At 40.3% G+C, this 59,705-nt stretch overlaps 1 protein-coding gene across 2 annotated transcripts; it reads right to left on the bottom strand.

Moving 5' to 3' along the window:
• Nucleotides 1-7,617: 7,617 nt before the first annotated feature.
• IL6ST (interleukin 6 cytokine family signal transducer) lies at nt 7,618-54,326 on the bottom strand. Of its 2 annotated transcripts, XM_056112072.1 has the most exons (18): nt 54,109-54,326; nt 45,223-45,312; nt 38,509-38,568; nt 34,763-34,840; nt 31,941-32,267; nt 30,462-30,582; nt 27,356-27,525; nt 26,753-26,907; nt 25,035-25,194; nt 22,310-22,392; nt 20,822-21,032; nt 19,606-19,788; nt 17,156-17,257; nt 16,921-17,067; nt 16,632-16,772; nt 15,186-15,282; nt 14,050-14,131; nt 7,618-12,815 (listed from the first exon to the last, which is right to left on the bottom strand). In XM_056112072.1, the coding sequence occupies exons 4-18, from the start codon at nt 34,824-34,826 to the stop codon at nt 12,075-12,077; spliced, it is 2,784 nt and encodes a 927-aa protein (XP_055968047.1). In that variant the 5' UTR covers nt 34,827-34,840; nt 38,509-38,568; nt 45,223-45,312; nt 54,109-54,326; the 3' UTR covers nt 7,618-12,074. The 2 variants fall into 2 exon arrangements, with proteins under 2 accessions (XP_055968047.1, XP_055968048.1); XM_056112073.1 differs by lacking the exon at nt 38,509-38,568.
• Nucleotides 54,327-59,705: the final 5,379 nt, after the last annotated feature.

Below are 59,705 nucleotides of genomic sequence, written 5' to 3'. Positions count from 1 at the left end.
CCAATAGTCTCAAATTTCCAAAGTTTAATGATATCTGTAGACTTAACATTCATTTTTGTAATACTGAAATAGTTAACACCCCAAGCCTCCAGGAACCTAACGTGAGAGAATCTGAGATGGGGTGGGCCCTAGGCCCCGAGTGATGGTATGTAGGTCAGGCCCCGGGTCTGCCCACCTCTCCAGGCCACTGCCCAGTCCTGAGTTCCCACTGGCCCTCCCTGACCTGCTATCTGGCACCCTAGCACGGAAATAGAAATGCACCAATCACTGCGGTCAGTTTTGTTCAGGACTGGGCCCATTCCCTGGCATGGAGCCCGGAACTGCTTCCTGGACACCCTCTTCCAGCTCTTCCAGCATGCAAGGGGGAGGGCTGGGACAGGCACCGATGTTATGTCTTGTTCCACACCAGGATCGCCCTCTGTTGCCCACCCATTGCACAGTGCTCATGACAGTCAGTGTTACTTTGAGTTCACATGTCTGTGGCACCTTTAGCTTATGTGTTCAGAGCAGCGCCCGTGGCTGGCCCTGGGCCTGCATCCTGACCACATTAAGTCTGTGACTTCAGGCCAGGAGGCATGGGGGTGGGGAGAGGCTTCGGGGAGGATGGGGGCCAGGGAGGAATTAGGCAAGGAGAGAGCCCTGGGATGCAAAAGGGAGGATGGTTTGGAGTATCGGTGCTCATGCAAACAAATTTCACAGACCAGCAGCCCAGGGTTGCAGAGCAGGCACCTCCTTTCAGATAACCAAAACAAAGTTCGAGTCCAGGCCCCTGACATTGGAAAGACTGGCAGCCCCGCTCGGTGATATTGAGTCCCTGGGTTCGAAACTCGGCCATATCTGGGATCGGCTCTCCTGTGCCCTTGGGTCTGACCTGGTGGGAGCTGCATAGTTCTCTCTTGGGCATCAGTTCAGGCTGGTTCTCGCTGGTGCCAGCTCCACACTGCTGTAGGGACAGGCCTGAATCCTCACCTGCTCCCCAGGGACCCTGGCACTTTCCTCAGCCAGTTGCTGCCTCCTTCCTGTGGGCAGGGGCAGGTGAGGTGCCAAGTCCTCACTGATCTCAGTGCAGCTCGATTGCTCCCCCATGCCCACCTCTTCACTGGGCAGAAGAGTGTCAGCTGCACAGCAGGAGTTGGAGAGACCTGGGGGAGCATGGGGGAGTCAAAAGGAAACACAGAGAGGACGCACCAGATTTCTGGGGCTGAGATCCAGTCTCCCTCTCTGTACCCTCCAGCCTCCCTTTTGTGACTTGAACTCTTCCGTGAGCCTTCCTGTCCCGCAGGGCTCCTGACGAGGCCTGTTCCACCCTGTTCTGGGATCTGTGATGGGAAAGTGGGTGGGGAGGGGACTAGGAACCTTGTTCCCCACCACTATTCTCTCTCCCTGTGACTCTCTGCTTCCCACTTGAAGAATTCTCAGATTGTGGGGGAGGCAGAAGGGGGTGGGGAGCACCTGGGTGAGTCCTCCCTTGTCTGGCCCATCCCTGGAGGAGCTAGAAACGCCCTTTGAACCTAGAAAATCCCACAGATGCGATGGCCCTGGAGATAGCAGGTCCTAAACTGGTCCTACAAGGGACGGGGGCCACAGTACAGCTGGGAGAGCACTTGCCTCGCATGTGGGTGGGTTCAGGTTTGATCCCCAACTCCACATGCGGTCGGGTCCCTTGAGTCTGCCAGGAGCGATCCCTGAGCACAAAGCCACAAATAAGCCCTGAGCACTCCCCAGGGCATCCCCCGCCCCGTCAAAACAGTGAAGCAAAGACGAGAAGGTTTCACACTTCCCTAGTTCTTCATGTGCTCCTGCAGCCTTTGCTGGGGTTCGCACAAAGTCCAGAGACCCCCACCCTGGCCCAGCTGCCTCACTCTCCTCCCTGCTTCTTGCCTCCTTCCTGTCCCAGCAAGCACAGCAGCCCCTCGTTCTCTAACTTTTGTTTGTTGTCCTCTCCCTGCCCCATCCCCTTCCCATCAGCGTCCTTTGATCACTTTCCAGAACCATGTTGGTTCCCTTTGAGGACCAGGAAAGGGGGTGAAGGGGGTGCTCTGTTTTGTTCTAGAGGTCCAAAGGGCGTTTCATAGGAATCAGCCCTTCCTGCTGGGAAGATGAGCTTTTCTCAGGAAGCCTGACCCGAGCAGCACTTCCCACACAGGCCACACAGGACACTGGGCCTGGGCTTCCCGCAGACCCCAGTCACTTCCTTTCCCGACAATGACCGTTCCCACTGCAGGGTCTGGAGATGACTCTGTTACCCCATCTGCATTTTCTCTGTGTCCTTTTAGCATAGAGATGCAGAGGGCCTAAACAGGAAAAACCTGGTTTTCAGCAGGACATTGGAAACAGCTCAAAGTCCGGCAAATGTGCCTTCCCCATGCAGGAAGTTCCGTCTTAGGCACCGCATGGCCCTCTGAGCACCACCCATGAGTACTGCCAGGTGTGGCCCCCAGACAAAACCAAGTGGCTAAAATTTCCATTTTTAGAGCCTTCTGAGGCTCTGGAAACCATGAAAGCAACTAGGTCAGTGCTCTATTAAACGGTCTTTAGTATCAGGAAAAGAACAGACTTTAAAAAAAAAAAGCAAAGAAATTGCTTAAAAGGCAAAGATCACACGTTCATCTTGCTATGAAAAGAGAGCAGAGGGGCTGGAGCGATAGCACAGCGGGTACGGCGTTTGCCTTGCACGCAGCCAACATGGCCGACACAGGTTCGATTCCCAGCACCCCATGTGGTCCCCTGAGCACCGCCAGGAGCAGTTCCTGAGTGCATGAGCCAGGAGTAACCCCTGAGCATCACCGGGTGTGACCCAAAAAGAAAAAAAAAGAGAGCAGAGAATCAAAACCGTATTGATGGTTGTGTGAGGAATATTTGGGCAATCTTGCCAGGCACCTTGGCCATTCTGCCTGCACTCTCCTGCACCCTTACTCGCTGCAGTTGCTGCTCCCAGCACTCTGGTGCATGCATCCCGGGTTTTCGAAGCATCTGCGAACACTTGGAAACAAAATCGAAGAATAATTTTTGTTGCTGTTTATGGATCAGACCTAGCGGTGGGTGCTCAGGGGATTAAGCAGAGCTGGGGATAAACCCTAGGCATCCTGCATGCTCAAAATAAGCAAAGTATTGTGCTGTTGCTCCAGCCCTAATAATGAGTACTACCAAGAGTAAATCCTGAGGGCAGAGCCAAGACCCCTGAGCATTCCCCGGATGTGATCCAAAAACTAAAAAATAAAAGGGAAAAAAAGAAGAAGAAATAAATAAGGATGAATGTGCCAGCCAGATTGGGTTCGCACTAATGTGAGAGAGAGCATGAGGACAGTGGAAGCTATATACAGTGCATGTTGTTACTTTCATATATTGTCATATACCGATGCACCAAGTAATGTGTGACCAAGAAAGCCCTATGCTATCAGAGTATGAAAATCTGTTTATTATAAAGGAGGAGCCTTTAAGATGCTTTATTTCAAATGCATGCATGCTGTATCTCCTGAATAATAAAGCCGTAATACTCTTTGGCCATGAAGTAATGCTGTGCCTCTGTTGCCATGTTTCACCTATGCAGGTATTTAAAATGAGACTTTAAAAGATAAATATTGCATTCTGTGAGAACTGGAGGTGTTTCATTGACCAGGGGAAAAAATAAATGCTCCAGAGGACCAGAAATAGAATCCTAACCCTAACCCTAACCGTAACCCGAACACTAACTTTAAACCTAACCCTAACTCTAACCACAACTCTAACCCTAACCTTAACTCTAACCCTAGCCCTAACCTTAACCCTAAGCCTAACCCTCATGCCTTTGGGGGCATTACTCCAGCCATACAGTTCACCTGGAAATTTGGCCTCACACCCAGCTCACCCAGCTCACTGTCACAGGTGGTTGCATACTAAAAATCAGTTCCTTCGTCCAGTTTACTGCAACCAGAACCTGGAGCCCTGGAACCTCTCCTGACCCCTCGAAGTCTTGCTTTCTTGCTCTCCACTTTTTTTTTTTCTGGAGGAGCTCAGCCAGATAGAGGCACCACACCCTCTGACTGTTTATCTAGATCTGTGACTCAAGGGACACCCCAGCATTAAACACTATAGGTCAAGCCCAAGAAACTTCTACAGGCTTATTTTGTGTAAACAGGCTTTCCAGGGTGGCAGAGAGTCAGTTTAGGTTCCAAGAAGGAACAAGAAAACAGGCCAAGTTCGACCCCTGGTAATGCATATGGTCCCCTGGTCCTGAGCACCGACCGCCAGGGGTAAACCCTGAGTATAACTGGGTGTTATAACTGGGTGTGGCCCCAATCCTCCCTCCAAAAAAGCAAAACAGTGACCAGAGCAATTCTATAGCTGCTAGGGCACTTGAACCAGGTTTGAACAGAGGTCTTCTGAGCCCTGCCAAGAGTGATCCATAGTGAGAGCTCAGGAATAAGCCTGAGCAGAACCAGCTGTGGCCCACAACAAAACCAAAAATAACCTCCCCCCCCAACAAAACCAAAACAAATAGAAAAAGATGAAAGAATAAAAATTGGTTCTGTTAATATACTTATCTCTTTCCATAGCAAGGTTTACCCAGCCCCTGTTATATATAATGCACTGTTCTAAGTACCAGGGACATGGAAGATTAAGAACGGATCCTGATACCAAATAATTTGGTAGAGTATGGAAGCTTTTATCCTGGGGGATCTGTTTGAGTCAACCATAGATGGAGTTGGAGCCGGGAGAACATTTCCTGAGAGGAAACCACATACCTAGACTGGGCGGTAAGAAAAAAACATGATGAGTTTCTGAAACTGTAGTTTCCCAGGAAGTAGGAGAGGCAGCACAGGGAAGAAGGGAGCCAGCAGAGCGCTCATGCAAGAGGTGTGGCCAGAGCTCGCAGGACACAGAAGCTGCCGGTGCTGCCCTCTTGTGGATCAGCAGGAGATGGACAGGAGCCACAGAAGGTCACACAGCCTGGATGCCTGATGGGGAGGGTATAGACACTGGGCAGCCCAGCACAGGAGTGTGCTGAACCACGGAACAGAAGTAGGATCTGAAAACTCTAGAGGAGGCATTGTATCTGCCTCCAGAAACTTTTTTTGCTGACGCAGTGGGCCAGATTCTGCCATTAGAGGATTTTTTGACCAAATTGATGAGATAGTTGGAGATGTGTTCCAATAAATGCGCTTTCCTTGGGAAAATGGACACAGTTCCCACCTCAGTTGTTGTTGCTGTGTGTGGATAGAGTAGTTGTAGGTATGTGTTGAGGGGAGAACAGGCTTCCGGGCTACAAAAAGACGATAGTCTGAGACAGAAATGCATGATTGGTATATGAGTTGGCCTCAGTCACCCAGTGAGTACACAGCCCAGAATATGGGCTTCAGAGTCAGTAGGATTAGAGTTGGAGCATTCACATTCTACTTGTGAACTATTAGACCCTGGGGAAGTTACTCAACTTCTCTGGGCTGTGAGCTTAGAAATGCTTATTAAGTTACCAAGGAGTCCATGACCCAAAGCCAACACTCTAGATGGCACACGTTTACATCCCTGTTAACGGCATGTGGGCCCCAGAGGATCATCAGAAATGTCTCAAGTCTGCAGGTGCCTCACCCAGCACGGCCCCCGTCAGTCGCAGGTGTGGAACACAGATGTTCCTGAAGGTTGTTTTCTCATTTCTGAATCTGCCTCAGTAACCAGGTGACTATCAGTCGAGATATGACAATGAATAAAATTTACACTGATTTTAGAGTTACTTTCCATTTTAGAATGTGCACAGAATAATGTTTTCTATGGCCGGTATCTCGGGGCCTTTGAGGGCCTGTTTTACTTACATGTTCTTTTCCAGGACCATCCATTTCAAAAGCATGATCTTGGAACCAAGTGATCTTACAAAGCCACAGATTTAGAAGGTGGATATCATTCTCTGCTTAAATGAGTTGGTCGGGGAATTTGTATTGCTGGAGGCCACCAGAAGTAGCTGAGTTGGGGTGAGGAATCAGTGACCACACTATTCCCAGAGGCTGGGAGGCAGCCACTGGAGCAGCTGCTGCTTAGGCTAATCAGATTCTGAAACTTTCATTGCTCTGGGTGCAGGGCTGAGTTGGGGTGATTGATGTGAGCAACTAGGGAGCGGAAAGACTGAGAGAGAGATGATAGTGGGAAGCCAGGGAGGAGATCAACTCGGTTAGAAATGTTGCTGTGAAGGACAAGCTGGGAGGGAGACTGCCGCAGCGACACTTTCACAAAATCATTAAAGAATGGAGACTCGAATGGTGTGAGCACCCAGCCAGCAGGTCAGAGTGAAGGAAAACTTACACATGCAATCAAGCTGTCTTGCCCTTCCTGCGCTGTGTACCAGTTACTACGTTTTGTTTTGTTTGGGAGTCACATCCAGTGACGGTTCGAGGCTACTCCTGGTTCTGTGTGTAGGTCTCTCTCCTGGTGGTTCACAGCCTGTCAAACCATCTCTCTGGCCCTAGGCAACTATTTAAAAAGCCACCAAGGAAATGCCCTCTGGTTCAGTCACTGTGGAAAAGTGGAGACTTCCCAAAAAATAGAGCTTTCATATGACTAAGCAATTCCATTTCTTGGCATCTAGCCCTCGGACACAAAAACAATTTAAAAAGATATAAGCATGTCTATGTCCACTGCAGTGCTAAGAACAATAGGCAGGATACGGAAATGACCTGAATGTTTAGGAACAGATGAATAGACAAGGAAGTTGTGGCAATATATACAGAAAAGAATATGTTGCTATAAAAAGATGACTTATTGTTTTGGGGTCACATCAGTGGTGCTCAGGTCTGACTCCTGTCTGTGTTTGAGGCACCAAATGAGATGCTGGAGAGCAAATTCAGGTGAGCAGGCAAATGTCTTCTCAGCTGTACTGTCTGAGTCTGAAAATATGAAATATTGCAGTTTGAAACAATTTGGATAAATCCAGAAGGGCATCACATTAAGTGAAATAAACCAGAGAGAGAAGAAGAGTTCCAGGTGATTTCACTCATCTGTGGTAGAAAGAACAAAAGAATAGACAGAACTGAATGATGAGCAACCCTTGGCCTTGCATTACAAAACATTAAGATTACCAAGCAGTAGGGTTAGGGTTGGCAGGAAGTATGGGGTGAACTAGTGGTGGAGTTGTCTTGGGCACTTTGGTGATGGTTAAGGTGCAGTAATTTTGTACTGTAGCACTGTAGCACTGTCCTCCCGTTGTTCATCAATTTGCTCGAGTGGGCCCAGTGATGTCTCCATTGTGAGACTTGTTGTACCGAGAGTATCTCGCCCACACAGCAAAGCCTGGCAAGCTTTCCGTGACGTACTCGATATGCCAAACACAGTAACAATTCTCACAATGTTACTGGGCAGCTCAAGCAAATCGATGAACAACAGGAGGGCAGTGACAATGACAGTTGTTACTGTGTTTGGCATATCGAATATGTAACAGGTGGCTTGCCAGGCTTTGCCATGAGGGCAAGATACTCTTGGTAGCTTGCCTGGGCTCTCTGAGAAGGGCAGAGGAATCGAACCCAGGTTGGCTGAGCCACCCGTGTGCAAGGCAAATGCCCTACCGCTGTGCTATCGCTCAAAACTATAAATGTTAACACTATTATAACCATGTTATCTAGCCTTCAATTTTTAAAATGACATCAAATGTTATCACACACACAAATGTGAACAAAAGTTTATTCAGTAAAATTAAAGAATTAAAACTGATATATGAGAAAATTTATCGAGTTCTGTCAACATAAAAATGTAAAAACAGTATCTGTGGTTACAATGAGTACATGCAATTCACTGTAAATGTAAAAATACAACAGTACTCTAGACAAGCCTTCTTATAAAGTTAGACTAGGTGAGCAGTAAGTATAGCAAGGGAACTTGAAAGAATTGCACATAGAAGTAAATGGGACATAGCTACGATATGAATGGGAAACATACATAGTGCTAATTACTACACTATAATACAAGCAAATTGCACACTTACTTTTAGAGTATATTATTCAAAACTGATACACATTAAGACTAAAGAATTTTCAAATATCTACCATTAAAATATCCCTTTATTCCAACACTCACATTATGGAATTCACGTAATAGCATTAGAAAAATGTAGTTATCATTCAGACACAGATTGTGTTAAAGGATAAAAGATCTAGAACATCTATCACCATTGACCTTCCTCAACTGCATTGTCATTTTGATCTAGCAACTTTAAAGAATCGACAGGGTAATGAAGTTAATCAGTGTGAAGGAACTGACTACAAAAAGCCCTTTAAAATTTTGCAGCAAATAGGTAATAGAAGAGCTCACCCTGAGCTGCCTTTAAAAAAATTTTAACGTACAATGTATACTAGAATATCATGCTAAATGCACATACTCTTAGCAATATCCTCAAAAAATAGATTAATCTCAGAATATTACACTGGCTTTGGAAACTTGTTCTGACTTACATCTGAATTCTATTTACAAATAGTCTGAAAAGAAACTGCTGTCAGAAACAGTCTAAAAAAGGATTAGACTGTAAGTTTGCTACAGTTGAAATCTCCTCGGCATCTATGTCAAACTCAGTTTTACACTAATTCTACATATTTTGCCATTTTATGGCACCAGAGTTTCTTAAATTATACATAAGTGCAAAAAAAAAAAAACCACAAATCTTTATCTTACCTGGGAAACAGAACCTAATACAACCTATACAACCCAGAGTTATTCCATAAATCTTTAAAAGTTTAACCTAATGTAGCAGTTTTATATCTTACCCATTCCTAATAAAAATGATCTGAAATGGAGTATAGGATTTAGAAATTTGTTCTTAAAATTAGAGGAGTGAGATGTGGACTCTAATATATCTCCCACTTGACCAACTTGTCAATGTATGTCAATTAGCAAAAATTTTAGGGAATTCTATAGTCTACTTCTCTATTTATGTCAGGATTGTAATGGTATTGGGAGAAAAGATATCTTTAAATTTTGATTTTGCTTTAAATATGAGCTTTAATGTTTTAAAAGTATATGCCACTTTTAACTTCACAGTATGTTAGATTATGGAATGGCTGCTTTAAAATCTCAGGAACAAGATTTATATTCAATGAACAAATTAGAGAAGAATAAGAACTCAGAATATTTTTGCTTTCTCACCTCCCGTCACTATACTAAAATGGTGAGGGGGAGATTGACAGCCCTCTGATCCATGCTAAAAAGGATTCAATTTCTCTTTCTGTGAGTTTGATGGTTGATAAGATTTTCCAATAGTTATCCAGCATTATGAGGGTAGGAAACCAAAACCACCAGCAACTAATAGTCAATTATAATAGCAATAAATGTAACATGCTTGTTAAATTCAAAGGCAGCTATATAAGGAATCAAATTAGTTTTGTATATAAAAAGGCTGTTTTTTGATGTTTCAGAATTTAAAATTTTGGGATACTAGTAACTCAATGGGTAATAAATCCATTAATTTGTAAAATTTCACATAAACAAAAACCAAGTTTGTTTCTCTGCCTGCCTAAAGGAAAACTAGCATGCATCATAACATCAATATGCTTTAAGAAAGTAATTCTGTACTTAAAACAAGTTTCATAATTCCTTCTCTCTCGGGCATGTGTATTTCCTGAATGGAGGTTTGTACAGTAACTAGTGACTATATCCATTTAGTATATTTAAAGTGCTGGTGGACACTGAACATTGAGGACAATCAAAGTCCAATGGTGGACACTGAAACACCTATACAAGTTACAAGATAGAAATTTGCTTGCATGATGTCCTTTTAGAAAATGAAACTCCTGGGGTCAGAGATGGCTTAATAAGGCTGAGCTTGTATGCTGGAGCTGTAGTTAGATTCCCAGCACCACATGATCCCCTGAGCTCTGCCAGGAGTGACCCCTGAGCACAGAGCTGGGAGTAGCCCCTGAGCACTGCCAGATGTAGACCCCCCCAAAAAAATTAAAAAAAGAATAAAAATGAATCTCTTTCCTTAGATCATAAATTCACATTTTATAATTCCTTCCCCACAGTTTACAAACTTCACACTAGAATGCTCTTCACAACATTGTTACAAAGAAGGCTAAATAGGACCACTTAGTAAGAAACAGAAAATTAATAAATATAAATTTATTGATAAAGATTTAACAAGAAAATCTCATCCTGATCTGGATTAGCACATGTTGAACAATTAAAGCTTTATCCTGTAGTGTGAGGTTGGGGGTCTGCCCCTATTTGACTTCTGTTGCCTAATTTTTCTCATCTAATTCTGTCATTTTACCAATCTCATGTTTATTCTGCCTAAAGTGAACTGGTTACATCAGAATAAGGCATCTGCTAGTTTCACAAAAAAAGACCATCTAGGTGAAAGAACTGTGAGTAGTAGACATTATGTAAATAGAAGAAAGCAAAGGACAAAAGTACAACAGTCAAATGTGAACATTCTACTTCAACTGCAAATGTACACCAACTTAAAAAAAAAACCCTTCAAGAACCTCTACAAATTACTTTGAGCTTAGTTTTCCAAATACGGAAAGCACATATGACATATATAGCTTAGTAATCCAAATAGGCAAAAAAACAAAATCAATTTTTTTCCTAGTTCACTGGGCAGTAGTCGTCAACCACTAATGTTTTACAACTATTTTTTCCTTCCTTAGCTTTTATCTTTAGCCCCTGCTTCCACATCAAACGTGGTAGTTAAGGGGATAACATAAATGTAAAGTGTCTTCAGCAGTAAACTGGAGGCCCAGCTCATTTCTTCAGTCAAGAACAGAACACGTGGAATGAGGTTCCTAAGTCACCAGGTAAAACTAAGGTCCACCTAATGCAGAACTGGTAGCTATTCAAATACTTTTTCCAATAAGTGTCTCTACAATGAGGGTATTTGCTGTCACACTTATTAAGATCAATATTTACATTTTTGAGGATGTGTTTGTTTTGTTGAATATAGCCCAAATCTTCTAACTTAGCTTCTTGCAAACATGCATTAGAAAAAAGTGGAAATTTCAATGTTGGCTTATTGAAAAACAAAAACAAAGCATATTTAAAAAACTGGGGATGGCGGTCAGGGATGTATTTCAAGAGCAGAGCACTTGCCTGCATGTATAAGGTCCTTTGATCCCTGGCACCACAGTAACAAAAAACAATGAACAAACAAATAATGGGTAGAGCACTTGCCTTGTTTGTTGAGGCCCTGGGTTTAATCCCTAGCACTAGGGAGTGAGAACCGGGAAACTTTATGCTAAAGGAATATTGTATAAAGTGCTTCATCTATTGAATACTGTGAAGTAGTAACAAGGAAAGTCAATAATGTTCACATATGATATATTGAAAATGTTATTTTATAATGGCCTTCATAACGGCAAACAACTTCTGAAATACCGGTGACTATTTGTGGCGTTCATACCTGACTCCTGCCGAGTGTGAAACAGAACTTAAAAAAAGGTTGTCAATAAAGAGAGAAAGCAAATTTTCAAAATCCAGTGAGATTGGTAATTATGTGATATACAAAAGATGCATATTTTTAATCTGGTCAATTAAGTTCCAGAATTCCTTTTCTCTAGTATCTGGTAGCATTATTACCAATGGAAAATAGCAAGTATTCTATGTTGATAGGACTACATAAGAGTTAAGACAACAAAGGCTGGGCTCACAGTGATGTCTTCTGGACCCCTGTTGTCAGCTGAGGCAGAGGGTGTAGACCTTGTTCTTCTACTTTTTTTTTTTTTAATATGAACTCTCCCTAAACTGCTTTACTTGATGACTATTCTCATGAAAGTCAGCTGTGCCCACCACGTTTAATCACTGCTGATTACTTAAATACCCTCTATTTTTCAGGTAAGTTTTACTTTATACATTTTACACAAGCTTTCTGTTTTACTTCAGTGCAAACATCCTGAACAGCACAAAGTCATTCAGCTCTTCAGAGGATGAAGTCAGTTTGTGTAGTGCTTAAAGTAGACTCTGGATCACCTGGAATGGAAATAGCCCACGGGAAGGTTCAGTACATTTTTGTCCTTAAGGGCAAAATGATCATCTTCAATTAGTGAAGATTCTTTTATCTGAAATTCCAGATAAAATGTTTTTAGCTTCAGTTAACAGGTAATCCAGAAGTTGTAACAGGAGATAGTCTTTCACTGAGGCATGTAGCCACCTCTTCTGACAGTCTGTGGTAAGTAACTTTTCGGCATTCCATCATCAACTGCAGCCTCCATCCCAACTGTTTCAAAATTCACTACTTGCCCCTCAGTAGCTGGACCAAAGGCGTCTGCTGCAGAAACTTCCAGAAACATTTTCATCTGCCCAGATCCATAAGACTGTGAAATATGATCTGAAATCTGCTGTTGTTTGAGTCTAACAAAATCTTCCTCGTTGACTAAAGGAGCTTGTTTTGACCTTTCAAAATGTGAACTATCTGGGCTGGTTTCATGTTGAGTGCAGTTCTGTTTGAAATACTGCTGTCGAGGCAAAATGCCATCACCACTGTCAGCATTATCTACTAACTGCAAATCTTCTGGGCGTTCCTCAGAATCCAGCAAGGGCTGGGTGGACTCAGATCTTGAGAAGACTTGAACAGATGGGACCTGGTGTCTGTAACCACTATGCACCACAGTGGAATACTGGACGGTGCTAGAAGTATTTTGTGCAGATTCATTTTCATCACTGCTGGAAATGCTTGGCCTAGAAGATGACATGCATGAAGACCCTCCGATTCCACTGCTATGTCCCTCGGTACTATTTTTTTCCTTTTTGAACAGGTCCAATGATTTCAGATCTTCTGGGAAAGGCTTTTTGTCATTTGGTTCTATTTCCACAACACTAACATCCGTGAAATTGCCATCTGAATACATTTGATCTTTTGGATTAAAATTATGCTAGAAAGAGAGAAAACGGATCATTACACTACAGTTTATATTCACTTAGGAACAAATGTATTTCTAAAGCAGTATTAAAACCACAGAATGGATGCATATCTGAAACTTCTTAGTAACTTTTGATGTTCAGAGATACTTTCTCTAACTTTATCTATATTACTGACAATTACCTGTATCATAGATATAAAGAAATGTTTCCAAAGAAATAAGAATGACATTTATTTCAGAATTTTAAATCAAATTTACTATTATCAACTTACGGCCAGAGTTAGCTTGACGGGATGCTTTTAATGCAGGTCTGAGTTCAATTCCCAGCCCTGCATGGTCCTCTGAGCACTACTGGGAGTAACCCCTGAGCACCCGTATCACTTTATGTCTAGACTATGATAGGATTATTTAGTAGTAAAACCAAAATATTAAAGGTTGCCAGAGAGACAGTACAGTGGTTAAGGCACATGTCTCACATGCTTCCAACCCAGGTTTGATCCTGGTACCACACATTTCCTTGAGTGTCACTCAGTACAGTCCTGGAGGCCCATGAATTATCATCAGCTGTGGCCCTGGAGGCCCCTAAGCAGCAAAAAAGTGAATCTATTAATTCCCAGCACTCTGGGCTGGACGTGTCACATCCTTGGGCCCTCACTGAATGGCCAGTCCAGATGGCTGAGAAAAACCAGTAGAGGATCTGAGTACCCTCTGAGAGGCCCCCCACAAATAGAATTAAAACTCAAAAGGGTTAAGGTTGCACACAGCCTATTCTGCCAATATGAAGCAAAAAGGATTTTTAGATGGCAATAAATATAATTTTCTCTAATTTAAGGAATCCAAAGAACAGTATGGGTTTCTAGTAATCAATTCATCAGTGTTAAAATGATTCCTACATTTGAATATTTAATCCAAAATGCTTGCCTCACAACAATCATCACATTTTAAAAGGTAAAAAGGTAAAGGCCCTCCCGTTGTTCATCGATTTGCTTGAGCGGGCCCAGTAACAAGTTCAATAATATATTTTAGCTATTTACTGAATAGAATGGAAACTATCAGAACAATTATGTTATAATCAAATCCTAAATGTGTATTTTAAACTTTGATTAGAAATCTTGTACTCTTCTTATCTTCATTTGCTTTTTATAATTCAGCTTATGTCTCTTGGTTGACCTCTACAATCATACCCAAATATTCCTGTGTATTAAATTTACTAATATAAATTCTTATATAGTGCATTTTATCTTACCCTTGGAGGTGTGTGAGGTGACCACTGGGCAATATGGCTCTTTGAAGGATCTGGAACGTTAGGCCAGATGTGTTTTTTAATTCTGGAGAGAGAAGAAATATGGCACATGTAGAACCACATGTAATAAACACTAGTCCTTACTTCTAGTCAATACACATTATTTTTCTTGCAGCCAATAGAAAACTGTCTAAAAGTTCCTCTGAAATCAAATCACACCTGCAATAAGTCACATCTTAGCCAAGTCATGAAACACCTATCCAAATTGAAGTACTGATTTTTTGATATCCAAAAATATCTAGATAATCAGTTAAAATTTCACTATAGTTACCAAATGAAAACACATAAGTTATTCAGAATATCTTTGTTATAAAAGACCTAGTTAAGTATACTTACCTCAATAAAGTCCCGAGCCCAAAATTAGAGTTTGAACGTAAAAATAAAAGTGAGAATGAAGTTTCTGCTTATGGCAAAGTAAGATCCTATCAACCTAACTTCCTCTGTAGGAATATCCATAAGAATATGGGTGGAGTAGATTCTTTGCACAAGTTTGAGGCCCTGGGATCAGACACTGCATGTTACTCTAGCACTGCTAGGTGTGACACCAGGCTCTAGGTGGGTATGACCCTCTCAACAATATTATACACAAATGAATAAAATGAATGTCACAAACATTTTTCTTTGCTAACGTCACAATTAAAAATTCCAAAAAGCCATCAACTAAAATGATAAAACATGTATCTGATGAAAGTTTTGTAACCCAAATAATTCATACAAAGAACTTATAAGTGCAATATTAGTAAGATTAACAAGGTAACTCAATTTCAAAATGGGCAAAGGATTTGGATACATTATAAAGAAAATATCTCTAAGTGGCAGATGAAAAGATACAATACTAGTTTTCTGGGAGACAAAAATTGAATCCACAAAGATCACTAGCCAGCCATAACAAAGAATGGCTAAAGTTTAAAATTCTGACATTATCAAGTATTGGTAATGTGGAATATTTGGAATTCTCACATTGCGGGCTGGGAAAACAACTGGCACAGCCACTTTGAAAAACAGCAGTTTCTCTGAGAGTTAAAAAAATAACTCAAACAAAAAATGGGGAAAATGTAAAAGCATGAATGAATACTTACAGATCTCGCTTATTAAAACAGAATAATACTCCCAAAAGGGTTACTAATAAGAATGCTAAGCAAACAGGTACAACGATGGCTTCAATTTCTCCTTGAGCTAAAATAAAACAGAAGGGATAAGTTGGAAAATAATTGCTCATACACACACTAAAATGTTATAATGTAATTTTCCAGTCAGATTACTACTGAAATGCTGAAAGATTTTTTGCAGTCATTTCAAACTGAAAGATTCCCCTCTTTCCTGCCTCATCAGTAAACCACTTAGTGCCTTACAATATATCTGGCTACACAGTAAGCATTACATAAGTACATGTTGGACTGAGGAAAAAACTGGTTAGTTTAATTTATTAGATATACAATCTATTTACTAACACAGCTTTCAAGTATAAACATTTATTATATTTATTATTGTATTATATTATCCTCACTCAGCTGAATAATAGCAAAAGCTTATCTTTGAATTCTTATTATCATGCCATAGAGAAATATCAGAACAATAGAATGGGTAGAACTGGAAAAGCTATAAAGCAGTATTAATAATTAAACTACAAATTTAACTTTCTAGAAAGAATAAAAATGAAAACCTCAGACAATATTTTTAATAGTTTTATTATTTTCAAAGAGACTATATAAAATCAATTTTAGAAGAATCAATAGACACAAAGAGAGAAACAGGAATATTATCTAGTAAGCTTAAGATATTATAATAATATCTGCCTTTAAAAGAGGGTTTATCAATTATATGGATCAATAATTGGGACAATTTATAATGAACTAAAAATTTTTTATTGTAGAGTTATACCCAGTGGTGCTCAGGGGCTATTACGGGTTCTGTGCTCAGTAGCTGTTCCAAGAGAAACTCATGGGACCATGATGTGCGAGAGACAACCCAGACCTCTGGCACACAAAATGTACTCCAGTCCACCCTGATGAGTGCTGTCTCAGGCCCTATAATGGACTTTCTGGCTTGTCTGGGAGCCAAACCCGACGATGCTCAGGGCATACTCCTCATTCTGTGCTCAGGGATCACTGGTAGTGCTTGGGGGACCAGACTGGGTGCCGGGTTTTAAACCTGGGTCTGCTGTACTATTGCTCCAGCCCCAAGATACAAATATGTTGAGATTATACTTCCAGCTTAACAAAGGAGGAGCAAGAGAGGGAAAGAAAAGATTCAAGTTTTACTAGTGAAAAAAGAGCCCATTTAAAAAGATACAAATTCTTTTTACAATGTAGGTAAAATAACTCAGAAACAGCTCAGCGACAATATTTTCTACAGTTTAAAGAAAGAACAAAAATTAAACACAAGAATAATAATTTATGAAGTTTATTCCTATGAATCTAAAGGTACACTTTTAACAAAGTTTTAGCATATTCATTAATTTCACTTTCAGTCTGATTAAATTTTAAAGAAAAAAAAAAAAAGGATGAAGCATCAATTTTTCTTACCGAACTTGGGTGTAGTAAAAGTGAATTCTGGACCATCCTTTCCACCTTCGTCAGTATACGCTGCCATTCGTACCATGTACAAAGTGTCACTAGTCAAAGATGACAGTGTGTATTCTGTGTGGGATGAATCTACATTCACAGCTAGTTGGGGTGGGGGGGCGAAAAAAAAAATCAATGAGAGTGTTTTATTCATCTCCCAATGTTTTTGCTTTATTAGGCCTAACTTGACAGTGTAAAAGTATTACAAGCTTCAGAAAACGGCTAATTTTTAATAGCAAAGTTTTAATACCAGTTTCATTTCCAATGACGGTTCTATAAAAGATAGTATAATTTCGGATAAATCCATTCTGAACATCAACAGGAAGTTGGTCCCATTCTAAGACAGCTTCATTTTTCCCCACTTTTTTGGTCCGAACAGTAGGTCCTTTAGAAGGTGCTGAAATGGAATAAAGGTATTTGTTAATTAGTAATAATTCCAGATGATCTGGACATAATGAGTCATCTTTATATGTCTTTAGACTTACGAGCTTGTTTAAGGTATGCCTTTATAGACTCGGGGCTTCCTGGTCCAGCAGCATATACTGGAGTAACTGTTATCAAGTAGCATTTGCTCTCCTCTAGCTTCCCTAAATAAAATACAGATAAATAATTTTCCACTATAAGCAAAAAATTCAAATTAATTTCATCATTTATCTTTATAATTTTATGACTATTCAAGTTTTTTCTTCAAACTCCATTATAATGAACTTGTAAGTAAACATTACCATTTATACACTACATTGATGATTAACAGTATTTATGAAAGTATTGCTAATACAGTGGATTAAAAAAGAATTTGAGTTATTTCCCCCAGAAAGTGACCCAATTTTAAAAGAAAAAATAATCTTGAGTATTTATTATCTCTCCAAATTAACCTATTTCATTAGCATGCCGTGGTCACATTCTTTACATGGCACTGTATCTGTCTGCATTAGGAAATAAGGGGTTTATTACACTGAAGTTTTGTCTTTAATAAGAACTTACACTACCTTCACCATGATTAAAAAGTTACATATCCCTAGCCTTCTTAAATAATTTTATATTTTCTTGGTGACTCAATATTCTAAGAGAATTTCTATATTATGCTATATTATGTACTGACAGGCTACTGGGCTAATGATGGTACCTGCCCAAAATGAAGGCCTCTAGGCCCTCTGGGCTGGGGCAATAGCACAGTGGTAGGGCATTTGCCTTGCATGCGGCCGGCTTGGCTGACCCGGGTTCTATTCCTTCGCCCCTCTCAGAGAGCCCAGCAAGCTACCAAGAGTATCTTGCCCTCGCGGCAAAGCCTGGCAAGCTACCGGTGACGTATTCGATATGACAGATACAGTAACAAGAAGTCTCACAATACAGACGTTACTGGGCCTGCTCTAGCAAATCGATGAACAAGGGGAGGACAGTGCTACCAGTGCTACCAGACCCTATATTACTTAGAGTTTCTATCGTCCAGTTATTACTAATGACAGTTATTACCAATGTCCAGTTATTATCAATGGGCTGGAGCAATAGCACAGCGGTGGGGCGTTCACCTTACAAGCGGCCAACATGGCCGACCCGAGTTCGATTCCTCCGCCCCTCTCGGAGAGCCCGGCAAGCTACCGAGAGTATTCGATATGCCAGACACAGTAACAACAAAGTCTCCAATGGAGACGTTACTGGGCCCGCTCAGGCAAATCGATGATCAACGGGAGGGACTTTACCTTTCCCTTAGTTATTACCAATTTGTCTCCTCTGTAGCTCTACAATGCTTTTAATTTGATAAGACCAATACATTAGATAACCAAGTTTATTAAGATTATACTTTCTAGGGGCTGGAGTGATAGCACAGAGGCGGGTAGGGTGTTTGTCTTGCACGTGGCCAACCCGGATTCGATTCCCAGCATCCCAAATGGGCCCCTGAGCACCACTAGGAGTGATTCCTGAGTGCAGAGCCAGGAGTAATCCCTGAGCATCGCCAGGTGTGACCCAAAAAACAAAACAAAACAAAAAAAAACAACAAAAAAAGATTATACTTTCTATAGTCTGCTACTGAAGACCAAACACCCTGTTTTTTGAACAAAGCTCAAACTATATATCCTATTGCTTACATTTTTCTGATTATGCAAAGATGAATTCTACTGGCTATCTTTAATGCAAAATATATACAAGCCAAATATTTTGTTTCCTCTTAAAAACTGTCATATGATCTTTAAAATCATGTAATAAACTTTAAAATGCACACCAAGATTGCTTAGAGCTTTATGGTGTCACATACTTTTTATTGATATTTCCAGTTAAGAGGCATAAGAATTTCCGAGTTTTCATTCTGCTTCACCTATTCAACAGCTAACAAGCTCACAAATTAGCCAGATGCTTGTATTTTCTCAATGAAGTCACTGTCACTGTCCTCCCGTTCTTCCGTTGTTCATCGATTTGCTCGAGCGGGCTCAGTAACATCTCCAATGTGAGACTTTATTGTTATTGTGTTTGGCATATTGAATATGTCACGGGTAGCTTGTCAGGTTTTGCTGTGAGGGCGAGATACTCTCGGTAGCTTGTCAGGCTCTCCAAGAGGGGCGGAGGAATCAAACTCAGGTTAGTCATGTTGACCACTTGCAAGGCAAACACCCTACCTGCTGTGCTATCGCTCCAGCCCACTCAATGACTACAAATCACTACAGAGATAAGACAACCAAAGTTATCCATATTAGTTGAATCCATATATTTCTTTCAATTAACAGCTTGGTAAACATTCCTTTGACAACCAAAACAAAACTGAAAGAGGTAAGTTTTAACTCCTCTTTTGTCAGTAAGTACACTCTATAGTTTGGTGAAGTTAAGTGTGATAACTTGGAAGCTTTTTAATAGACCACAAAACCTATAAAGCAGAACAGAAAATGGAAAAGGAAAGAGACTAAATAATTAGAAAAAAATACTTATTTCTAATTAGCCATACCTCTTAAATAGGTGTGATGGATAGCACCATCTTCTTGCTGCCAGTCGGTGATACAGGGTGATTTATCCGATAACACACACCACTCAATTATATATTTGTTTACAGATTCATCTGGAGCAGTCCATTCTACCCAAAGCATGTTATCTTTGGGAAATGCTTTAAGATCCATTACAGGTTTTGTAGCTTAAAAACAAAATTAAAACACTGATACAATAAATGAACATTTAAAAGCCTGCCATATTGTTTTATGTTTATCTCTATAACCATCTGATACAACTATCAATTTCTATAGTACATTAATATATTCTTATGTATAAAGTACTTCATTATAATTTACATGTTAGGATAGTTAATTCTTTTTTTCCTTTTGTGTAGTTAATTTACTTTGAGGCTTAAAATCTTCCTTTCCCCAAATTCTTCAAATATTTTTTAAATTACATTTTTTCTTTTTTTGAAAGTTACATGTAAAGCTACATTAAGTTACATTAAGTTAAATGTAATGTAAAGTTACATTAAGCCATAAGTATATAAAGTCACCCAAACATCAAAATAGTCTAAGAAAGCAGGTATAAAGATAATCAGAAACTACTTAAATGAATTAAATTGCTTACTACAAAGTTTGGGCTGGAGTGATAGCAGAACGGTAGGGCGTTTACCTTACAAGCGGCCAACATGGCCAACCCGAGTTCGATTCCTCCGCCCCTCTCTGAGAGCCCGGCAAGCTACCAAGAGTATCTCGGCAGAGCCTGGCAAGCTACCCATGACATATTCGATATGCCAAACACAGTAACAAGTCTCATGATGGAGACGTTACTGGGCCCGCTTGAGCAAATCGATGAACAATGGGAGGACCGTGACCGGACCGTGACTACAAAGTTTAAGTGAGCCACTTAATGGTAGAACACATTATTTGTCGACTGACTTAAAAATCTATGCTCTCCTGGTGATTAAATAAGTTTAAAAAAAATAATATTAAAACAAAACAACAAAAACTCAGCTACTAAAAACTTCTCTTGCTCTCTCTCTGTCTCTATCTCTCCCCCTTCTCTCCTCAATCTCCCCCATCTCTATTTTCTAAATAAAACTATTTTTAAGAAACTTTTAAATCTATGGCCATCCTTTCTGAAACTAAGGAAACAACCCGAGACTACTTCCTAGATTTTTTATGGGAGTCCTATTCTACCCATATGACAGGCTCCATTTCACAGGTACAAACCTTGAAAGTCACAAGCAGGAATACTTAAAACAGATGCATCCGATCTGCCAACCAGATTTCTTGCTGTCAGAGTGGCTATATAGCGATCATCCGTGAGGTTTACTTTCAGTTTGGTGTCATTAACTGTGTAATTTTGTGAACGCGACTTCCATCTTGTGAGAGTCACTTCATAATCTAAGATGTTTCCATTTGCTTCAAAAGGAGGCAAAGTCTGTAATACAATAGTTATATACAATGCTAATCAGTTAATGAAGTTCACAAATTCTGTTAGTATACTTAATATCTAAATATTTCATTAAAAGGAACTGACGGCCTCATTTTCAACTAATTATTAAAGCAACTACTACTACATATAGAGTGAAAAGCATGAATTCACTATTAGCGTGCACTTCATATACAGTTCTGCACTGTGACTATGTGCACCTAATTTATTTCAAAGCTGAGTATTTTTCTCTCCAATTTCCTCTCCACTTACTCAACATCCATGCATAATTATGGAATGTTCCACTTTTTGCTTTTCCAAATTCAGAAAATGATTTTAAGACAAAAGAATGGGGAAAAGGAAAGCAAGTCTCTAATGGTATGGAAGAAGGATGTCTTCTAAGCAGGATTACTTAGTGCAGCATACAACTTTTGATCATTAATATTTTATTTTGTATATATATATATATGTATTGCTTTTTGGGTCACACCTGGCAATGCACAGAGGTTACTCCTGGCTCTGCACTCAGGAATTACTCCTAGCGGTGCTCAGGGGACCATATGGGATGTTGGGAATCGAACTTGGGTTGGCTGCATGCAAGGCAAACATCCTACCCACTGTGCTATTGCTCCAGCCCCTATTTTGTATATTTAAATATATTTTATAGCAATACATTTTTAAGGAAAAGTTTATCATTCCTACTGAACAATTTCCTTAGCTCAACCTTTCATTTACTATGAAGCACTCACAAAAAATTCAATAAAATGAAAAACAAGGTCCCTCTTCTTATAGAACTTTATAAAATAATGTTGAGATACTGCAAGATTCGGCTGGAGCAATAGGACAGCGGGTAGGGCGTTTGCCTTGCATGCAGCCAACATGGCCGACCCGAATTCGATTCCTCCACCCCTCTCAGAGAGCCTGGCAAGCTACCAAAAGTATCTCGCCCACATGGCAAAGCCTGGCAAGCTACCCATGACGTATTCAATATGCCAAACACAGTAACAACAAAGTCTCACAATGGAGATGTTACTGGGCCCGCTCGAGAAAATCGATGAACAACAGGAGGACAGTGACAGCGACAGTGACTGCAAGATTCATTTACAGTTCATTAACTATTAAAACCTTTCTGCTCCTCTTTATGAAAAAGTTAGATAAATGCTTTTCTGACATTCACTGTCAGTGTCCTCCCGTTTCTGACATTAGAGTGAATAAAAATTTAAGTAAAAAATACTCCATTTATAACACCACTTAAAATGTACCAGAATATAAAAGCATGTTTTTACCTTCCATATGAGTTGTACAGGTCTATAGCCATGAGTATGGGATGGCTCAATCTTATACCAGAAACTTGGTGCCTTTGATGGTCCTGAAGAAAAGACAAACATTTTAAAGTCAGTTTCCTAGCAGGAGTGGGGACTAGTTCAAAGGACTAGTTGCCTATGTTCTGCATACAGAAGGTGTGGCTTCACTCCCCCGCACCATATATATATGGTTCCACTACCACTGTTGGGAGGAACACCTGAACTCTGAGCCAGGAACAGCCCCTAAGCACCACTGGGTGTGGGCCAATAACAAATAAAAAGTTTTATAACAGTAAGTGAAGTTCTTGAAATTGTCTTTTTCCCCCCTTAATATGAATTTCAACCACATGATATCATTCTTTAACCACTATTTTTCCAAAACCTGGCACTTTTTTTTTAACACATTGAAACTATTTTTCTAATCTTAAAATTATAAAAGTACAAGTATATCCTAAGCAATAATGAAAAATGCACCATTATTTCTTAATTTTAAAAATTAAAAATCATAAATGTTTAAAACACCTAAAAGTGTAAAATTAACAAACGAAGCAAATGTAGCATACTACCCTTATGCTATATTTAGAGTAATGATACAGAAAAATACACAAGACTACTATGGTGATTGCCAAAGATGTTCAGATGCACTTTATAAAAGTTTAGAATTAACTTTTAGAATTAGAATTCCCGTAGGTGATTTTTCAAAAATTTTATAACAACTGTAAAATAAAAAAAGGATCAGAATAAAATCTAAGCGGTCCTGTGTGAATCATGAAGAGGTGAATATATATCGTAAAACAAGGGAAGAGATAAGGCACATCAGCAAGCAATAATCACCCCTTCCAGCCCCAAAATAAAGATTATGGGAACCCAGGTCAGTTGCTTGCAAGATAAGCACCTTGCCTGCTGTACTGCCTTTTCAGCCCCAGGTTTATAATATTCCTATTCCTTAACATAGAACTTAGAGGCTTTGTTAACTAAATTAAAGCTTAATTCAATAATTTATAAAATTTGGAGTGCAACAGATTTGACTGAGATTATGTACCATTTCATAACAAAATGCAGAGGCACTAACAACATTTTGCCTAGGTGTGAACCAAAAAATAAAACAAAATAAAGTATTTCAGGGACTTTTCCAAACGGACTCAAATTGTCTATAAAGGCCCAAGAATCTCATTTAAGAATTCAGGACAAGGGGCCTGAGTGACAGTACAGTGGGTAGGGCGTTTGCCTTGCATGATCCCTGGCATCCCATATGGTCCCCCAAGCATCGCCAGGAATAATTTCTGAATGCAGAGCCAGGAGTAACCCCTAAGCATGGCTGGGTGTGACCCCAAAAAGCAAAAAATAAATAAATAAAATAAAAAAGAATTCTTGTCCAAGACAAAGGAATCTGGTTGAGAACCCCCCAAACATTGATAGGATTGCTTTTTTTTTCTTCTAGTATTAAGGAGAGTAAAACGAATTTTCCCCCTTTTTTCTTACATTTCTTTTTATTGAATCACCAGGAAATACAGTGATAAAGTTGTTTATGATTGTTTTTTTCCCTATTTTTCTGAGCTACTCCTGGTAGAAGTCAGGGAACCATGTATAACAAGGAGTGAACCATACCTCTTTTATACTATCTCCCCATTTTCCCAGCCAAAGAGAATAAGATTCTTACGAGATTTTTTTCCTGTCATTGGTATTTTTCAAATCATATGACTTTCTAATCTCTAGAAAAATTGGAAGTGAAATTATATAGTTTGATACTCAGGGGATGGGCTACGAGGTGTTAAAGTCACAGTGCTAGGCACTGGGATCTAAGAGAAAAATGATAGGGAAATGTTCAGAAAGGAAAACCTATGTGCCACAGTTATTTCTTGGTGGAAATAGAAGAAATTAGTAATGACAGCTGCTTTGGAGAACGAATCTTACTTCAGACCATATATCTTTTTATTATTATTAAATTTTATTTTTTATTTATATCATCATCATCATCATCATCATCATCACGGAGAAAATAAAAATAAACCAGCCATAAACTCCAGGATACTTAACAGGGGTTTATTAAGTGCTAACAAAAATAATGGATAAAAAATGTACAAATATCTTTTTGATAGCATGATTTTATTGATTCAGGATAATGGTCCTTTAAGACACCATTTCATGATAATTTTCTCAATTAGGTAATAAATATATTTGCATTACAAATAATTCATGTTGATATTTACATCCTGATATCATTAAAAAGTGCAAAATAGTAAAGTGCAGACAAAAATAATAGATAAAAATGTCACAAATATCTTTTTGATAGCATAATTTTATTGATTCAGAATAATGGTCCTTTAAGACACCATTTCATGATAATTTTCCCAATTATGTAATAAATATATTTGCATTACCAATAATCCATGTTGATATTTACATTCTGATTACTAATTTGAATAAAATGATCACAAATAAAAAGCAAAAAGGTCTGCGTTATTAAAACCAGACAAAGCAGAATTCCAATAGCTTTATTTATTTGTTGTGCTTTGGGGTTTTATTTAATTTATTTTTGTTTTGGGCCACAAATGTGCTCAGGGCTACTGCCAGATTTGTGCTTCGTTGGTTCACTCCTAGAAGTGCAGTGGCTCAAACCCGGGTCTCCCGTAGGAACGCGTAAGCTCAGCCTGCTGAGCTATCTCTCCAGCCCCAGCTTTATTTCTTCATGTACTTATTTACTTACTATCTTCATATGTGACCCCACTTGCTTCTTCACTCCAGTCACTCCAGAATCCTTTGCCATCAGCCTTCATACAACGAATTCTAAACACATATTCTGTAAAAGGTTTAAGGTCCTGAACAGTGAACGACGTTCGGGTGGATGGTGTATCTTCAAGAGGAACCTGAAAGCAAAGCAAATTGACTAATGAGAGGCATTAATGTATTTTTTTTTTTACAGATTAAGATTAGTAAATTAAACTCAAGAAATTACTGCCAAGTCAAAAAGTTGAAAACAGTAAGGTTTAATAGATCAGTATGGAAACATCTTTAAGTAAATAATCTTCCTTTATTAAATATCTTATGAGGTTATATTATATCTGTCAAGTATAGACAGCTCTTCAGATGGATGCATAAGAATTTAGGAGGAAAATTCTGAGAGACTATTTCACATTACTTGGTCCAAATTCAGTAACATCTGACAAAGTTCTCTCATCCTGAGCATGCCCAATGCTTAGATAATCCCCTCCCTATGAAGTTAGAAAAGAAAATGCTGCATTCTGAAGTTCTAATTCACTCCCAAATTGACAGATTTCTTCTTCTGAATGCACGGGTCATAACTAATTCCATCGATTTTCCACTTCCAATTATAACCGGGTAAAAAAATTAGGTACTTTTCAACACAGGTGCTTTCCTACTAACCTTAATGATTTGTAAATACGCTTTAGCACTTGAGCACTGCCAGCTGTATCTCCCAAACAAACAGAAACAACAATCCTGTCACCACCCCGCCCCCCAGCCAAGTCTAAAATATTTCTTTAGCTGACAGCATCAACTTTGGATTCACAGTCATTCTCCTTTTCAGACTTACAAGTGCCCCACCAATCCCTTTCTATATCTTAAGGTAGGCAAATTTTCTACAAAGGGCTAGCTAGTAAGTATTTTAGGCTACAGATGAGTCTGTTGCAAAGTAAATAACTCTTTAGATAAAGCACAAAATAGCTGTTGACAATATGTAAACAAATGAGTGTGGATAGGTTCCAGTGAAACAAGAAAGAGTTGGTAAGGAAGAATCTGACATACAGGTGAGTTATCGAGCTCTGTTCTACCTTATCCACAAAATCTCTTTAGCTCTGCTCTACTCACTATTTGTGCTCCTTTTACTTTCCATCAAACGTTAGTCCTACTAATCTGTATCACTTCCATATTTTACAGTATGCAGAGATAACTGCATACAGAAAATTTTTATTTTCTATTTGGAAGTCTTTCTGTTGGATCTTGCTTGAAATACAGATCTAAAAAGAAATGTCACACCTGGCTTGAAAAATTAAGATATACAAAAAAAGACTGTGGTCTGGAGAGGTCCTGGGTAGGGTGCTTGCCTTTCATGTAGCCAGCATGGGTCTGATAGCTGGCACCACATACGGTACCTGAACACTGCCTGGAGTGATCCCTGAGCACAGAGTCAGGAGTAAGCCCTGAGTTACCAAAACCTAGGAGGAAAATTAGAGCTTCACAGCAATTTCTCCAAGTAGTAACACTAATGTGCCTCAGGGAATAATGGAAGTCTCAAGCATAATCAGGGGATGCTTTCTGTTTGTTTCTTTAAAGGTAGGTTGACTTTCAGGGGTTGTTGAGTTATTTCGTTTTCAGATAGGGATGCAATACATTAAATAAGATCGGAAACCTCTAGCTCAGTGTTGCAAGAAAGACTGTTTGGATCAGTAGTAATTTTTGGTTTACCTGGATCCAAGTTGAAGAATCTTTGGTTCTGAATTGAATGCTGTATTTCAGTCTTAGAAAATCCTGAATACTTGAGTTGATCCATGTCAATTTTAAGATACTAGAAAGCTCCTCTGAGCTGGTGACTGATAAATTATGTGGTGGATTGGGCTTCACTAAAGAATAAAAGAAAAAAAAGTTTGCCATTTATTTTTATAAGTCATTACAGAAACTCAAATTACACTTTATGATTTCACAATATTCATTCTCCTTAAGTGAATGAATTTCTCTTAAAATGGTGCTATACATAACATTTACAATGAAGAAGCAAATTTATATAGAAACTAGGTTTTCTTGTCAGTTTATTATATTACTATTCATTTGGGCTCAGATATCAAAAAAAATTAAATATACATTAAAAATTTTTAATAGCACATGTTTACTATGGCAACAATGAGACATATTTTTAAGTAGTAAAATATAATATTACAAGTGAAAATAGCTCTAACTACAGTTGGGCTCTATTTTTATAATGTTTCCATACTAAAAATAAAAATAAATGTATAATTTAATAAATTATCTTGTGTATTTCTAATAAATTCTAAATTTCAGGGTAAAACTTGCCTTTATCCACAGGATCGAAATCAATATGATCTGAAATAACCTTCCCAAGGTCATTCTCCGCTTCTACCCAAACTTTAATGTTGACAAAATATACAGGAGAATAATCAACAGTGCATGAGGTGGGATTGCCGCCACGTTTTGTTTTACAATCATCAAATTTCTCCGTTGCCCTATATACAAAAATGGGAGAATCAATTATTAAAAACAGATCTGAAAAGATTTGGATGAAAAAGATTACCTGACAAGGGTTTGATGAAACAGACTATTACAATTCAGAATAGATAAGTTAATTCCAATACATTTGGAATAAATTGCTGATTGTGGAAAGCAAAATTTCTGTAAAAATTGCCTATTTTTGAAAACTGAGGGGTTTTTTTCTTCTTTTTTCTCTTTTTGGGTCACACCCAGCGATGCTCAAGGATTACTCCTGGCTCTGCACCCAGGAATTATTCCTGGTGGTGCTTGGGGGATCATATGGGATACAGAGGATCGAAACCAGGTCGGCTGTGTGCAAGGCAAATGCCCTACCCACTGTACTATCGCTCTGGCCCCTAGTAAGCAGTTTTATGGGTATCTGAACTCAATGTCTTAATACTCCAAATTCATACATATTCTGAATTATCTGTTGAATGATGGTATGACTCTTGCTGCTCAGATAAAAATCTTGGTGTTGATCTGTACTTTAAAACACCAAATTATTTAAAAATTTTATTCCATTAATATTTAGAAGTCTTTTAAGGTGTGGATGGAGGGGAGTTTGTTTGGGGGCTACATTCTGATTGGTAATCACTCCTGGCAGTAATCAGGGAACCACATGGTGGTGCTGAGTACAGAACCTAGGCCTCTGGCAAGCCAAGCACGTGCTCCATACCTCTAAGTTATCTTTCTGGCCCAAGACTGATAGCTTTATGCTCTATCAACGTCTCTCCAAAATTATATGATATTCTGGAACAGACTAATTTATGGTGAAGATAGTAAGGTTAGTTGCTTTGTGAGATGAAGTGGGATAGGGCTGTGGCTGGGGTTAACTAGAAAAGTCATGAAGAAACTTTCTAGGGGGTTGCTGGTAATGTTCTGTATCTGGTCAGGAGTTACAGAGGTGTAAACAATAATCAAAGCTCACTGCATGGGACTAACAGATAGTAGAGGGGTAAAGTACTTGCCTTATATGCAACTAATCCTGGTTCGATCCCTGATATCACAAATGGTCCCCTGAGCACTGCCACGAATGATCCTCGATCGGACATAGATCCTGAGCACCAATGGATAAGAACCCTTTCCCCCACAAACAAAACAAACAAAAAACCCTCACTGAATGATATGTTTAAGATATATAAGGATACCTAAGATATATAAATTTAATTAAAAGAATACATTTATAGTATCCAATTAATTATATTCAATGATGTAAATGGAGAAATACTGAAGGGTTAACTAATGTCTGAAACTCTCGTTGAAGTAAGGAAATATGAATTGACAGAAGAGAATTACTATAAAGACACATATGAGAGCAAATGTATTAAAATGTTTATTGGAGAACTGACGCAATGAGAATGGGTAAGAGTTTACTAAAGGGCCAGAAAAATAGCTCAAAGGGCACAGACTCTGTGCAGGAGGTCCAGACCTGATCCCTGGCACTACATGGCCCCCGAGCACCAGCAGGACTGACTCCCGCAGTAGTCACTGAGCAACTCTCAGGTCTTGTCCCGCAACTCTTCCCCCAATAAAAGCTCACTGATTAAAACATTCTTCCACTAGGACTATTCTTTGTTTGCAAAACCATGGAGAATTTTACAATATACGGAATAAGTCAACAACTGAAAAATTTTTTCTTTGGGGGAGGAATAAAATAAACCAAACCTGACCAAGTCTCTATGTCTAATAGCAACATTTAGAAAATAAATGAACAGAGTAATATTTAACAATATGTTCAATACTAGTATTAACAACTGATTTTCAAAGGAAAAGAAGAGAACGCAGAACCTGTGCTTAAAAGACACAGACTCTGATTATATGCTTAAAAACATACTGATTCGCAATATAAGCAAGTGTACTCAGACACTGATTTGAACAAGCATAAAAACATGCACATAGATTTATAAGGGAACTGGGAAAATTTTAATACTAACTGAAAATGTAACAATAACAAAGTAATTTCAGTTGTACTTGGGGGTAATAATGGTGGTTCATAAACTTTTCTATACAACATCTTTATCTTTTAGAAATATGTACAACAAAAATATGAGATTAATACCCAAGAATAGCTGAGATCAACACCAGGAGGATTACTCCATAGCTTAGAGGCCAGCCGGGTAGTCTAGGGGAAAGGGCAGTTCAGACAGAGAAGGGAGCACCAAATAAAGGGTGTTTAGAGGATCCTCCCAGGAGGGGAAATGCATGTTGAAAGTAGACTATGAACTGAACATGTTTGCCACTCAATGCCTCTTTTGCAGACCACAACACCCAAAAGGAGAGAGAGAACAAAAGGGAATGCCCTGCCACAGAGGGAGGGTGGGAGGGGGGGTTGGGGGGAGATATTATCCATGATGGTGGAAAATGGGCACTGGTGGAGGGATGGGTATTTGATCATTGTATGACCGAAACCCAAGCACAAAGATTTGTAAATCTACAACTGTACCTCATGGTGCTTCACTAATAAAATAAAATTAAAAAAAAAAAAGAAATATGTACAACAACATTTATAAATAGTGTAATATCTCAGATTTTATTCAAGATAGTATGGGTGAGCTGTACAAAACAGTACAGGAGTTAGGCATTTTCCTTGCATGTGGCAAACATAGATTTGAGGCCCAGGACCACAGACTCTGAAGTGATCCCTAAGTACAACCAGGGTAACAAAAAATAAAGTACAGGTAGGACACATATCAATTAAGATTGGAAATTAGCTGATCATTGCTAGAAATTGATGATGAGTACGTGGACATTTACTAAACTATCTAATTTTCTATGTATTTTTTAGGTATTCTAAAACGAAATGTTAATAAGGCTAAATAAATTTGCCTTCACTAATACTACTGGGCAAATAAAAATCCTGCACAATGATTAACTTAATAAATTCAACATACAGCCAGCGTAACTAACTTACCATTCAGATTTTAAGGTGAAGTTTGTTTCTAGATAAGTTTCTCTTCCAGGATCCCATTGACACTTCATGTTTTCTCCTTCATTCACAATGCAACGCAAATTTTTAGGTTTTTCTGGGGGTACTAAAAGGGAAAAAAATCAGCAATTCACAAAATTTTACATCCACAAATAACATGCACAAATAACAGGCAACACATACATATCTGTAACCTAAATTAGGCGGAAAAGATAAAGAAAAATGTATAGACGGGCCAGCCATGTGGCTCAAGGGGTACAAGCAAACGTGCAGGTCTCAGGCTTATTCCCCCAAACTCGCACAGGTCTTTCAGCCACCACCAGGTGCGCCCTCACAACAATTCAAGAAGTTTTTAAAAAGATATGAACCAAAAATCAAACTGGCGACTAAAAACTCAATTTCTATAAACTCAAACTTCCTTTTAGGTAGTAAAATACATACTCCTATCATAATAGATCTATCATAACATTAAAGAATATTTGTGAAGTTACATAAACTTTCTGGAGCGATAGCACAGCGGGTAGGGCATTCGCCTTACAAGCGGCCAACATGGCCGACCCGAGTTCGATTCCTCCGCCCCTCTCGGAGAGCCCGGCAAGCTACCGAGAGAATTGGATATGCCAGACACAGTAACAACAAAGTCTCCAATGGAGACGTTACTGGGCCCGCTCGAGCAAATCGATGATCAACGGGAGGGCCTTTACTTTACTTACATAAACTTTCATTAATAACTGGCTCATAACAACTGATTTCTCTATTAAACATATAGTAAAGTAATATCTGAATGTCAATTAAAAGCAATTAAAAACGAAAAGGATTCACATAGTTTTCTTTGTAATGCTTTTCCAAACAATGAAGGAAAAAGCAAATGCCCAAATCACAGCCTTGCAATGCACTTGTTTGCTATATGCTATAAAAGAAATCTAGTATTTATTTCAATATATTTAGTTCTTTGGTATTTATTTACCATTTAGGGCAGCTTTGCTTTCTTTGCTTTCTCACCCATTAAGGGATACTGAAAACTATTAAAATACATTCACAGATTTCAATTTAATAATCTTGGATCATCTCAAGTAAAATATTTTTTTAGAAAACTGACTTTTCTACTAGAAAAGACATAAAACCTGTATTACTCTATAGGCTTATCATATAATCACAATGAAAATTAAAAATAAATATTCCCAATAAGATATAAGAACTGAGAACCAGAGAGACAACACAGTGAGTAAGGCATTTGCCTTCATGTACCCATCCCAGTCTTAATCCTCAGTATCACACTAGGAGATAGTCCTGAGCACAGAGCCAGCAGGAAGCCTTGAGTATAGCTAGGTGGGGCCCAAAACACAAAACAAAGCAAAAAAATTGCAAATTAAAAAATAAGAGCTGACATGTTACTATATAATCACTGACAATGTAATTCAAGGATTCTGACAAAATCTGAAATAAAACAAAAACAAAACTTACATCCTGAAGTTACTCTGATTCCATAAATGTTCTGATCAATCTGTCCAAATATGCGAATGTTGCAGGTGAGTTGAACATTTGATGACATATTAATGAACTTGACACTAGATGCCGTTCTATTTATGACGGTATATTGTTCTTGAGGAACAACAACACGGTTTATCTTCCAGAAAATATGACTAGCATTTACACTGTAACTATCCATACATTTTTCCTTTAGTACACAAACTGCAGAGAAATTAGAACCACGTTGAATAACTGGAGATTCAGGACTGCGTGTAACTGGAGATTCAGGAGTGATATGGCCACATGTTTCGATAAATTGACCTAAAAAGGAACAACAATACATGTAAAAAGAAACTGAAATATCTCAGTACAAGGTAATAGTTTCCATCAATACATCCACTCAATCTTCACTAAAACATCTCTAAAGACAAAGATGAATGATTTAGCTCTTAATGTAACAGGTTAACTTTGTTTTTAGAAACAAGAGACTGCCTGCAGCATGGTCATATTTGCTCCACCACCAGTTCTCTTCTGTGATTCTGACTATGGGGAATAAAATTAAACCTTTAGTGGCAGTCTACGGTCCTGTGCAGTTCTGATGCTGTTGAGTTATGGATAGGGAGAAAGGAAAGAGTATTCATCACTCTTATCAAAATTCAGGCAGCAGACTCATGGAGAGACTCACAGCTCAAAGGACGAGAGAAGACATGCATGCCATGTAAAAGGCCCAGGATTGATCCCTGGCACCATGTGGTGAAATTTAATTTTAATTACCAAGGACCGCTCCTGAGTATTATGTCAGAAGTAGTCCCTGAACACTATGAGATGTGGCCCAAAAACAAAACAAAAAAATTTTAAATGAAGGTTTCAGCAACAAAGGAAATAACATGAGAAAAAAATAAAAACCAGAAAAGCAAAATGGACAAATATATAATTTTTTTAAAGTGTATGGGATAAATTTCCTTATTAGAAAACAAAGAGGGGACAAAACAATTGCACAGTGAGTAGGGTACTTGCCATGCATGTGGTCATGCCAGGTTCGATCCCCGGCATCTCATATGGTCCCCCAAGTCCTGCCAGGAATGATCCTGAGCACAGAGCCAGGAAAAAACCCTGAGCATAACCAGGTGTGCCCCTGCCAAAAAACAAAACCCCAAAATATACCCCTAAAGAGTAAGACATATTTTAAAGAATATGAAATTAGATACTTTAATTATCATCTACTCAGTACTGATGATATCTGAATTTCTATCCCTAGCCCTAATTTCCAATAAGCTCAATAGTTCATAAGTCATAACCTCCTGGAACCAGAGACAGTACAGGTATTAAAGCATTTGTCTTGTATGCAACTAACTTCAATTCTCTGCTGGTACTGGTACTGCACAGTTCCTAGAGCACCATTAGGAGAAGTCCCCTCGGGCCTGACACTAGTTAAGAGCATGGAGTGGCTTAGAGCTTTGGTAAGTGTGCTACACACCCCTTTCACCTCAAAAATAAAGGCCAATTCTCCTGAGATATTATAGGTATTTTAAAATTAGTAATTCTAAAATATTATGTACAAACAAAATTACTATTTCTCTATCTCTGCTTACCAGTATCACCCCCAGCAACTAAACCAGATAACTACATCTTAATCTAATTAACCTCTTCCCACCATCAACTAGCAGTATGACAGTAAGACTGGTGGGTTTTACATTTATTGCTGGGGTTGGGGTGGGAGGTAGGCCTCTTTTGGCTCAGTGCTCAGGATCTGTTTCCTGCAGCAGCAGTGCTTATGGGACCATGTGGTGTTGGGGATACAACCCAGGGCTACTGCATGCAAATCATGTGCTCCACAGCCTGTTGAGCTATTTCACCAGCCTCTGGATTTCTTAGTTTGTCTATCAATCTCTTCTCACCAATTCTGACCGCTAAAGTCTGGGGCATCTTATCACACCATTATTTGACCTCCCAGTTACTCTATTCATTACTGCCAGAGTTAATGTTCAAAAATGATTATTCCATGTTCCCATTCTTAATTATTTATTACTTCAAGATAAAAGGATCAACTATTTGAAATAATTTTATTATATTTCTGTAATCTTTCTGCCTAGAATTTTTTTTCCTCAAGCCATACCCAGCAATAGTCAGGGTTACTCCTGGATCAGTGGTGCTAGGGGGATCAAATGGGGTGCCAGGAAATCAAACCTAGCTCAGCTGCATGCAAGGCAAGAACCCTAACCAGTTCCCTCAGAGGTGACCTACTCAAGCAGTTAAAAATAAAACAATAATAGAATTATGAAATTGACAATAATAAAATTGTAAAATTGAGAAGAATCATTACTTGAATTCTTTATTCTGAAAGCTAAGATACCTTTACATAGTTAATCCCTATTATTCAATGTGTTCAATTTCAATTCCCACTTGGAGAACACAAACTAAACTGCACAAAGGGTAGAACTATACCAAAAAATTTGGATTAAAAAATTCATTATTTTATAAAATTAGAAAGGATAAAAAGTTTAAAAATTATACTTCTTTGGGGAACCTGGGCATAGCTCAGCGGTAAAGCTCAAACTTTGTATGAATCAGATCCAAGTTCTATTCTGGGTTCTATCTACACACACACACACACACACACACACACACACACACACACACACTATATAATTATATAAAATCTCTCTTCCTCTGTCCCTTCATGTCTGCCTCTTGGAACACACTATTTCTGGGGTTCCTCACATCAATCTGAGTTGCCCAATTCCTTTCTCTTACTTTACAGAGTTCTCTCTTCATGTTTCCCAAGTGGAAGTATTGAGGGTATTTATGAGCCTTACCTAGAGTTTCAGAGGTGAGGAAAAGAGCCAAAGCAGGAACTATCCAAATCTGAAACGCCAACATCTTGCAAAGTATTTCTGTAAAAGATACATGTAATATTATTTAATATTCCTTCTCTTACTGCATACATAAGTAATTACATAATACCTAAAGATGTTTGTTCCCATTGTACAAATATTTTCCATAAGATAATAAAAATATTTATGAGACTGTGTAGAATATTTTTCTTTATTCCCACAGAAATTATTACTGTTACCTAAAACACTGCTGAAAAACATAACATACTTTAAGGTTAATTAAGAGAGCAATCATATTCATTAAATGAAGTCCTGCACTAGTAGTAAATATTTATGTGAGGTTATGAACTTCAGAGACAAATATTTGTGGCAAAACGTACCATAAGAACAATATATAACTGATAAAATGGCTTGTGGGGGAAGAGCCCTCACAGCACGACTAAAAATATCTTGGGAGATTGGCCAAGATGGCAGAGAAGGGTGCACTGTGAATCACACAGGTCAAAAATGCAACTGAACAGAAAGGATCAAAGGATTCCTCGAGGGTCTTTCAGTAGAGTGTGGCAGTAATCTGCTAAGATCACTGGCGGAGTTTCCACTGAAGAATGTTTTTCAAGTAAGCCAACATAAAGTGTGATGACAGGGGTAGGAGAGGCAGAGAAGCCAAAAGAGCAAAGGGTGATGGAGGTGACACAATAGTGAATCTGTGGACTACAAATGCACTCACAGCCTCTCAGACATCGAGCTGCACAAAGCCACAGGCTTAGAAGTTGAGGCAGCACTTTAGGCCGAGGCTTCTATTCTAAGGTGGTGCCAGACAAAGACAAAAGAGTGTACCAAAAGATTGTACCTTCCCCAACAAACTCCATTTGAAACAACAGGGCCAAGGGTAAGTCACTGGGATCTTGTATAAAAGCAGTAGATACAGAGGCACAGACTTTGCTGGAGAGGCTCAGCTCCACGTGTACACAACACACAGTGGCATAGGGCTTGGGTGGAACTGGTGGGTAGCAGCCTGAGACTGCGAGACTGCCACCCATGTCTGCACAGAAACATCCCTCACTGCACAGCAGGAGCTCACCAAATTAGAGACCTATACAAACAATATAGGTCATATTTTATTAATACAATGCTATTAAACTAAATTATTAGTTACTGTGACATATACTGTGTCTCTGATTGGGGGAGGGAAATTTTTTGGCAGATAACTATTATTGCCACAGACTGGTGTGGGTCTATGGGCCAAAGGTTAAAGAACAGGGATAGAGAAGTTGAAGAACTCTAAAACAATTTAGAGTTCTTTACCAAGTTAAAAGTGTTGTAATAAAAAAATAAATGAAAGTGTCATAAGACTAGGTTTATTCACTCCTCAACTTGTACTCAAGAAAAATTTATATCCTGTAAGGACTTACAAAATTCAACACAGTTTTATTTATAATAGTTCCCAATTGGAAACAACCCAAATGTCCATCAACTGGCAAATTGATAAACACATACCCAAGTAATGCTACACTCATGCAATATATCACACAACAGTAAAAGAAAATGAATCAGTGACAGGTGTAAAAGCCTGAAAGTGAGATATGTCAGAGATAGTACAGTAGGTAAAGCACTTGCCTACCCATGGCCAATCCAGGGTCCAATCCCCAGGATACATGGTCCTTAACCACGCAAGGTGTGATCTCTAAACACAGAGCACTGCCAAATGTGGCAAAGAAGTTAAGGAGGGAAAGAGGGAGGGAGGAAGAAAGATGCAAAAGGTTGCATCTCTAGGTTGTAACTATAGAAACGTCTACAAGTGACAAAACTGTGACAGAAAGTAGATCAAGGATTAGCTGGGGTTGAGGTGTGGAAATGGAATCAAAGTAAAGGTACAAAGGAAATTTGGGGGGACAAATATTTTATGACGTGTTAGTAATGGTGACAAGCAAGACTCTATATGTGGTCAAAATTCACTTAACTATACAAACTGTGAAGGTGCACTACTGATTTTACACTACTTACAAACTAACCAGTTAGCCTGCTAGTTTCACGGATATTAGAAGTCATGGGGTTCCTGAGTCAGAGCCAAAGGACTTCATTAATCATTCTAATACCAAGAGTGTTAGCCTGTGCCAGTTGCCTGACCCCAATTTACACAGAGCATTTTAAGAAGAGTAAAGTAACATATAACATGTAGACAAAGCTTAAAAAAACAAAATCTTTTTAAATGGCAGTAAACATGCCCGCCCTTTATTCTGAAGAAAGACCATTATCTCTATTTCCCAAAGATGTAAGCAAATTTGTCCTTTGCTCAATGAAGAGACAACCATTCTATCTTCCAGTATCTTTTGAAAAGACAGTCATCTCTTTTTCAAAGGCACTTTTATGCATAAAGCACTGCAGAAATAATGAAGATATGTGTGGAATTATTCCCTCATAAAATGTGTCTAAAAATAGGTGAACTTTAATGTTTATAAACTAGACCTCAATCAAAACCACACCAGCCATGCTCAAAGTATTTAGCCAAAAGAAATGAAGTGTCTATTTTTCCAAAAGACATTTATAAGTGTGTATATAGAAATTTTATTCATAAAAGCTGAAAAAGCATAAGCTACCAAAAATCCACAGGAAATAAATAAAATACATGTGATAGAGTTGAACAACTGAATCATAAAGAAGAAAGAATAAATTTCAAGTACCTTCAACAAATACTGAATTTCACATATAATAATGAAGAAACCAGACAAAAATAAATCTACTGTACATGAGTCTCCTTATATGAAATTCAAAAATAGGCAAATAGTTTCTGGTGATAGATTTCCAAGTAGTGGTAATTTTTAGAGTAGGAGAAAAAACAGAAAGGAACCCTGTGAGATACTGGACAAGTTCTATATATTGTTCTGAGTGGTGCAAAACCATTCATGGCAGTATTTGGGAAAGCACGTGCAGTGCGGGGGATCAAATTGGGTTGACCACGTGCAATGGCAAGTGACTTCACCCTTGTCCTTTCTCTCTGGTCCTGATACCTCTGTTCTTATGACTTTGTCGGCCCTCAGGAATGCTTTGTTCTCAGGGTCTGTATAAGAGTTCCACTCATGGTTTTCAACTGTTGGCCCCCACCCTGCCTTTTACAGGAAACTCCAGATCACAGATTGTCAGGATATATATATATATATATATATATATATATATATATATATATATATATCCTTTTTGGGTCACACCTGGTGATGCACAGGAGTTACTCCTGGTTCATGCACTCAGGAATTACTCCTGGCACTGGCAGTGCTCGGGGGACCATATGGGATGCTGGGAATCGAACCCAGGTCGGCTGCTTGCAAGGCAAACGCCCTACCCACTGCGCTATTGCTCCAGCCCCTGTTAGGATATATTTAATATATATGACATAAGCTCATGTGGTATAAGGGAATTAATTAAGCTCAGGGATTCTCACTTGCTTTCATGTTGAGCCACCTGCCTGGTCCGTTCTTGCAAAGGTCACAAACTGGGATGCTTTTATTGTTGCCTATGACCCCAGTGTTTTAGTTCATGACCCTAACACTTGCTACGTAAGCACCACAAACCACTGAGTCTATCTTTTGGGTCCCAGTTTTACAGTTTATGTATCTGTGGCCCAGTGAAAATAGAAATTTTTTGCAGAGCTCTAAGGCAGAAATAAAAAAAAACAGATAATGATATTTGTATGTTAATGTTTCTAATAGTACCACTACATGATCTAGGCTTACCATGTGTTAAGCAGCAATAACTTCTTCAGACTAGATGAAAATTTCTCCTCTGTCAATGGTCTGTGGAAAGGTGGTTGAAAATCACTGCTTTTGTTAATATAACCATTTTAGCTATGCTAATTCTTTTAATCAATGAGCATGAAAACTTCTCCAGTTTTTCTATTTTTTCAACATGATTGTTTTCTGTATACAGGTATTTCATTTTTTTGGTAAAATTTATCCGCAGATATTTCGTTCTTTTTCTTGTAATTATAAACTGGAAAACCCTGAGCAAAAATGAGATACTATGCTCCCTTACTTCAAACTACAATGCAAAGCAATAGTAATTAAAGTAGCATGGTAATGGGATTTTTAAAAGACATATAAGGACTGGAGAGACAGAACAGGATGTGGGGCCCTTGTCTTCCATGCAGCCAACCTGGGTCCTATCCCCAGCACCATTCATGCTCCCTAAGCACAAAGCCTGTAGTGATCCTTAACTGCAGAGCCAAGAGTCAGTTGTGAGCACAGCTGGGTGTGGCCCCAAAACAAAAACAAACTAGATATACAGATTAATGGAATGAATGGAGAGATCAAAAACAAAAGCATGCATATAGGGACAACAGACTAACAAAGGAATCAAGGCTTACAGTGGACTATGGAAAGCCCCTTTAGAAAGTAGTGCTAAGATAACTGGTTATCAACATACAAAAGAATGAAACTGGATCATTATCTCATACTATAAAAAATTAACTCAGGACCAGAGCAATAGTACAGTGGGTAGGGCCTTTGCCTTCCATCAGCGTTTGATCCCAATCAGGGTTCTCACATCCCATATGGTCATGCCCTACCTCTCCCCACCCCCCAGGCCACTGTCAGGAGTAATTCCTGAGTGCAGAGATAGGAGTATCCCCTGAGCATTGCTGAGTGTGACCCAGTAAGTCAAAAAGAAAAAAAAAATTAACTCAAAATGGATTGGAGACTTGGCTATAAGACTAAAATTATTAAAAATTAAAAAAGAAAACATAAATAAGCTTCTTGCAATCAGCTTAGAGGCAGGGGCCTGATGCCAATGGCAAAAGCAGAAATAATTGGGACTACAGCAAACAAAAGAGCTAAATAGTAGAAGAAACTTGCATCAAATAAAAAGACGTTCTGATGAATCAAAGATTTGCACATCATGTCACAGAACAAGTCAATATCCAAAATGCACAAAGAACTCATAAAAACAACAAATTTTATAATGGACAGAGAATCTGAATAGAATCTTCACAAAGATACATAGGTGGCTTATTGGCATATGAAAAGATCATTATTTCTTTTTTACTACGAAAAACACATCTAAACAATGATGAGCTATCACCCCAATGATAATAAACTTATCTATGTGCTCTCTATGTGCAGATAAGTCACTGACAAAAAGCATACATTTCATTTTCTTATATATGCACAAAATATCTCTCCATTGATAAAAATTTAAACACTAGCTTCCACTAAACATGACACAGGCTAGATGGGACACTTTCCAATATACATTCCATACTTTTCCAATGTTATACTGTGAGACTTTAACATTTTTATTTTTAATGCAGGAGTACTGCTTTTATTCAGCCACTGGTTAGCTGATTGAATTGTGCATGAACTCCACCTTACTTATTTTTTTTATTTTTTATAATTTTATTTATTGAATCACCGTGAGAGCAGTTACAAAGCTTTCGGGTCCAAATCTCGGTCATACAATGAAACACCCATACCTTCACCAGTGCCCATTCTCCACCACCAAAAATCCCAGTATACCCCCATCCCACACCCTCCCCCTGCCTGTGGGGCAGATGATTTCTACATTACCCTCTTTTTACTTTGATCACATTCAATATTTTGACACCAGACCCACCATTATTATTTGAGATTTTACCCCAACACTCAGATCTGCTGAAAAGACAATTTGTTTTCTATTGCTGGTTATGAATAACATATGATGTCGCATGGCTACAGTAGTGGCCGCGCGATTTTGAAAATCCAAAATTTTAACACTTAAATCTGGAGGGATTTCTGCCAAAACCTGCTGGGTTCCAAGGTTTGCTCCTGAGTCTCTGGGATCGTGGCCAGCTTGATCAGGAGCCAGAAAGGCTGTTCGTGGGCGATGACTTGGGGTCTCGTTGGGACGGGGAGGACAGGACCAGATCCACCCCCATCCTGTGAGGCCCAAAATGTCTCATCACTGCGGGCCCAAACCTGACTGTCCAATGGCCTCTGAAGGATGACGGCCACTGAGCCGCAAGGCGGGAAGCAGGCGGAGGGACAACACCCTTTCCCCCCCCCTCCCCCCCCCCCCGGGGGTGGCCCAGCGACAGTAACCTACTGTGGGGTTCGACGCATTTCTGCCAAAAGCTGCTGGGTTTCAAGATTTGTTTCTGAGTCTCTGGGATCACGGCCGTTAAGCAGCTTGATTAGGAGCCAGAGAGGCCACTCGTGGATGATGACTTGGGGTCTCATTGGGACGGGGAGGACAGAACCGGCTCCACCCCCATCCCGTGAGGCCCAACAAGTTTCATCACTGCGGGCCCAAGCCTGACTGTCCAATGGCCTCTGGAAGATGGCACCCACCAAGCCACCAAGGGGAAGCAGGCGGAGGCACAGCATCCTTTCCCCCCTGGGGTGGCCCGGCGACAGTAACCTACTGCAGGGTCCAGACACATTTCTGCCAAGAGCCACTGGATTTTGAGATTTGTTTTTGAGTCTCTGGGCTCATGGCCGTTAAGCGGCTTGATCAGGAGCCTGAGAGGCCAATCGTGGGCAATGTCTTGGGGTCTCGTTGGGGTGGGGAGGGCAGGATCAGCTCCACCCCCATCCCATGATGCCCTGCGTGTCGTCACTGCGGGCCCAAATCTGACTATCCTCTGAAGGATGACGGCCACCAGACGCATTTCTGCCAAAAGCCACTGGGTTTTGAGATTTGTTTCTGAGTCTCTGGGATCATGGCCATTAAGCAGTTCAATCAATAACCAGAGCGGCCATGCCTCCAATTATATAGCTGAGCCAGAGGTGGTTTGTGGGTGTGTCTCCCACATACCTAACTTTTGGCTGTTTACTTTCTTCGTAAACTTTGCCCCAAATTTTTCGGGTCTGGCCAAAGGCACAGCAGCAATTTTGGGGTATCTGGAAGTCTGAAGGCGCCATCAGGCTGCTGATAAACTCACCTCACAGGTACAGATTGACCTGCTGGCGGCACCAGCCCCCCAAGACTTTAACATTTAATCAAAAAATAAATATAGTTTAGGCAGGGATATAGTTTAGTGGTAGAGCAGTTGCCTTGTGTGTGTGAGGCCCTGGGTTCAATGCCCTATATTACAAAAACAGAATTTAAAACAAATAATATAACTTAAAGGTTTTTTGTTTTGCCTTGGTTTTTCTGTAGGCCTCATGCATACCAGGCATGAACTTTATCACTAAGTCACTTCCCCCAAATAAGTATAATCTTAATTTTAAAAATAATTACAAATCAATTAATAAGCCATTAAGTCCAAAATAAAGCTATTAACTTATTGATGGGGCTTCATAATACATCATTTGGAATACTGTAGCACTGTCTTCCCGTTGTTCATCGATTTGCTCAAGTGAGCACCAGTAACGTCTCGCAACAATATGTCATGGGGAGCTTGCCAGGCTTTGCTGTGCAGGCGAGATATTCTCAGTAGCTTGCCGGGCTCTCCGAGAGGGGTGTTTGGATATACACAGTTTTCAAATTAAATGTTAAATATCAGCTCCACATACTCCCTAACCAGGTAATAATCACTCTGTAACAAAATTAAGAGCTAATTTTCATCTTGCTTTCGTAGAGAAGGATCCAGTGCAATGACTTGTCTTTATTGGAAAGAAAAAACTTTATAACACATAATAGTGCAGCAGCTCAGAGGGCCAATTGGCAGGACACCAGCCTGTAATAGGCTCCAGAGTTAGTGCACTGCTAAATTTCATTTTTGTAAAACCAGAAACAGATGATGGCACTGTTGTCTTTTTCCTTTGCAGCCTAAAGCAACGGTGCCTAAGGCTGGCTTGGGGCTAGCATACGGGCAGAGTCCTTTACACACAGCCATCATCTAGTAACTTGCTTGTCAAGATTAAGAATGTCAACTGCAGAGAACACTGGCTGTTCTGGGACCTCAGTCTGTGGTCACTTAAGAGTTTGTATGGGCAGCACATCAGCTTCACAAAATAACTCTGCCTTGATATTGATATTGATAGATATTTGCTACCATAAGACATGAAGCTATAGAAACCAATTTTGTCCACCTGTTTCATCCCTTACATTACCAACTATCAGTCCTCTGGTACTAGAAAAATCTCATAATGAACTGTGTATCAAACAACAAAACAGGTAACCTGATGCTGATTAAACAGAATGTATCATACAGTCCTGGGCACCCACCCTACAAGTATGCTCACACTACTTGAGAACTTTATGACAAAACTCTGAAATGAGAGGATTCATCAATATATTTATGACTTTAAGAAGTAATCAGAGCAGGGACTGGAGGTGATAGTACAGCGGGTAGGGCATTTACATTGCACGCGGCCAACCGGGTTCTATTTCCAGCATCCCATAAGGTCCCCTAAGCACCGCCAGGAGTAACCCCTGAGCACTGCCGGATGAGATCCCTTCCCAAAAAAAGTAATCAGAGCAGTATCAGGAAGTACATGTAAGAGGAAAATAGGCAAACACAGCTTCTATGTTTTAGTACAAAATAATGCTTCCTAATTTTAAATGATCTTAAGATATGAGAAACATCTATCCATAGTAAATGCATTTAGGCAATTTTGTTTTGTTGCTGGTTTTAAAACTGGCTTATCTTTACCCACCTTTCAATCTGCTGATAATAAATATTCAGCTTGAAATTCTAGTACTATACTATTCTCTCATCTTTTGCAGAAGCATGGATGTTAGTCGTGATATGTCATAATCTGTTACAATATTATACTGACCTATATTATACTATTTAACCATTACCCAAAATTGTTTATTGCATGTACTTTATAACCACATACTGCATATAGCAATTTCTCCTGAAATCTGAGTGTTCCTTGGAAAAGATGACTACAGAAAAGCTTTGTTAAAAGAATTGAGCAGCAATTCCTCAACTCTGATGGTTCAAGAGCAATATGCTGAAAGGACCAGTAAGATGCATCTCAAATTAATTTACTACTCTTAATGCTGTAACAAAGCTTATGAATGATTTATGTTTAAAAATCAGCACAGGGCTGGAGAGGTAGAGTGATGAACTGGGGAGCAGAATTTGCTTGCAGGAAGCCTACGTTTAATCCCTGGCATTCAATGATCACCTCCAGAAATGACACCCATCCACTCAAATCCCCAACTACAGAAGTTGGAATAGGCCTTACGCACCATGAGGTGTGGCCAAAATAAAGGGGGAAAAAAAAAAGAAATTTAAGATTATTGCTATGGTTTTAAAATTTTCATTTACTTTCATTACTATGGATTTTCTCTCATGGCAGAAAAAGTTGAGTTACAAATGATAGAATACTTATAATTTTTCCCTTTATAAATTATTTTTATTGTTTATGGCTTGTAATTTTTAATATTTTTCCATTTCCTTTTGAGTCTGACCTAAATATAAAATTAAAATGCATGAATAATGCACTCAGACTTGCAATTTCATTATTATTGCAATGTTTCTATGACTGTTACTATAACTGTAGAACAGATACACAATTGCCCAATAGAAGGGGCTGGAGAGATGGTCCAGTGGGTAAGGTGCTTCCCTTGCACATGGCTGACCTGGGTTTAATCCCTGGCATTCCCAAACTAGGAGTAAGCCAAGAGCACTGGCAGGTATGCTCGCCCCCCATCCCAGTAAAGAACCCCCCCCCCAAAAAAACAAAACCAAAAAACCTCAAAGTATTGTTAGTTAAATGAACAGAGTTCAGGATTAGGAAAATTTTCAATATGGTACATCATATCACAATCAGCAACATTACCCTGAATCAGTCTGTTGCAATATCATACTGACCTATATTATACTATTAAAATTTTTTAAAATTATCCAACACTGATTGCATTAGTATTAATTCTGAATAACATTATTTTTGTTGCATATTATTTTATATTACACAAATTAGTATATTAGTAGTATATTAGTATTGGCTGGAGCGATAGCACAGCGGGTAGGGCGTTCGCCTTATAAGCGGCCAACATGGCCGACCCGAGTTCAATTCCTCCAACCCTCTCGGAGAGCCCGGCAAGCTACCGAGAGTATTGGATATGCCAGACACAGTAACAACAAAGTCTCCAATGGAGACGTTACTGGGCCCGCTCGAGCAAATCGACGATCAACGGGAGGGCCTTTACCTTTTACCTTTACACAAATTAGTTTCACATAAATTATTTCACTTGATTCTCTTAACATCTAAGTGGGAAGGGAAGAGGTAAAATTTATATCATTTTAGTTTTACAAATTACTTTTAGATTATTTTTAAGTTGTAACAAAATGAGAAGTACTAAAATTTCTCATTTACCTTTTGTCCCTATATATGCATAGTATCCCCCATTATCAATCATCAACTTACCAGAACAGAGGAAACCAACATTATTCATAAACCAGAACCACATGGCCAATAGTCCTCAATATTACATTCATTCTTGGAGTTAGAGATTTTATGATGATGGAGTTTAATTGTTGAGACATGACCAAAAATAATTAGACAGAAGCTACTTACCAAATCACAAAACTAAAGTGAGGGAACAGGAATGTGAAATTAAGTCTTTCTTCTACTCCAAAGGCCAAGTTATTTTCATTGAATATTTCACTGTAAGAGAGAAGAGCCTTATTCAGAAAGACAGTTTTAAAAGTGAGGAATGTGGCTCAGTGATAGCGCCTACATTTTCTGTGTGACATTTAAGGCTCTGAGTTCAAATCCTAGCACAGCAAAATGAAAAAAAAAAATCCCGAAAATCACAAAGTTGGTTTTGGTGATATTTATGTGTACAGAAGCTATGACTTTGTGTTTTTATTTTTGTGGACACAAGTCAGCAGTGCTCAGGAGCAAGTTCCTATGTGTGGCTTAGGGTTCACTCCTAGCAGAATTCAGGGAACCACGGGGTCCTAGGGATTGAACCTGGGCCTCCTGCAGTAAAAGCATGTACTCCACCCCTTTGAGCTATCTCTCCAGACGAGGTTTTTTCCCAAGGTTTAAGAAAATAATTATATTCTGGATACCTTTTGAGCTTCAGTATAAAATAATCCCCTTTAATAATCCCATTTAAACAATAACCATTTAGCTATATCAAAGTATTCAAATATCCTAGAACTGTTTTTATACATACTTAAAAACATTATCATTTGACCCAGTCTAAGTCAAACTTCCTCCACCCCTGTGGCCCACATGTGATAAGTGTGAGCCTGGCAGCTCACTGTCTGAGACCCCAGGTACAACAAGTGATTTTCAGCTGCACCACAACCAATTTAGTGCGTGTAAGTAAAACCAGAGTGTGAAACTGACAAGCAGCACAACCAAAGATGTTATAGGCACTGAGGTCAGAAATGTGATCCCTAATCAGTACATGTGTGACTATGACAGTGACCCCTGGCATTGCACTACAACCAGGATACAGGAGATTCCACCTTAAAACACTGCAACAAAAGGATCATGACCCCAAATGAGCAGCCCAGTCAACCTGCTGAGTATCACAACCTGGTGGGGAAGCCCTAGTGAACACAATGACAAAGCACTGTCATTACAGGAGCACCTTGGGAGCAAGGAGACCAAGCCTGTATGCGACAACCCCTACCCCCCCCCCCCCCCCACACACACACACACCAATGATTACAACATCAACAGAGAGAAGGGAAGAGGCAAAAAATTGTTTTGCCTCTGGCCAGAGAGATACCTCAATGAGCTATAGCACACACTAAGCTTTCTGAAGGCCCAGGTTCAATTCCATCATGCACCATCCCCTGAGTATCACCAAGAGTGCAGAAGGAGCAGCCCTAAGCACAGTCAGCACAAAGGAACAAAAATTTTTTTCAGCAGGGTTGGAGAAACGTTAAAGTGGTTAAGAAGTCTGCCTTGTACGTAGCTGACCTGGTTCAATCATCAGCACACAGCACAGTCCCCTAAAAACTGCAAGTAGGGTTTGCTGTGAGAGGCCCCCAGGTCACCTGAGCACTGCTTGCGTGAACAGTCCCCCCTGTCCAAAGAAATTAAGAGACAAAATTTTCTCAATACTAGGTTAAATTCTAATACAAGTAGTGGGGTTCCTCTTTGATATGCTGCAAGATGGGCTGGTGATGTGGTTAGTGGTCAAGGGCATGCCTTGAACACGTGAGTTCCAGGTTCCACGCCAAGAATTAGAGGGAAACAGAGGAAGAGCTGGGAGGGAAAAGGAAGAGAAATATAATGAAATAACTTTAAATTTAGGCAGGAAGTCAAATCCATTATTGCTTCACATACACTAGATTTCTGACATAAGAATTAAATTCATAAAAATACTCTTTTAAAATGCAAAGAAGTCTATTGTAACTAATCAATTGTTATTGAAGTGCAAAAGCATCAATTATGGGCACTTGCTGAGTTCCAATAAAACTTTACAAAAATAAAGGTATCCTGGATCTAGTCTGTGTACCAGGTTTCTCTACCTTTATTCTAAAATACTGTTTAATCCATTTCATTTGCTTATTGTATAACGGGTTGAGTTATGCTCACCACCGAAAGAGATCTGTTGAATTTTTATCTCCCAGAACCTCCAAATGCAACTCTGTTCTTAGTTTAGATGTCAAACAGGGAGGGGCGTGGCAGATATTTAATATACAATGACCAATACTGGGTTATTTAAAAAAAAAAGATACATAGGAAGAATGCCAGTGACAACAGAGGCCAAGATTAGAGCAATACTGTTGTAGGCTAAGGAAAGCCAAGGACTTAAGGTTGTGTGGGAAGGGGTATTATAGCTCTATCAGAAGCCACAAAGAGGCAGGCAATAATTCTATCCAGTCTCCAAGCCTCAGGAAATTTTAGAACAATGATTTTTCACTGCCAATCCACAGTCAAAAGGCTGTGTGTGGCTCAGTGGTGAGCTCACTTGCCTTACAGGTGAAGCCCTGAGTTCAATCCTTAGCACTGCGAAAAAGGAAAAAGAAACTTGAAAAGCACTGATTTAGTTTGTGATTATCAATATAGTTAAACTTAAGGCTATTATTCTAACATCTATTTTCTACCTATCTTTTATTCTTTTTCTATTCTTACTTTTGTTAATATCTTTAATGATTTCTGTTTTCCTTGTTGGCTTATATACCGACAGTCTGGGTTTTGTTGGCTCTGTAACTGTTTTAAGGTTAACGGTAAACATCTTAAACTAATTAGTCTACCTTTAAGTGACATTATACCATGTCTTGATAATTTAAGAGTGAAACATTATTTCACCTGTCCTGACATACTTTCAGCATACAACTTACATTTCCTTATGCTATAAACTACACATAATGTTACTATCTTATAAACTGTACTGTCATTTTTGTTCCTTTTCTTCGCTTGTTACTAGAGTGGTACAATCACATGGTGCTCGCACACTCAGCTATGGTGCTTGCTGAGGTGTGTACTCCGTTTATTTGCAGGTCTTATATACATTCTGGGTGCTGGCTATATTTGCTGGAGATCACAGTAGTGGTCACACAGTTGTTTGTGAGAGATCACACTTCCTGGTCATAATGCTCACACACTCTCAGTGGTGTACACATCAGCAATTCCACCTTGTAAGTTGTGGTGCTCAAACATGGTAGGGCACGAACAGCTGTAGTACTTCTTGAAATTACTAATAGCATAATGGCACAGCTGCCAGGATCACACCTGGGATATATGGAGGCACCAGGGATCAAACCTGCGAACTGGGTCAGAACAACAGGACAGTGGATAGGAAACTCACCTTGCATGTCATCAACCTGCAGGTGATCCCTGAGCGCAGACCCAGTAGTAAGCCCTGAGTTACTCCAGCTGTGCAGCACTCCCCCCTCATCCCCCCCCCATGAAATATACAAATAATTTTTAAAGTTTTGTATATTTGAGGCAGGGAGATAGCTCAAAAAAAAAAAAAAATCTGAGGAGTATGCACAGCATGCAGAAGCACTGGATTCAAGAGTTCTCCAGCATTCTGTTCTGTGTCTAGACACCCTGGTCTCCAGTCATCAAGACTATGTGCTGAGCCAAGATTCTCCCTATCTGTGACATGGTCTGAAAACCATTTCAAGGTAGTAAACAAGTAAAATCCTAAGGTTCGCCATATTTGCTTTCCAATTCTCAAGATCATTGAGTTTCATTATTCAGTGTCTTAATAATTATTGCTTCAAGTCTTTTTTTTATTATTGGTTTGATGCTTTGGGCAAGAGGAAAAAAAATCTTTATGTTTGTTACTTCATTTTGGCCAGAAGTGCAGGATGCAGTCATGCAGATATCAAATCAAATAAGGATTGCACAAGAAAACCACTGTCAAACCACTATTTTTAGAAAAATGGTGTTCAGAACTCTAAAGTCCTTGAAACCTTATTCTAGCAAGTGCGTCGTTTGCATGGAAAAGGCTTGGCATCAATCCCTGGCACCAATTAGTCCAAGCACATTTGGGAGCAATCCCCAGCACTGTTCCCAAAATCAAACAAACAAAAAATACATATTTAGCTTGAAAATACTAGTATGGTTAAACATGCAAAAAGCTCCAATGTTAGAGAGCATATTTATTATCAGATTAAAAATTATGATCATTCTAATACATGCAAGTATTTGATATGCTTTTAGTAAGCTATTATATATATTTACATATGTATGAATTTCATGCCTGACTTGTTTAAAAGCTTTCACTGAGGAAATGACTATCCAAGCAATAGTACTGATATAACTAACCCCAAAGTAAAAAAGTTAAGAGCTCCAGTTCATTATCTACACATTCCAGACCGATTAAATGAGAAAACAAAACTACAAGAGCAATGGAAGAAATACTAAAGTATGCTTATAATTTTAGAGCACAGAAGGTCACCTATAAAATATCACTACTTAAAAAAAATTTAACTAATTTTAAAGTACTATGATGTCAATCCATATTCTTACATAGCTTAAGATATGAAACAGTACATGTGCCAGGGATACAGCCCAGAGCTTGGCAATGAAAGTACTGTCAGCACCACCAGGAGAAAGCCTGGGCCCTGAGCTGATCCTAGATTCTGAACATCACTGGCTGTTACCCCAAAATACAAAGGAAAAAAAGAAAAAAGCCATTACAAATATAGTTAAGTCAAACATACAGCACTTGCCCTTTAAAAATTCACTGTTTAGAAAGAATATGCAGTTATACAGAGCATAAAGAATAGTCAATTCAGATGGGCCAACTTAATCTAGCCATGTCCTCTAGACAAACAAAACCAAACCAGCATACATAATTTTTGACTTTAATTGATGGTAGCATTCCAGATTATGTCACCTACAAACCAGAATCAGCCTATCTGAAACACAGCTCTGATGAATTGACTGAATGCTTTAGGATGAGGAAAGACACCAAGGGAATATCCAAGCAAAAACAGATGCACAGAAAACCAATATGAAAAGATGATTCAAAAGTAGTGATAAACCAATATACCAGAGCAATGGATGAAATTACCTTAAATAACGAGAAAATAAAATTTGAACAGGGACAGATTTATTGTGCTGAAATGGGTTCAATTCCTGCTCTGGAATTGAATAATAACCTACACAATAGACACATTTCGATGATGAAGCTCTCTTGTCAATTAGTTAACTCATTTCTATTAAATCTAGGATATACTAGGATGGAGGCCTCTGTAGCAATTGTGACAATATCACAAGTATTTCTGAAGCATTTCACAATGTTGACCAATCTCTGCTTCTTAAATTTCTATCTCCTGGTTTCTATGTAACAGTATCATGTAGCTGAATCCTTCCCTTTATCCACTTTCTTCTCTATTTAATTCTCTGCTAATTTTTTTCTCTTGACTATGAGTATACCCGAAAGTATTTGATATTTATAATTCTTTTAAAGTAACAACATCCTTGATGATATATAAAACACTATTACCTTCAAAGAATTTCAAGAATTCAGAGTCGAACCTCTTGTTGCTAAATTCCAGTTGTTTATCATGATCTTGGATATCCTGTCTCTAGCTCAAATTTAACAGTCCTGCATATTACACATTCCCATGCAGACATCTATACATAACTACACACCGAGAAAAAATTATCACAGGATAGGAGATAGTATAGGTAGGTTAAGAGGTTTGCCTTGTGTGTGGCCAACCTCCGTCTGATTCCCAGCACCAGATATGGATGGTCCCCTGAGCACAGCCAGGAGTGATCCCTGAACAGAGTTGGGAATAGAGTCTCCTAAGCACTGCCAACTATGCCCCACCTCCCGAAAATGGTAAAATCACAGTACTTATATTTTCTCCCCATCTAAAATTCTTTCTCTTCTTCAACTGCTTCAGTCATCAGGGTCTGTTTATTGTCTATTACCTACTCAATATATAACAGATCTTCTCAGTTACAATATCCAGACTTCTTTCATGTCTTTGTTCCTTCAGTCTTTCCCTTTCTACCCTCTATACCACAATCTTATTTAGACATTCATCACCTCAATTCTTAATATATTTCCCTACTAAGCCAGGGAGACAGCTCATTAAGGCTGAAGTGCATGCTTTGCACACACTGGATTCAATTCTGGCACTGCATGATCCCCTGAGCATTGCGGGGAGTGACCCCAAGCACAAACTCTGGAAAACCCTCCAAGGACTGTCAAATGTGCCCCCATTCCAATCCTAAAAACAACCTATTGGTACAGCTATACTATTCCTGTCATTCTCACTCAAATATACTATATGAAGAAATACTATATGCAGTATGATCAAGAATTCAAGAGTCTGGGGGCCAGAGATTTAGAACAGCAGATGGGGGTACTTGCCTTGCATGTGGCCCACCTGGACTTGATCCCAGAAATCCCATATGGTCCCCTGAGTCCTACCAGAAGTGATCCCTGAGCACAAGACCAGGAGTAAGCCCTGAGTACCACTGGGTGTGGCTCAAAAACAACAACACAATTCAGATTCTGAAACCATGATGTTAGTATGAATTTTGATTCTATCATGCATTAGTCACTTGGCACTGGGCAAATTAATTAAACTTTCTGCATCCATTTCCCTGCTTGTAAGAAAAAAAGGATAACAAAGTGTGCCTCACAAGGTTATAAGAATTAAGTGAATACAGGCAAAATATTCAGCAAAGAGATTGGAACCAAGGATTAGGAATGTATTTGGCTATCATAACTAATAAATCTTGGTTATTTCTTAACCTTCCCATATAGATCTCTATTAGGAGAACGGGTTCTGTTCATTCTGCCCTTAACTAAACGTTATGCAGTGTCAAGGCTGATCTGAAGTAATCCTTTGATCATCCCAACCACTTAAATGATCATGTATCTATAGTATTTTTTTTTTGTACCACCAAACAATGAACTTAAAATGCCCTGCAACCTGAAATTTTTTGTTTCTTTTTGATTTTTGGGCAACAAGGCTTACTCTGGGCTCTGCGCACTGGAAAAATCACTCCTGGCAGGTGATACTGGGACGCCATGAGAGATTGTCAGATAGTCGAGTGTCTGCAGCGTGCAAGGCAAAAGCCCTACCTGCTGCTGCTGTACTATCACTTTGCCCCTCTCCCCCAATTTCCATAAACTCTTGAACAAAGGTTCTAACACCTCAAGCATCTTGAGTTCCAAGAGTCAACAGTAGATGCTTAGCATCTATTATGTAAAAATAACACAGTAGAAAAGTCAGCCCGGATCATACTGCCTTGAGATAAATGAAAAACGGGTAATTACGACAGAATATTCCACACTTTAGGAGTCAAGAAGTAAGGTACTGACTTGAATCAAGGAATTGTAACTACAATTAAAATGAGAAGCTCTGAAGCAATTTCTGGGAGACAGAAAGGGAAAAAAAAAAATCAGCTCCGCAGGAGTTTTGAAGAATCCCAGATTCAGAAACCAAACTACAGCAAAGAGTTCCCTATGACAAAATAACTTCAAGTATAAGGTATGTATGATAGTTTTAGGTTACATAGGGAGTCTGAACCTCAATTTCTTTCTCTACAAAGTGGGTATCTGAACAGCTCTTCAGTTAGCTGAAACTCACCCTAACATTTAAATTAAGTACAAAGAAATTCTTGGGGAATCTTTACATAAACTGTAAACAATGTTTTCATATACAGAGAGCTGAAACTACCTGAGAACGTTTTTGTTCATAAGAAAATGTTTCAGTTCTCTGACAGTGGCTATATTGATTATGTACTAAATTACCTAGGAGAAAACGTAAAGGGCTTTCAATAAAAATCTTGCGATGGGGAGGTCTACAAAATGCATCCCCTTTTCCTGAACCCTTTCTTTCTTGTGATTTTTCCTTCCACTTGTGCTTAAGAAGAAAGATTCAAAATTACTCCCGAAGAGAAACAGTTGGGAAAGCACAATCCAACTTCATAGCAAGATGGTTCCGTAAAAGTGGGCTCCCGTTTATGGTTAAAGACAATTTCTCAATCGGCATTAACTGAGAGTGTAAAGGATCGTGACAGAGTCAACCATGAGCTCCTGGGACGGTGTGAAATCGGTCATTTCCTAGGAGAGTCGTTCCTAGGAGCAGAGAGTCATCTCATCTTACAGCATCTGTCCTCTGCACTGAAAGAACCAAACACTCCAGACCTTCCGGACGACAATCCACGCAGTCTGACAATTAATTATTTTAAAGTAGCATGACGGCTAGGGAGACCCCATCCAACACGCGTTCTACTCACGCCGGGGTTCCTTCCTAAGAAAAAGCAACATCCAGAGCGAGACTACCTTTTTCTGTTGTTTTTCTTTTCAACCCCTTAGCAGAGCTAAGAATCTGGGGTTGGGGTGGGGGTGGGGGGAGGCTCCTCGCCTGAAAACACCGACGCGTGCTGCACCGAAGCCCTCCTCGGCGCTGCGCTGCGGGAAGGGGCGCGGGGGTCCGCGCGCTCGGGGCGCAGGGGGTGCGGGACGCCAGAGCGGGCGTTCGCCCGCCAAGTTCCGCCAAGGGCCGAGATGCGGGGGAACTCGCAGCCCCGACGCCAGCGCGACGCGGTAACTGCGGGGAGTCGGCTCCGGTGGGGAAGGGACAGGAACCTCGGCTGGGGCCGATGCGGGGTTGGGACGGGGAAAGGAAGCGGGGGCGGGGCTGGGGGCGTCTGGTACGCGACCAGGGGCACGGTCCAGCGAGGGAGTTCGGGGGGCTTCGAAGGGCTGGATAAGGGGAGGTGTGGGGAGTGCTCCAGAGACAGAAATCGAGGCGGCAAAAGTTCTGGAAGTCCAGTTCGGAAGCGCGGAAACGGGGGGAGGGAGGAATGCGGGGATTTCCAGCCCCGGGCGCGCGCGCGTCCGAAGGGTGCGAGGTGGGGGGGGGGGGGCGGCCCTCGAGCGCTAGGACTCCACCACACACACACACACACACACACACACACTCACACACACACTCGCCCAGGCAGGCCCTTAGCCTCCTCCACCCGACGCGGCCCTTCCTTCGTGCGATCGCCGCCCCTCCTCACCTCAGGCCGCGGCAACCCCGCTCCGCGTCTCCACGGCGTCACGGCTCCCTCGGCGCCCAGCCGGGCCCCGTAGGCCGCTCAGCCGCGGACTCTGGCTCGCCAGCGGCCGGACTCCGACCGCGCGCCCCCGCTTCCCCTCTCGGAGGTTCGCCCCGGGCTCCGATTCGCTCCCGACGACTCCCCGCACACCCGGCGCGCGCTACTCCGCGTCGGGAGCCGGGTTATGCGCTCCCCCTCCCTCCCCCGACCCCGCCCCGCGGCGCCCGGTGCCGCGCCCAGCCTCCGGATCTCAGGTCCGTGCGCTGATTGGCTGCAACCGGAGCCGGCGCGTCTGAGCATTGGTCCAGCGGCCGGCCGACGGCGAGGGGGCGGGACTCGAGGAGGCTATTCCCGTAACGCGTCTCCCAGCCTCCCGGATTCTGGCGGCTGCGCCCGCGTCGCCGCTCCAGACTAGATCGAAGGCTTCCCCCACCTCCCCTTTGCGGGCAGCAGGAGCGGAATGTTCCGTTTCCCCGAGGCATAGCGGGGTCGTGGACCGACGTCCGGGTGCTCTGCCGGCTTTCTCGTGCCGGCTCCCGAGGCCTGGCTTCGCGGCCTTGGCCGGAGGACGCGGCCGCCGGGGACCGTCGCGCTTCCTCTGGGGACTGCGGAGGCGGAGGCGCATCGCCGCGAGAGGGGCTCGGCGGCTCCGCGGCGGTCGCCGCAGACTGTGGCTTCGGTTCAGGTGTTATGTAAACGAACCTGGCCACGTTTTGTGTTTTGAAGTTAGCAAGTGCGTCGGGGTGCGATTGATCCGTGAACCCGAGACCCGCCAAGGAACTACTTTTGAGTTGCGGTTTGCACTTCTCCCTCACCTATGTTTTGGAGGGAGGGAAGGAAAAAAAGATCGAGGCAAACCCCATTCGGGGATAGGGTACCGCCCACCCATTCTGTCCCAGCCTGGAAAATGGACCACTTGATGAAATAGCTTTTATGTGTGGAGAACCTGATCACGATTTCCAAAGCAAAGCTGTATGTGTGTGTGTGTGTGTGTGTGTGTGTGTGTCTACTACTTGTGTGTCAAGGGGTGTGTTAAACTTGATTCTATGTATGTGTGCCATTTGTGTGTGTGGGAGAGGGAGAGGGAGAGGGAGAAGGAGAGAGAGAGGGAGGGAGAGAGAGAGAGAGAGAGAGAGAGAGAGAGAGAGAGAGAGAGAGAGAGAGAGAGAGGAGATGTATTATTCCCTTGGGGGAAACATTAATTTGAGGATTCCAGTACAGTGGACTACAACTCAGACCACATTGTTTGAAAGGCAGAAAATGAGTCTGTAATTCGGCAGTGTGTCAAGTGTTATAGGAGTCGCTGGCAAACTTAGGCAAGTGCTGCAGGAGAGACAGAGCTCCACTGAGTTCTCGTCATCCAGTGTCTCACCTGCAGCCTGAGGGTTGGATTCTAGTTTGGTTGTCCTATACAAGGTTGTTTTCTCCCCGTCCCCCGCCCCCCATCCCCACTTCTTTAATACTGTATTGAATATATTTAGATCTAGTCAACATTTGTTTAGGGACAGTATATAGTTAACTGTACTTGGTTCTGAATCGCCTGGTTCGAATCCCAGTGCTGCTGCCTTTGATATCTGTGCCCTAAGGTAGGTTTTCATTTGTAAAGTGAGAGTAACTGTACCAACCTAAGAGGATTGCTGAAGGACTAAATAACTTCATGAAATGCTTATTTATATAATAGGTGCTCAGTAAACTTCAGCGTTATTACATGGAATAGCTCTAAGTGCTTCTCAATTTTTTTTCTGTTAACACATATTAAAAATGCTATTTCTCTGGGATTGGAAGTCATCAGAGGGGATGTATATCTCACAGAACAATCTGTGCCTTTCATGCTGTTCAGGAAAGCAAGAAGCCTGAAATCCATTCTTTGGTGTTTATCTTTGTATTGACTTAGCTCAGCAGCAAGAATCCTCTTTGTGGAGATTAAAGTCCTAGGTTGAAAGAATGAATCAATGTTGGAGAAAGAGTTTTCAGAACGGCAGAAGCCTTTCTTCATTTTGTTGAAATCACATGCTCTGCAGAACTGTAGGGTACTGGCCTAAAATGACCATTTTTGGATTATGGATTCATCACTTTAAGAATCCTATTAATCCTATTAATTAAATCCTATTAATGGGATTAGAAAGAGCATAGCGGACACCTTGCTCATGGGCTACCCAGCATCCCTAATGGTCCCCTGAGCACTGTCAGGAGTGATCCCTGAGCACAGCTGGGAGTGTTCCCCCCCCCAAAGAAAAATAAAATATTGTTAAGGGCAGGACAGAGAGAACTGAAATCTAGTGCTCGCCTTCCATACAGTTGACCTCTGTTTGCTCCCCTGCATGGCATATGGTCCACTGGGTACACCCTTGGGTGCCATGAGGGGTGACTCCTGAGCACAGAATCAAGAATGGCCACTGACCAAAGTGGGGTTAGCCAAAACCCCTTCCCCCCAAATAAAAAAAATTAAAATCCTGTCAAAATGCAATGGTAAGGGGGGACAGTGGTGGGGAGTGATATTAATCACATATATTAATCACATATATTTCCACCCATGACCACAGCTCATTTAGGATTTTGGTTATGTTGCAGGCTGATGGGGGAAAGCTAGAGCAGGAAGACTGTAATATGAGTGCACAGGTTACTTGAAAATTTTTTTAAAATAGGGGGTGCCATAGAAAAGGTAAATTTTGTTGTGTTTGGGCCATGTCCAGCAGTTCTCAGGGCTTACTCCTGTCTCCATGCTCAAGGATCACTCCTGGTGGTACTCAGCACCATATGCAGTGCTGGGAATCAAACCAGAGTTGGCTGCTTGCCTTGCTCATGGTTCTGTTTCTCTGACTTCAAATAAGGTGTTTGCTAACAAAGGTGATTATTAAGAAATTTTGCCTATCATGCTAGTTGTATAAATCTGCTCCTGAGGAGGATAACCATATACATTCCCTTGCTGGTGCCAGTTGTGATTCTGAAGTCTGGGTCAGCCCTAAACTATCCCTACCTAATGGTTTCAGCTTCATGATAGTGACTCGGTGCCTTGACCTCATGATTGTTCATCTTCCTCTAACAATATCTTCATCCTCACTCTAAGTCGGACACCCACAGAGTAGACACACCTTGACCCCAGTCACCAGAAGAAATTACTAGTCTAAAATTGAAATTTTGAATTATGTTTTGTCCACTGGAGCTACCTACTCCTTTTGTTTCTTTCTCATAGAATCTGTAATTTGACCCGAGGTGATCCCTAATTCTTTTCACAAGTTTATCAGTTATTTTCTACAAGCTCTTATCTTCCTAAACAGCAGCACCCTTTTATCAACCATTTAAACTGCTAAGTACCTTCAGTCCCCTTGACCTTCAGCTCTATTTACCTTGTCAAGGCTACTTCCTATTTCCCCTTTTCCTTGAGCAATCAGCCCCACCCCTCCATTTATTCTTATACAATCTTGTTTTGTTATTCCAGGATAAAACCAAGATCATCTTTTGTGAACATTAGCTTTCCTTCCTATCTCTTTCCCACTGACTCAGAGTAAGAATGATCCTTATTCTGTTAAAATATTTCATCTTGGACCAGAGAGATAGTTCACTGGGCTGAGTGCATATTTTGTGGTGGGTAGCATGGGTCCCATCCCTAGAATTTGCATGATCTCACCATTGCCAACAAGCAGTAGCATTCTAGCATTTCAGAGTGTGCCACTCTCAACCAAAGGAAGATTCCTTGGTCCCTATGTTCTTGATCCTATTAATACTATATTTAGTCCCCTAGCACAACCGGTAGGGCGTTTGACTTACACGTGGACAACCCGGGTTCTATTCTTCTGTCCCTCTCGGAGAACCCAGCAAGCTACTGAGAGTATCTCATCTTCAAGGCAGAGCCTGGCAACTCCCTGTGGCATATTCGATATGCCAAAAGCAGTAACAACAAGTCTCACAATGGAGACGTTACTGGTGCCCGCTCGAGCAAATCGATAAACAATGGGAGGACAGTGTAACAGTGATACAGCATAAAATAATTTCAAATGAGCTCGAGACATAGAACAGCTAGTAAGGTGCTTTCCTTGCATGTGGCCAGCCTAGATTTGATCCCCAGTACCACTTATGGTCCAAAATAATTTTTTTTTAAAGAGAGAGAGAATGTTAGGAGTTTATCTGTAACCCAAAGAATTGTGTCATAGTAAAAAATAATAAAGCTAAATTAGCTCAACTTTCAAATTATGCAAATTATGCATTTTTTTGCTATAAGCAGGTATGATAGGCTAGCTTTTAGTTTTTGTTATTTTGTTGTTGTTGTTGTTTGGGGGGTTGTTTTATTTTGGGTTTGAGGCTACACCCAACTGTGCTCAGAACTCACTCCTGACTCTGTGCTCAGAGATTACTCCTGGTGGTGCTCAGGGGACCATATGAGGTGCTAGGGACTAAACATGGGTCAGCTATGTGCAAGACAAGCTCCTTATCCACTGTCATACCTCTCCAGCATCAATTTGCAGTTTGATAAGACATACTATGTACTAAGGAATGATAGACTTTAACAGTGAATATTGTGAGCTCCTACTTACTAGTTTCTTTGTGTGATTTCCTCTTCCCAGGAGTGAACAGTTGCACAGTGACTATGTTACATAAGAGTATAGTAACCATCTTGCTCATATCTCTCTCTTATTATATCAGAACCCCATTGTGGATTTGAAAAGATTTAATTGTCATGTTATAGCCTCTATGTTATTGAGATTATAATGTTTATCTTGTGAGAGGGCAGACATTGCTGGCTTTGATGAAGCAAACTGCCCTATTGTGGGGGTCTACCTGGACAGATGTCATGTTAAGGAACAGAGAATAGCTGCTAGCCAACAGCTGCTAACGAACTGCAGCTATGCAATTTACAACCTCAGGAAACTGAGTTGGGCCAATAAAAGCAGATGCTGCCCCAATCAAGCCTCAGATGAGATCGAATGCCTAGCCAATAGACTGACTACACTTCTGCCTAATAGGGATTGAGATAATAAATATATATTGGCTTAAGCTACCAAGTTTATAGTAATTTGCTGTAGTAATAGAGCAGAGAAATAGTTACGGGGATAATGCCCTTGCATTACTTGTCCCAGTTCGAATCCCCGGCACCACATATGGTCACCCAAGCACCACCAGAAGTGATCTTTGAGCACAGAGCCACGAGTGACCTTGAGCACCAACAGTTGTGGCCCAACTCCTCTGCCCCCTGAAACAACTTTTAGAACAGTGGTCCAACCAGTAGTACAGTGGGTAGGGCATTTGTCTTGCAGGCAGCCAAACTGAATTTATTCCCAGACATACCATATGGTCACGAGAGCACTGCCAGCAGTAATTCCTGAGTGTAGCACCAGGAGCAACCCCTAGGCATCACCAGTTGTGGCCTCAAAATAAGCAAAAAGTAACAAAAAAAGGAAAAAAAGGCAAGCAAAAGTTGAAAGTCATATGCGTAAATGTTAACAATTGATGTAATTTTATATATCAAAACCTAACATTTTTAATTCAAATATATCTGGTCCTAGAGAAGAAAATAGAACAAAACTGGAGGTTGCTGTACAGTCCTAGAATCTTGGGAGAAA

The sequence above is a fragment of the Sorex fumeus genome, unplaced genomic scaffold (genome assembly GCF_029834395.1).
Source record: "Sorex fumeus unplaced genomic scaffold, SorFum_2.1 ptg000015l, whole genome shotgun sequence".
Taxonomy (NCBI): Eukaryota; Metazoa; Chordata; class Mammalia; order Eulipotyphla; family Soricidae; genus Sorex; species Sorex fumeus.
Note: the sequence above shows the minus strand (reverse complement) of the source record. Positions and strands in the feature narration are given on the sequence as shown.

Excerpts from the sequence above, each read along its gene's own strand:
- IL6ST (XM_056112072.1), bottom strand. The coding sequence starts at position 34,826 with ATGTTGGCGTTTCAGATTTGGATAGTTCCTGCTTTGGCTCTTTTCCTC. Across the intron at positions 27,526-30,461 it reads TTCACCTTAAAATCTGAATG|GGCAACGGAGAAATTTGATG; the intron begins GTAAGTTAGTTA and ends TTTTGTATATAG. Across the intron at positions 17,258-19,605 it reads CCATCACACCTATTTAAGAG|GGAAGCTAGAGGAGAGCAAA; the intron begins GTATGGCTAATT and ends TATTTTATTTAG.